Source organism: Dipodomys merriami, unplaced genomic scaffold, assembly GCF_024711535.1.
Source record: "Dipodomys merriami isolate MVZ:Mamm:240054 unplaced genomic scaffold, mDipMer1.0.p SCAF_59, whole genome shotgun sequence".
In the NCBI taxonomy this organism is placed as follows: Eukaryota; Metazoa; Chordata; class Mammalia; order Rodentia; family Heteromyidae; genus Dipodomys; species Dipodomys merriami.
The window spans coordinates 1,597,423-1,669,511 of record NW_027206168.1 but is presented as its reverse complement, the minus strand read 5'-3'; the positions used below and the strand labels follow the sequence as shown (position 1 = coordinate 1,669,511).

The 72,089-nt window shown below is 42.1% G+C and overlaps 1 protein-coding gene across 1 annotated transcript; it reads left to right on the top strand.

Moving 5' to 3' along the window:
• Window positions 1-38,437: 38,437 nt before the first annotated feature.
• On the top strand, window positions 38,438-69,827 carry Tekt3 (tektin 3). Its single transcript, XM_070001347.1, has 8 exons — window positions 38,438-38,584; window positions 43,972-44,579; window positions 48,167-48,250; window positions 55,142-55,212; window positions 57,629-57,772; window positions 59,318-59,540; window positions 60,768-60,922; window positions 69,404-69,827. Exons 2-8 carry the CDS (start codon window positions 44,001-44,003, stop codon window positions 69,618-69,620), a joined length of 1,473 nt encoding a protein of 490 aa, XP_069857448.1. The 5' UTR covers window positions 38,438-38,584; window positions 43,972-44,000; the 3' UTR covers window positions 69,621-69,827.
• The last annotated feature ends 2,262 nt before the right edge of the window (window positions 69,828-72,089 follow it).

Sequence of the window (72,089 nt, the reverse complement as noted above, 5' to 3'; positions counted from 1 at the left end):
TCGGCTTAGCCTGGTCTTTGTCCTGAGTACTTAAGCCTGTGGCACAATTTGTCTCGCTCACTAGAAGCCCCAGACTCTCCATTCACACTTGCACAATATTCTTTTCTCCTTCCTTCTTCTATGTGTGAAGTCTTGCTGCCCCTTGTGAGCCAGCCCAATGTGCTCCATTGCTATGAAGCCTCAGAAGAACTCAGATTCAGATGTCTCTCCTCTTTGTGAACATGCTGTCTGTCCCATAGCTGCACTACAATGGCTGCAAACCTTTTCTCTTATTGGCTTACATCTTGTGGAGAAGCTCAACTTGTAATCATGATTTTTTAATCTTCAGCACTTACAGTATCTACCATTGATTGGGTGCCTAAAAGATATATAATGTGTGTGTGTGTGTGTGTGTGTGTGTGTGTGTGTGTGTGATACTAGGGCTTGAATTTAGGGCCTGGTTACTGTCCCTTAGCTTTGTTTTTTCTCAAGGCAGACATTTTGCCACTTGAACCACATATCCACTTGTAGCTTCTTGTGTGTGTGTGTGTGTGTGTGTGTGTGTGTGTGTGTGTGTGTGTGTGTGTGTGTGTGTGTGTGTGTGTGTGTGTGTGTGTGGCTAATTGGAGATAAGAGTCTCACAGACTTTAATGCCTGGGCTGGCTTTGAATTGCAATTCTCATATCTCAGCCTCCTGAGTAGCTAGATTATGGATGTTAGCCACATTGGTACCTGGCTCCAATGGATATTTTTTATAAGCAAGTCCAGTAATAGAAAGAGAGGCCAGTAGTAACTCAAGAGGTGAAAATGTTGGGTATGCTGCTGATGTGAGAGTAGATGGAGGATTTATTAAGAGGATAGAAACCTGAGGTTGGGGCGGGGGAGGTTTGTGTAACTGCCTAGAAAGTAGGAGCTTATGAGCTCAAACCCCAGAAATCTGGGGCGAGGGGGAGAAAACATACTAAAACAATTAAAACAGTATGTGGATATTTCAAATAAACAGTGGCTTAGAAATGCAAAGAATACAGGGAAATTGAGGTTTATTTTTTCTCCATTCTTTTAATTTGTGGTTGGGTTCTGGGTGGTCAGAAATGTAAGACTGCACCCTGCCTAAATAAACCATTGACTCTGTCATTTTCAAGTAAGGAGGTCAAGGATGCTGATAATGGCTAAGAGTTGTCTGATTTCTGGTCCCAGCCAGTTCAATGTGATTCAGTGCCAGCCTAGGTGGGAAAGTCTGTGAGACTCTTATCTCCAATTAACCACCGGAAAACCAGAAGTACAGCTGTGGCTCAAAGTGGTAGAGCACTAGTCTTGAGCAACAAAACTCAGGGACAGTACACAGGCCCTGAGTTCAAGCCCTAGGACTGACAAAAAATATCAAAAATATTTAATAGTTACTTGCTGTGAGCTAGGAAAGAAGGTAGGGAGTATCTAGAAATTACTATATGGCTGCCACTCTTACTAACAGATAGGGAGATAATTCCTATAGGCTTATGCTACTCAGGAGGGGGAAGATAAGGTTCATAGCCAGCCTGGGTAGAAAAGCCCATGAGACTCCAATTAGCCACTGAAAAGGCAGAAGTAGAGGTGTGGCTCAAGGCTTGAATGGAAGAAGCTAAGGGACAGCATTTAGGCCTTGTGTTCAAGCCCCTCTTCGCCTTGTGGCTTCTTCATCAGGTAGTCCCAGGGCTGAGAAAACTTCTGTCAAGTCATCTCCATTCCAGATAACGGAAAGGAGAGCAGATAAACCCTGCTCGCTTACCTGTTTTAAGCATCCTTCTTCTAGAAAGTCCACACACTTCCCTGCTCTTGTCTCCAGGTAAAACTTCATTTCCTGGCCATACCTCATCCTAAGGTAGACTCAACTAGGTTGCTTGTTTGTTATTTTAAGTCATCCATGGACTCAGCTATATCTTGAAACTCTTGTTTCCAAGGAGGAGAAGGTGGATGTAGTGTAAAAGTAGTTTTTGCCACATGCATATTTCCCCCTCACCCAAGGGTGTGTGTGTGTGTGTGTGTGTGTGTGTGTGTGTGTGTGTGTGTGTGTGTGTGTGTGTGTGTGTGTGTGTCCCTGTTCATAATCGGGCTTGAACTCAGGTCCTCGAGTTCTTGCTTGGCTTTCTTGCTCTCAGCTGACACAGTACCACTTGAACCCTCCTCTTCAGTCCACATTATGCTGGGTAATTGGTAATGAGAGTTTCATGGACTTTTTTGCCCAGGCTAGCCTCAAACCAAGATCCCCCCAGGTCTCAGCCTCTTGAGTGGCTAGGATTGTAGATATCAGCCACCAGCACCCAATGAATTGTTTAATGTGTATTTGTGAGATCTACACGTTGATTCATATTTGTAGTAGCAGCTACATGACTTGCAAGTATGTTTTGCTAGCTAATTTTTTTTGTTGTTGGTCATGGTGCCTGAACTTGGCCTGGGTGCTGTCCCTCAGCTCTTCAGCTCAAGGCTAGCACTCTACCACTTGAGCCACAGCACCAACTTCCAGCGCTCTCTACTTATGTGGTGCTGAGGAATTGAACCCAGGGCCTCATGCATGCAAGGCAAGCACTCTACCACTGAGCCACCTTCCCAGCTTAAATTTTTTTTCATAGAGTAGGATATAAGATAGAGACAATAACCCCCAAATCGTTGGGTCTTGCCTTTCCTTCTAGCTATGGGGCCACAAGGATGAGAACAGAGCTCTAGATATTAGCAGAAATGATCAAGAACCATCTGAGCTTGTTCAGAAAAAGTGTCTTGCAGGTGAGTAGTCTGTGGCCTAAGTGAGGGCCAGGATTCTAGTCCTTCAGCTGCTGCTACCCAGCATTCAATCCAGGACAACGTGGCTTCTTCTCCAATTCTGCTTCGAAACATTTTGAAAGGGAAGCATTTTGGTGCAGCTGCTTTAAGTTTCTCTATCGTTTGTGACTGGGCAGTTCAGCCATTGCCTTGGCTTATATCCACTTTGAGCTTCCTCTTGTAAAGAACATGAGGAAATCCCCAGTGTTCTACCATCTAAACCATGCCTCCAGCTGTGATTTTTCCTCGTTAGTTTGAGACAGACTCTTGAGGCCTTTTCTGCCTGGACTGACTTAAAAATTTGATCCTCCAGATCTTAGTCTTCTGATTAGTTGACAATTATGAGCTGCCAGCACTAAGATATGCACTTTCTTTTTTTAATTCCAGTAATTCAATATCTAGAACCATTTTTTTACCCCTAAGAAAATAAACCATGTGTGGAAAAATATTTGTTGCCATAGCTTTTTGTGTGGTGTGTGTGCTGGTTCAGAATTTGAACTTAGTGCCTGGGAGCTGTCATTGAACATTTTCTCTGCTCAAGGCTAGAGCTCTACCACTTGAGCCAGGGCTCCACTTCCAGTTTTTTGGTGGTTAATTGGAGATGAGTCACATGATCTTTCCTGTCCGGGCTGGCTTCGAACTGTGATCTTCAGATTTCAGACTCCTAAATAGCTAGGATTACAGGCTGTGAGCTAGCAATGCCCAGACTTGGTGTTTTAATTGTAACACAATGATGGGAAATAAATTAGAACCAGTTAGTTACACTGTGCATATGGACACAGAGCATATAACAATGGGCACACAGGTCATGCATTGGACATACAACATACAGTGGATACAGAGTACATACAATGGACACACAATGTATACAATGTACACATAGTATACACCACTTACATCTGCCACTGTAGATGTATAGCAGAAGCCTTGTGTTTAGTTAAGGGAACAAGTCTGGCTCCTGGATGAAGCCCGGTGCTGCTGTTTGTGGGCTTTGGCAAATTTACCTAGGCTCCCCAAACATAAATTTCCCAATTTGTAAAGTGATTATAATCATGGCAACCTCACTTGGTTGGGGAAATTTGACAAATGCTGCTGGCAGGCCACCTAAGCAATGAAATCACAGAAGCAAAAGTCACAGAATAGACAGGCACCCGTAGCTCACACCTATAATCCTGCTACTCAGGAGGTGAGATCTGAGAATCTCGGTTTGAAGCCAGCCCCAGGTAGGAAAGACTCTTATCTCCAATTAACCACCCCAAACCCAGAAGTGGAAGTGGTAGAGCCTTAGCCTTGAGGGAAAAAGCTCAGGGACAGTGACTAGGCCCTGATTTCAAGCTCCAGCCCTGGCACATACACACAAAAGCCACAGGATCATATATTTGTGATAGCTAAACATACTTTATATAGACAGATGCAGAAAAGGTCTGCACAGAAAGTCATGTGTAAATAGCTTGGCAGTGCTTTGCCAACAGAGTGATAGAGGGATGCCTTTAGATTTTTGTTGTTTATTTATATCCTGTGTTTCCTATCATGCAGGCTGATCGTTTCTGCTATGAAAACATGTTCAGATTATGTGTATAGGGTATCATTTAGGGAGTTTTTGCTAAAAGGTGTTTGTGAGGTTTGGTCTAGTTTGGTGATTCTCCTCAAAGCCAGATGGGAAGGTTTTTATTTTGTCTGATAAAAGCCTGAAGAGGTGAGATTGGGAGGGATTGGGGAGAATGATGAAAGGGATGACATTGATCAAGACTCATTGCATTCCTGTACTACTTTGTTGAGTAGCAACTTCTTTGTACAACTGCTTAAAGATGAAAGTATCCCCTCCCCCCAAAAAGCTTGTCTGATTAGAATGAGCTTCATCCCTTGTGCTGGAGCCTGTGTTATTTTCCCAGCAAGAAAGAACTCTGGAGATCAGCTCAGTGGGTGGGGCTAGGATTATAGCCTTGGCCTGATTACCCATAAGGCACTCAGAAGGCCAAAAGTTCAAAAATGAACTTTTTTTTTAAAAATTGAGCACTTCTGACTGTGATCCAGTGTGCCAATCTCTTTCCATGTACTGTCCTGGTTGCAGCAATTCTGTCATATAAAACTATTCTTACCTTTATTGTGTGGATTAGAAGATGGAGAAAAAAAAAAAGAACACTCAGCATGTCATGACTGCCAAGAGGTACAAGCAGGATCTACTATATCAAATGTGTGACCTCCTAGCCAGAGGAATCTGGCAAAGGAGACAAAGACAAAGCAATCAGCTGTGTGCATCCCTCATGTGGAGGTGTCTGTATCATCAAATGGCAGCATTAATAGCTTCCCTTGTGAGGACTCAGGGATCGAAGGCCTGAAAGACACTAACACAGTCCCCATAGGGAGGAATCGCTGACATTTCAGCACTAGTTCCCGCAGATCTCCAGCTCAGAGCCCTGCCCAACAAGGCCCACCAATAAACTAGACTTGAGTTTGATATTCATAGCCAAGGATATTTCTCTTCCTGGATTATAGTTTCTAGAAGTTTAATAATGTAATTGCTACAATAAATAATGCAAGTCCTGAGGGCATCTGTCCTTTCAAACATCTGCCATAATCTTGTGCCATCTATGTATCTATCGACCTAATCCATCTGTCTTTCTTATATATAATCTACTTACTATTTATGTATGTGTTCATCCATCCATCCATTTATCTATCTATCTATCTATCTATCTATCTATCTATCTATCTATCTATCTATCTATCTATCTATCTATCTATCTGTCTGTCTGTCTGTCTGTCTGTCTGTCTGTCTGTCTGTCTGTCTGTCTGTCTGTCTGCCTATTTATCTACCTACCCATCTATCTGTCTAATTCATCTATCTATTGATTGATCTATCTTGATTGATCATCAATCATTTATCTTCTATCTCTGCAAGGTGCCATTACATTCTCTACTTCTATGAATTTGAATTTAGTAGCAAGTATACTGCTTTCTAGAGTAAGGTAAACACAATTGTTTATCAATAATTAATCCGCAGAATTTCTACTAATGGGGTTACTTATATTTTTCCTCTTATCTTCCCTTTTTCAGCTGCTTTCTTGCCATGCGTATCAGGTGACAAACTCAACCTTTGAATAAATTTACTTCTTCCTTAAGAAACTGGGATTTTGAGCTGTGGGTGAACTGTCACAGAATGTGGTTCTCCTGTTTCATGATCTGGACTGTAAGACAGGTGTGTTACAGTAGATTTATCTAGAGATAAAACCAGCCTGTGTGACAGCATGAATCATACCTTGGGCTCTGAATCAAAGGGGGTATTTCCACAAGTTATATAAGTATGAGCCTCATCCCATTTTCTGATGTAGTAGTCAGATCATGAAGTATCATAAAAAACAAACGATATGTCAAAGTCCAGTGGAAGTAAATTATTATCGAAACGAAAGTGTAATAGTCTCAGATACTTCCAGAAATGCATAAGAATATGCTGTTACTATCTTACTAAATAGTGCTATGTTTTTTAAATTTCTTTATCAGATGGAAAATTATGGAATTGCTTCTATTTTATTTTCAAATATTCTTCTTTCTCTACCTCCCTTAAGGAAGCGCAGGCTAGAAAGGCAGGTGAAGGAGACTAGTTAACATTGATGGAACATTTAACTACTAGCCACTCTTTTAAGCAACTTATCTATTTTAATGCGTATACCAACCCCCATACCTATCAATCCAATAGCTCAGATAATAAAGCTGATATATAAAGCAGAATTCCTCCCCACCCCTACTATGTAACTGAGCAGTCTAACACTAAAACTCAATTGCGGGGATGGGGGGTACAGTACCAGGGTTTGAACTTAGGGCCTCACGTTTTCTAGGATTGCTAGATGGTGCTCTACCACTTGAGCCAGATCTACAGTTCAACTTTTTGCTGGCTACTTGGAGAGAAGAGTCTCTAGGACTTTTCTACACAAACTGGCTTTAAACATAAATCACCTGGATCTCAGCCTCTTGAGTATCTAGGATTACAGGCATGACCTCTGGGCACCTGGCTTAATCTTAAAATTTTGGCTGTTTATCGCATACTACTGGACTTCCTTATTTTTAATCATATTTTTTTTTACAATTTTGGTCAATCCTCGATACTAATGGCTTCTATGTTTGTGAACTCATCCGCTCACTAAAATGTATTCGTAACTCCCAGCTTCTGTGGTACTTTGCAGAGTGGCAGACGTTTTGAGGCATCAGACACCTGAATGAGGTGATTGATTGTTCGCCTACTTATTTTGACTCTCAGTATTGTGAATGAGTGTCTTTGAAGTGTATTGAGTGCCACATTTCCATCCTTTGAGTGTTTTTTGTTGATTATTTTGTGGCTTAGAGTAAACCTCCAAATATAGGGCCAAAATACTATCTAGGGTTACAAGAAGACTATAGTGTTCTTTACAGGGAAAACACATGTGTGCCATGGACTTTGTTTAGGCAAGAGTGATAGTGGTGATTACAATTAATTGTCAATGTCCATGAACGAATAAATCCTATCCTCTCTCAGCATCCACAGACCTGTTCTGGTGATACCAAAATCCTTCGGTGTTCAGCTCCTTTATATAAAGTGGCATGGATCTGCATACAAATATAAGCCTCTCATATATTTTAAATCATCTCGAGATTATTTAAAAAAGCCAAATATGGTGCAAAGAATATGGAAATAGTCATTATACTATCTTGTCTAGAGGACAATGACAAGAAAAACAGTGTACTTGTTTATTAGAGTCACAATATTTTCATTTTCTCAGTTTTTATTTTATCTTACCTTATTATTTTATTGTCATATTTTCTGTGAAGGTCCTGGGGCTTAAAGTCAGGACCTTGAGTTCTTGTTTGGCTTTTTATCTCAAGGCAGGCACTTTAGCCATACCTCTACTTCTGGCTTTTTTTTTTTTTTTTTTTTTTTTTTTTGCATGGCAATTGAAAATAAGAGTCTCTCAGAGTTTGGTCCAGGCTGGTTTTGAATCTTGATCTTTGGATCTCAGCCTTTTGATTAGGTAGGATTACAGGTGTCAGCCCCAAATACCTATATTTTTTATTGGAAGTTGAGTGAATCTACAGATTACTATCTGCATATAAGGTACTGATTATATGGTATTTTATCCTTTTGGGGGGGGCATGGGGTATGGGGCATGGGTGCTAGTTCTTTTTTTTTTGCTTAATATGTATTTTTTATTGTAAAGATACTATACAGAAGGGTTACAATTACATGAGCAAGGTCATGAATACATTTCCTATCGAGCATTGTTACACCCTCCTTTATTTTTCCCCTACCATCCCTGTTTTTATTTTTAAATAGTTTTTTTATTGTGAAAATACTGTACAGAGGGGTTACAGTTACATGAGCAAGGTCATGAGTACATTTCTCATCAAGCATTGTTGCTGCCTCCTTTGTATTTCCCCTACCATCTCTTCCCTCCCACCTCCACAACTACATTCTTCCCCTCCTGTTTTTCAACATAGTGTCTTGTAGATCTCATTGTTACAATGAGTCAACCTGTATCCCTATTCAAACATTTTGTTTTTTCCCTTCCCCTCTCCATTAAGGCTAGCACTCTACTGTGTTGAGCCATAGCTCTACTTCTGGTTTTCTGGTAGTTCATTGGAGATAAGAATCTTCAGGATTTTCTAGCCCAGGCTGGCTTTGAACTGTGATCCTCAGATCTCAGCCTCTTGAATAGCTAGGATTACAGGCAAGAGCCACCAGCACCAGGCTTATTTATCTTTAAGTAGTTGTACAAAGGGGTTTCAATCCAATATGTCAGTTTATGAGTACAGTGTATCTTGATCAATGTCACCCCTTCCATCCTTCTCTCCCATTTCTGTGTTTTACATAGACTATAAAGAGAAACACACATCAGACAAGGTTATAGCCCCATGGGCTGATGAAAATGTCAAGAAAATAATGACTGAATTGTATTTATACTGACTGTGTCAGAATCTAAGTTTCAGAATTATCAAAATGTTCTTCATAAGGGCTAGGGATGTAGGTCAGGAGTGGAGGGCTTGCATAGAGTACAAAAGGTCCTGGGCTTGATGCCAAGCCCCACACATTCACTGCAGCTGGGCACTGGTAGAGCACACCTGTAATACTAGTTAATTCAGGAGGCTGAGATCTGAGAATCTCAAGCCTGGTTCCAGCCAGCTGAGACAGGAAACTCTGTGAGCTTCTTATCTCCAATTAATCACCAAAAAGCTGTGAGTGGAATGGTGGCTCAAGTGATTCAGGGCCAGCCTTTAACAAAAAAGCTAAAGGAGAGTGCTCAGGTCCTGAGTTCAAACCCCAGGACAGCACCACCACCAACAAAAAAAGTTCATCACAATGAAAACTGTGAAATAGAATGACAGAGTCATCAGAGATACCCCAAACCTTCTCTTTCAGAGTGATGCACAGATAAGCTCCAGTGGATGAGTGAATGACAGCGAGGGTGATGATGATGATGATGATGATGATGGTGATGAAGACGATGATGACCGTGGCATGGTGAATCATTTCAGGTGGGTTGGAGCAAAATAGAGTGAGAGTTTCTTGGATAGGTATGAGGTCCCCACCCTGCCTCCACCCTTCCACTAATAAAAAGTTCAAACTGCAGAAAATTTAAATTATATGCCAAAGTCCAATGGATATGAATCATTGGCGGTGGAACTGTGTAGTAGTAGTCAAGAAAGTGAAATCCACCCAGGTAGGAGTTGTACTCAGGGAGAAAAATATGTCTTCTGGTGGTTTATTATGTTGTTTCACAAAGGTCTGTTCCCAGTGTTTGAGATCTGACATCTGCCTGCTTTGTCAGTTCATTCAAAGGTGTGGATTTGCTCATTTTTATGGTGCTTGGCTTTAAGATAAATGATGCTGAATTTTCTGAGTCAAGTATCAGGTGGCTCACCCCTATAATCATAGCTACTCCGGAAGCTGAGATCTGAGGATCATGGTTCAAGGCCAGCCTGGGAAGGAAAGACCATGAAACGCTTATTTCCAATCAAACACCAAAAAACTAGAAGTGGAGATGCGGCTCAAGTGGTAGAGCACCAGTCTTGACTAAAAAAGCTAAGGGGCAGCACCCAAGGCCCTGAGTTCAAGCTCTAGTACTGGTGCATGTGAGTGTATGCGTGCACATACACACACACACACACACACACACACACACACACACACACAATGATGATTACTTTGCACAAAGAAACAAAGCTGCAGAATTCTGTATTTCTAGAGTTGTGAGTAAACGTGGACATGGACTTGGTTGGCCTCCTTACTTTATAGAGATGAGGAAATGAAAGCATCCAACTAGTGAATGAGACAACCTGAGAGCTCCAGGATCTGGAACTTCTGGTCAGGGTAAGGGTAACCATACTCTTTTCTAGAGCGCTCTGCAGAACAAATTCTATATTTTTAGAAGAAGAGAAAGCAAGACCAGAGTGTCCCTTGCCTATATTCTCTACTCAGATACTTGAACTCATGAATGACCAACTTGTTACAAAGTAATACTGCTTAGTAAACCTGCCCTCTTCTCAAAGTAAGTGATCCACTGAGGGAAGAGTCAAAATTATATGCACTAATCATTCATGTTGGAATGTTGTAAATCTCTTTATTTATTTTTTTTGTGCCAGTACTGGAGCCTGAACTCAGGGTCTGGAGCTATTCCTTAGCTTTTAATTTGCTCAAGACTAGCATTCTACCACTTGAATTCCACTTCCAGCTTTTTTGGGTGGTCAATTGGAGAGGAGAATCTCATGCATGAACCAGGAGGTGGTGGCTCATGCTGTTATCCTAGCTACTCAAGAATCCCATGGACTTCCTGCCTGGGCTGGCTTCAACTTGTGACCCTCAGATCTCAAATCATAGGATTACAGTTATAAGCCATTGGTGCCAGCCTCCTCCTCCTCCTCCTCCTCCTCCTCCTCCTCCTCCTCCTCCTCCTCCTCCTCCTCCTCCTCCTCCTCCTCCTCCTCTTTAAGCTCAAAGGGTTTAATTCAACAAGTCAGGTTATAAGTACAATACGTCTTGATCAATGTCATCCCTTCTATTGTTTTCTATCATCCAGAGGAAGAGTCTTTAGCACAGGGGGAGCTACTGATTCTGGGTGGACTTTTCCTCTGTGGTCCTGGATCTGACTAATGTAGATCTAGTTATGGTCCACCAAGTGCCAGGCATTGTGTGTTCTGAGAATGGCTGATCTTCAATCACCCAATGCTGCCGAGTTCCATCCAGGAGACATTGTTATCATGCCACGTGTAAAGGTGGGGAGAGAAAACCACACAGACATGTTCACCTTACAGCTGGTGCAAGACTTGAACCCAGGCCTATTGCACTGTGTGTGTGTGTGTGTGTGTGTGTGTGTGTGTGTGTGTGTGTGTGTGTGTGTGTGTGTGTGTGTTTCTTCTTAGCAGGCAGAGCTCCTGGTTAGATTTCAGGTCATGCAGGTAGACAGATCTGGGTGAGAATTGCAATGCAGCCCTCTGAACTTCAACTGTTACTCCAACTCTTTGGTCTCCACTCTGCCCAGTTCTAAAACTGAGAGAACCGTATCTACCTAGTGAACAAGTTTCATGTGTGTGTGTGTGTCTGTATGCCAATTTTAAGATTATTTAATCAAAGGGGCCAAATTGACATTTCTATGTGTATGGAGGCGAGGTACAGACTGAAAAATGCCTTTCTCTGACTGTATCTATATGCTCTTAGAAAAATCACTCACTCAACTCTTTAGAAACATTGCAGTGTTTAGCAGGCAGTACAGTAAATCCTCAGCCAGAAAATGAGCTTTATAAGTGGACCCTTTTCTTGGAAAACTATTTGTTTCCCTCCTCCTTCCATAGACCACGGTCCACGAATTCCTGGAATAGCTTCACTCTGCAAGCCCAGATCGGACATCTACAATCAAGTGAGTCTCTGGATACAGTCTGGGGGCACTCCCACTGGCTGGTATTTTTTTTTTATGGGAGTTCGGACAAAGGCCATTTTGTGGCTACTCCCTCTACCCCCTACCCAGAACTGGCTCTACCGGAATGCACTAATTGCTCCTGAACAAAAGGTCGCTTTATGTCCCTCTCTACCCGTGGCTGTGCGTTGATTCTTTATGGCCGGTACCCGAACTGCCAATGATTCCTCTCACAGCGAAGGAACATCTTGGCCTCTCCACACTCCTGGGGGAAGGACTTGAGAAGCTGTGGCATGCAAAAAGTGGCACTTCATTTACTCTGTGGTCAGTGCAGAAGAGCATCTCCATGTGGTTCCAAGGGACCCTTTTGTCTGTCGGGGGATGTGTGGCTGTGATCCCACGGCTCCCTGTCAAAGCACCATTCCAAAGCACGCAGGCCACAAGCTTGATTGTCGATCCGAGAAGCAATGCATCTTACCCAGGGTAGTCTTTTATGCACAGCCAACTCAGGACCTGACAAAGAAGCAGACTGAATACCCAGACTGCAATCTCACATAGTTAAGTCTATAACAGCGTTAAACAATGGACTACCATCCCACAGGCCATTCAGGATGCAGAGAGAAAACAATTCTTGGAGACAAGGAAAAACAGAACAGTAAATCCAGACCAGAGAAACTTCCTGGTGAACCTAAAAGCCAACCTTACACACAAGAGGGAGAATGCACAGAGGCTCTGAGACCCTCTTCCCAAACCGGTGACAGTGTAGTGAATGAGCTGGCAGACAGTTTTCTGTAAATAGCTGGGGTCCACCAGGTCAGTAACTCTTGGAGTCCTGTGGTCCACATGCCTGCTACTTTGGTGGAAAAGCCCCGCTGTAAAGAATCACTTCAGCTAGGTGCTGGTGGCTCATGCCTATAATCCTAGCTACTAGGGTGGCTTAGATTTAAGGATGGTGGTCTGAAGCCAGCCCAGGCCAAAAAGTCTGTGAGACGCTTATCTCCAGTTAACCACAAAAAAAAGGTCGGAAGTGGCACTGTAGCTCAAATGCTTGCATGCTAGCCTTGAGCACAAATGCTCAGGGACAGCGCCCAGGCCCAGAGTTCAAGCCCCAAGTCTGGGAGAAAAAAAAAAAAAAGAATCACTTCAAACTGTAACAAGAATGACAACCCAGTGGGAAAGTCAGTAAAAGATATGAACATTTTATAAAATGAAAATGGACATATTTAAAATATACCCAAACATACCAAATATAAGAGAGTGGTATATAAAACTACCTACTGCATTCCCTAAGCCCCCAAATTTGGTAACAAGTCATGTTAGCCAAAGGTGAGCAAATATGTATTTTGTCTTGTTTTGATATATTCTCAACAGATTAGGGAAGTAGTTTGGTAAGAAAGGACCAAAAATTCCTAGAGGAAATTCACACGAAAACAGGTATCTTTAGAGGGACATTTAAAGTATAGATCAAATTATGAATTCATATTCTTTTGCCCTAGAAGTTCCACTTCTAAGAATGTACTGTACAGATATGTATATGGATTTGTAAAGTAATTCCAAAGTTTGAAAAAAATCTAAGTATCTTCTAACAGGACAGTTAAATGAGTTATTTAATCGACAAAGGAATGGGATTGTGTTCTAAGTATGATTGATGAAAGATCTTCAGGTTTAGTACAAATTAATAGCACACTAACATCTGTATAAACCATGTAAATAAATAAATGCTTGTCAACATTTTGGATGCCACTGGAAGAACTTAAAAGAACTGATGTGGGTGCTGGTGGCTCACGCTATAATCCTAGCTACTCAGGAGGTTGAGCTCTGAGGATCATGGTTCAAAGCCAGCCCAGGCAGGAAAGTCCATGAGACTCTTGTCTCTAATAAACTACTCAAAAAAAGCCAGAACTGGCACCATGGCTCAAGTAGTAGAGTACTACCCTTGAGCACAGAGAGGCTCAGGACAAAGCCCAGGTCCTGAGTTCAAGTCCTAGGACTGGCAAAACAAAACCCCCCCAAACCCAAAACAAACAACAACAAAACCAAAAACAAAGAGTGGCTGCTAGTAACAGGGAAACACAGATTCTAGATTTTGTACTATGCTAAAAATTTAAAATAATTTCTCAAGTTCATTGTAGTCACATAGGCAATGTTAACACGGCTTGTTTTGGATGGTAGAGATGAGAGTGTGGAGGGATCTTAAGAGGAACTGACCAACTTTCATCCACAGATGCACATACTTCCTGATTTTCCTATAAGAAGATAGGCATGTTCTTGGAGTTTCATTTACAACAGAAAACCCCTCACAAGTTGCACATTCAGCTGAGTGCTGGTCCTGATGCCTGTAAAACTAGCTATTTGGAAGGCTGGGCCAGTCTGAGCAGGGATATCTGTGACACACCAACTGAACCAAAGAAGCAGAGCACAGTGGCACATCCCTACAGTCTCAGCTTAGATGGGAAGCCTCAAATTGGTAGATTGAGGTCTAAGAATATGCCTAGGCAATAATCAGACCCTATCTCAAAAATAGTCAGTGCAAAACAGGGCTGGAAGGGTAGTTTAATGGTATAACTGAGCTTGAGTAAAGTCCTGAATGTTTTTCTTCTTTTGGGTCCAGCCGTGGGGCCTGAACTCTGGGCCTGGGCACTGTCCCTCAGCTCTTCAGTTCAAGGCTAGCGCTCTACCACTTGAGTCACAGCGCCACTTCCGGCTTTTTTCTTTTTGCTTATGTGGTGCTGAGGAATCGAACCCAGGGCCTCAGGCATGCAAGGCAAGCGCTCTACCACTGAGCCACCTTTCCAGCCCTAAAGTCCTGAATTTAAATCTCAGTGCCATTAAAAAAAAATCAACCAAAAAATATAACTACCAAGTTATTAGGAACAGGGATCTTGCAAGTGTCCTTTGAACAGATTTTTACCACACGCATTGTCCTGCTTTGATTCAAAACTGGCCACTTTTTACTCTGGACTCATTTCAGTGTGGTCAGATCCATCACCCTCTCATTATTTATAGCTGGATGTAGTGCTTGCATGTCAATCTCTTTTAGCAGAGGATTTCTGCATAAAGCTTTGGCCCATGCTTGATAAATCTTCAAATTGAGAGCAGAGTCTAGATGAATCCCACAGGAGTGTCTACCTACTTTTGTAACTATCCAGAGAAGCTCCCATGGCCTCTACAAAAACCACACTGAACTGGGTTGGGAAGTACTTGACCTAGGGGTCAGAGTTCTAGACCAGGTTTTTCCAATGCTGTGGCTTTGAGCAACTCATCAAACCTTTCTGGGCTTCATTTTGGTTTCCTTGTTTGTAAAGGCATGAGATTAAACTTCCCCATATTTAGTTTCCTTTGATTTCTAATGTTCTTTACGAAATAAGAGGAAGAGAGCTGATTGATTTTTTTTTTCTAGGAGAAAAAAAAATGCAAGCATATATTCATTTTTTTTCACTTCCTGGGGAACAAAATGTGCATACCAGAATAAGACAGAAATAAAAATAAAGCCACATCACATTCTTTCTGGTTCTAAAAGTCTGCATAGTCTGCCTTCATTTGCATGCTTAAGCACTGAAGGGAAATACTGAAGGGTCTAAATGTGTGTGGTGATTGTAAACGAAGCTGAGTTGAGGAAAAAAAAAGATAAGGTCTTCTTTCTTGAGTCCATCAGAATTTACTGCTATGCTTATTTTGAGTTTTATGGCTTTAGCTCTCCTCTTTAGGATGCTGGTTCATTTTGGCCGGTTTTTGTGGATGGTGGGAGAGGGTGGTCCAACTTCATTCTCTTGCTGCGGACAGCTTGTTGTCATTGTAAACTTTAATATTTCCCCACTGAATCCCCTATGGGCCCTTGTTGAAAAATCAACAACTGCAAGCATATGGATTTATTTCTGGAATTATCACCCATTGATCTATATGTGTACCCTTATATACCTGCTATCTGTTTTTGTTGTTTGCTAGTCCTGGGGCTTGAACTCTGGGCCTGCGCACAGAATCTGAGCTCCTTTTGTTTAAGGCTGCTACTCTACCACTTTAGCCACAGATACATTTCTGGCTGATAAGAGTCTCACAGACTTTCCTTACTGAGCTGGCTTTGAACTGTGATCCTCAGGTCTCAGCCTTCTGAGTAGTTAAGAGACATGAGCCACCAGTGACCGACACTGGTACTGGTTTGACTATTATTTTGTAGTAAGCTTTGAAACTGAGAAATTTGAGTCCTTTGACTATTGAGGCCTCTTTGCAATGCCATACGAATTCATAGGACCAGCCCTTTTCATTGTTGCAAAATGATACGGGAACACTTGACAGGCATTATGCTGAATACCCGTGTAGATAACTTTGAGGAATATGGCCATCACCACCATAGCCTTTTGAACATGATTGTCTTTCCATTTGTTGAGTGCTTCTTGAATGTTTTTCAGCAATATTTTCTAGTTGTCACTGTATAGTATTTTTTACCTCCCCATTGCAATTATTACTGGGTATTTTATTCCTCTGTACGCTAGTGTAAATAAGAGTGTTTTACTTCATTTCTTTTTTCAGGCTGGTTGTTGCTGAGGTACAGAAGCACAGTTGATTTTTCTGTCAATTGCACCTGCGATTTTGATGACTTTATTTGCTGTATTAGGTTTTCTTTGGAATTTTCAAATTTCAGGATCAAAGCTTATAAAGGCAGTTTCAATTCCTCTTTTTCCTGTTTAGACTTTTAAAAAATTCATTTCTTGGGCTAAGAATGTGGCTTAGTGGTAGAGTGCTTGCCTACCATGCACAAAGCCCTGGATTCCATTCTTTAGTACCACATAAACAGAAAAAGCTGGAAGTGGAGCTGTGGCTCAAGTGGTAGTGTGCTAGCCTTGAGCAAAAGAAGCTCAGGGACAGTGCTCAGGCCCTGAGTTCAAGCCCCAGGATGGGCAAAGAGAAAATTCATTTTTTACCTAATTGCTTTCTCTCTTGAAATTATAATGTCAAATAGCAGTGGTGAAGGCGACCTCTCTGTTTCATTTCTAATTGTAAGGAGGACAGTTTGGAAATCTTTCACCATTGGCATGTTAGCCTTAGATTGTTTTCATAAAGCCTTTTACGCTGAGGAAGAGTCTCCCTTCCATTTACAGTTTTCTGGTTGCCTTTATCAATGAGAGGAGCATGTTTTATTGAGGAAGTGCTTTACATTGATTGTTTTTAAATACTGGAACTCCCTTGAATCCCTAGGATGGATTTGGAGTGAGGATACTGGGTCTAAGTAACATGGCCTTGTTCTCATTGCCTTTCTGACATCTCCATGGGTGAAATAGGTCGTACTTTGAATTGCAGATGTGTCATGCTGCTTAGCCCCAGGAGAGTTTTGCTACAGAGAATGCTAGGCGCTGATTATTCCCTTAGATGGTTTGCTTTGCTGTAACACTTTTGTTGGGCTTGGGTCCACCACCCCAAATGTGTTTTTCACCTTTAAAAGCTTTGTGCAAGCTACTTTCTGGGCTGCAGGTCTTTGGGACAGGAGTCTATCTGCAGGCACCAGCTTTCTAATAAAGACTCCCCAATTCCACCTCTCAAAACGTAGCTTCTCTGTATCTTGCCATTGAACTCTTGTACAACAAATCCTTCTGGATCCTTAAAGGAGTAAAGGATTAAACCTATGGGAGTTGGATTGCTAGTATTTTGTTGGGTGTTTTGGTATGTACATTTATAAAGTATATTGGTTTATATTTTCTTGTGGTGTGCACAATACATTTTATATAGTCTGTGCATTTAGGCATATGAGCACTCATATAAACGTATGACTTCGTAAAAAAATCTAGTCTGCTCCAGATCACTTGATGCAGAGTTTGTCTACATATGGTCATCATCTATGGGAGTCTCTCAAACACCCCAATTCCCAGATGCTCGAGTACTTGTATAAAGTGGTGTAGGCTATGGATGTAACTATATACATCCTCCCATGTTCATAAATGATTTCCATATGAATTATAGTAGTAATAAATGCAGTATAAATTATGTAAATAGTTGTGATACTGAGTTGCTTAGGGAATAATGATAAGGAAAAAGTTTATAACTGTTCAGTGCCAATGAAATTATTTTCTCCAAATAGTTTCAGTCATGATTGGCTGAATCCATGATGTAGAAGCCTTGGATATGAAAGGAGGTATATATGATATATCTATATATCATATATATAGTATTATGTGTTATATAATATATTATATACAACATATAATTATAGTATTATATATTAAGTATTATAATATTATGTGCTAACTATATTATATTATTATGTATTATATATTACATTATGTATTATTATGCACTCTATATCATAGAATGTATTATGTATTAGATAATATATAATATGTTATATAAAACATAACAATATATAATACTATATATTATTTATAAAACATTATATATTATATATTATTATATTATAATGTATTATATTGTATAACAAAGCATATTATTATATAATATAGTATAAATATTTTAATATATTATATTAATATATTATACATTAACATGTTACATATATAATATGATACATTAATATATTCATAATACACACTATTATATATTATACATAATATATAACAGAATACAATGTATCTAATATATTATACATACAATATATATAATAGGTTATTATCTATTATATACATACCTATAAATATAAATATTATAAAATATTCTACCAAAGATGGCAGACTAGAACACAGCTGTACTTTTCCCTCTAGCCTGGACCATGGCACCAGTGCCATCTCATTTCCCTCAGTTAATAGTCTCAAACATGTTTTCAGTTGGTACAATTTTCATCAAGTGTTCACTGCTCATTCAATTATACCCAGAGAAGGTTTGTCATGTCTTCAAGTGCTGAAATTAGTGTGAACCCAGCTCACCTAGGGCCATTATTAAATTTCTGAGTGCAGAGATCTGACATGAAGGCAAAATCGCTGGCTGACTCTTTCCTTCTTGCCCTTCCTTCCTTCCTTCCTTCCTTCCTTCCTTCCTTCCTTCCTTCCTTCCTTCCTTCCTTCCTTCCTTCCTTCCTTCCTTTTCTTCCTTCCTTTCCTTTCCTTTGTAAGTATTGGGGATTAAACTCAGGGGCTTCCTTGGTGCTAGACAGGTGCTTTACCACTTGAGTCATACTCCTTCCCAGCCCCTTTTGCTTTTAACTTGTTTTCTAGATAGGCTCTTATACTTTTATCCTGGTCGGACTCAGGCTGTGATCCCCTCTTTGCACTTCCCAAACAGTTGGGATTACAGGCATGAACTGCAATGCCAGGCCTGGGCTCAGGGTGTCTTATAAGTTTCCAAGGTGTTCCAGTGCTGCTGGCCCATGGGTTGTGCTTTGAGGGGCTAGGATGTGGCCTGGACATTGGCCCATTTTTTGAAGACAGATCAGGATAATTGTTGAAATCAGGGTCTGAGAAGGTTTTCAAAGAGTTATCTACTACGATTAGGGGAGGCCTGTAACTTTATTTGTACTAACATTGTTGTTTATGATTTTTTTAGTGCCTTGATTATGACTTACCTGAAAACAAAGCTTTCTATTTATGAGAGCAGTCACGTGAAGACAAAACTCCAGCGGTCACACAGGGAGTATATGTGCCTGTGTTTTGTCGAATACTGTGCTTGGGATACTGCCTATGATGGAAGACATGATACTGTACAATTTCTCCTTGCTTCAGTCCTGCTGACAGCAGAGCACGCTTAGCAGCTCAGCTGAGCAAAGCTGCTGCCAGCTTGCAGCTTCTGCTTCCGGTGACCTCTTGCTTCCTATTTCTTCTGTCAGCCTTCAGTTGGATTCACCGAGATTGGGCAACCAGTCATCTTAGCTATGACATCTGCTTTCAAGGAGCCTTCCCTGACTTGGTGGCATAGCCCTGTCCATTGTAAGGTACATAGTTCCATCCTGGGCCCATTTAGGGTGACATCTGGTGACCTTGGGAAAAAGGGCGTGAGCTATGATCACTCTGCCCTTAGGCTTCTACTTCCTTCTTCCGATGCCTCTCCACTGTTCTCTGACCAACCCTAGTGAGTGCATGGGCCTGCTCCCTGTCTCAACCATCTTCTCTTCTGTTCCGGAGGTGGCTTATTTTCTCCAAGAGCTGTTCTTCTTTTGTCTAGGGTCTGGGTAACCCTTTGAACCTTTCCCTTACTTTGAGGCCATGCTTGGAAAGAGAAATCCCACAATGTCCCTGTTATTTCTAGCTTTTGTAGACAGATATTGATCACAAAGTCTAACATCTGAGTGCATCTTCTTAGCAAAGAGTGATCCTGAGATATCCTTGTACTGCAGGATGGTAGGCAGAACAGTTCAGAGGGAGAAAACTGTGAAGTGGAGGGGAAATCAAAGGAGAAGGAGAAGGACAGGAGGAGAGGCCACAGTTTCCTGAGCACCCATCCACACATTTATGGTATTCAGAGTCTCTGGCTCCTGCAAACTATAAAAGAATCTTGGGAAAATATCGTATTCGTTTTCACTTAAAAAGTATCTTTAACTAGCTGCACACAGGAGTTGTTATTTCACAAAGCAGTTTATGAACACAATGTATCTTGATTATTCTCACCCACCCTTCCCCTACTGGAGTTGATGTTGAACCTTGATTTTCCCACCACTGCCTTTTTTGTTTGTTTGTTTGTTTTGTAGGTTGTGGAGTTTGAACTTTGTCCTGGGCCCTGTCCCTGAGCTCTTTTACTCCAGGTTAGTGCTTTACCACTTTGAGCCACAGTGCCACTTCTGGTTTTCTGGTGGTTTATTGTAGGTAAGAGTCTCACAGCTTATTTGGCATGGGCTGGCTTTGAACTGTGATCTTCAGATCTCAGCCTCCAGAGTAGCTAGGGTAACAGGTGTGAGTCACCAGTGCCCAGCTATCATTGCCTTCTGAGCAGTTGTAATTACAGGCACATGCTTAATTTTAGGATGGGGTTCACTAACTTTTGCTTGTGTTGATCTCAAATTGTGATCTTTCCATCTCCAGCTCCTGAGTAGCTGGAGATTATAGGCATACCAATGTTCCTCGCCCTATATAAAGACTTTTAAATAAAAGCTTTTAAATAAATTTCTAAATGTAACACTTTAAATTTTTTCCTGTTTGTTAGAAGTAAATAGATTTTATAATAAATTTAAACTCCCCAGATAACTGTTTTTTGTTATGTACTTTCTCTCATCTATGCTTTAGAGTTAACATTTCAATACCTATATACCATGTCATGGCATTTCTGTCATCTCCAATTAACCTATAAAAAGCCGGAGGTGGAGGTATGGCTCAAGTGGTAGAGTGCCAGCTTCAAACAAAGTCAAGTGAGAGCTCATGGCTCTCTGAGTTCAAGCCCTAGTACTGGCATAGTCAAGCAATCAATCAAATTAAACAACCAGACAAATAATGAGTAAATGTACTCAGTTGAGGTGATAAAGTGATTATTTAAGATAGGATAAAAAGCAGCTGAACGCTATGCGTGGTTTCCTTCAGCAGTGAGCTCCTTGGAACCACATACCCACGGATCCCAAGTGTCTGCTCTACCGACTTCCCGAAGTGGAGGGATCCACCGGATCTCAGGGTAGTTCTGTTTCTAGTTATGAAGGAACTCCTGTTTCCATGTTGGCCACCCTAACACACATTCCCACTCACAGCAGGAATGTATCCTTGACAGCAGGAAAACTTGAATTAAACTTCCTAGGTGTGTCTGTGAGGGATCGAGTCATCTATTTGCTATTATTGTCCCTAAACTGTGTGGGTGGATGTATGCAGGAGCTTTTGGAAACAAGAGAAGCGATGAGAGCCACCACAGGCTCCAACTGAAATTATACCACCATGAGCCAGTGTGCCTTAAGCTGAGAGGAGAGAGAGGAAGACACTTAAAAGAAAAAAGAAAGCTCGGGGCTGGGAAGGTGGCTCAGTGGTAGAGCACTTGCCTTGCATGCTCGAGGCCCTGGGTTCGATTCCTCAGCACCACATAAAAAAAAAAGCCGGAAGTGGCACTGTGGCTCAAGTGGTAGAGTGCTAGCCTTGAGCTGAAGAGCTGAGGGACAGCGCCCAGGCCCAGAGTTCAGGCCCCACGACCGGACCCAAAAAAAAAAAAGAAAAGAAAAGAAAAAAAAAGAAAAAAGAAAGCTAAAGACCAGCTATTGAAAGGATGGCTGTCATCTTTCAGAAGCCCTGATGGTTTCCTGTGAGAATGGATGGCATTATCCCACACTGGGGCTCCCTGGTAGTCCCAGGTAATGACATTTTTGTTTTTGTTTTTGTTTTTTTTTAAGTCAATTTTCTGATTTTAATGCTAGTACAAAATATATTCATCCGTGCGGAAGTTATTTCACACTCATGTTTTTGGAAAAACAGTCAAATACTCAAAACTAGGAGACTCCCTGGAGATACAAGTTTAGAATAACACTATGTATTTACATCTATACTGTAAGTTGATTTATACTATTGATTTAACCCTTTAATTCAGACTATCTGCAAAGGACAATGTGTGTAGGTATGGAGTCATGACCCTTTTCTGGGGGATAACAGAAAGGCATGGAAAACTACTTATTTAAAATAAGCCTTTTGAAGTTTCTCTAGCAACTCTTTTAGTGTAATGAAGGTTTGTCTCCCTAGGGTTCTGCTACAAGATAGAACTGTGTTTTTCTCCTACTATGTGCCATGGGATGGGGAGGCCAGAAGGAAATGGCTACCAATGTGGCTGTGGAGGTTCACAGACATCCCCCATAGGAGTGCCAAGGTGACGGAAAGGGAGACAGCCTTTACCAGTTCACAGCCACCTGCGAGTTGGAATTATCATCCTAGTCTAGGGATAAGGAAATTGAGTCACGGAGAGGTTCAAATGACTTGTTCAATGTCTTGTACAAGTAGGGAGCAGATCCAAGACTAGCAAGTCAGGTCTGTGTTGTCACTGAGCTTGTAAGATTTCCAATAGGCCACAGGGGCCATTGTAGAGGGAAAATCATCTGCAGTCTCTCTCCTCCTGGCCAAGTGCAGGGCCTGTTCCCAGCTGTGGTGGGAGCTCCGCAGGGCGACTTGGGGAAGCGACTCTGGGCTTCAGAAATGTTGAGTGGAGGTGTGTCCAGAGCATCTTCTCTAGCTTTCCCAGTCCTGACACATAGAGCAAAGGAAACGTTTATTTGACAGGCTGAGTTCTGCTGAAGAAGCTGTCAAGAAGCTATAGGGAAATAACCCAATAATGACCTTGCAGCTGAACAACTGAGGGGACCACAAATCACTTACAACTCATTCAAATCTGGTGCCGTGTACCCTGATACATGTAACATACCACAACTATGTTGTGAGTTAGGCCTCCTCTGGACTGGAGCACCATAGAGGATAAGCCATAGACTGTTCCTTTTGGATGTGTTGACCTTCCACCAGTTTCTACCCCAATCACTATGGGGTGACGTTGAAAGGCCGCGTAGGAGCAAGGATGCTTTGTTTGTGGGCAGTTCTGAGAAATACCTCTTGTTGCTGGGAGTGGAGGGAAGGCCGAAGATTGCCTGTAGGAAGATTCACTGCCTCTGTTTCAACTGCATAATAATCTAAAGTTTGTGCTGAGTAAGATAAAAAGAATAGTACAGTGTGGAGTTTCTAGCTCTCCTTTTGAACTCCAACAAAGAACTTTCAAGAACGTTAAGAATATATAAGTATATCTGTACATATCTGCATATATATGCACAGAAAACATATAGGTATCTTGTATTACTCAACTTTTCCTTATTGAAACCAAAAATACTTGAGATAACCAAACTAAAAGGAGGAATTTCTTTGACTGGAGGCATTTGGGGAATTATTTTCTTTTACACTATTATGCATTGCTAATTTTGTAGGATGAAAAATATAATGAATATTGTAATAAAAATTAAAAAAAAATTAAACTAAGCCTGGAGTGGTTGTCTCATGCCTATAATTCCAGCTATTTGGAAGGCTGAAATCAGGAGGATTGAGATTCAAAGTTAGCCCGGGCAGAAAAGTTTGTGAGACCCCCATCTCAACCTGTAATTGAGCACAGTAGTAGGTGCCTGTCATCCCCAAACTACATAGGAGGCTAAAATTGGAACTATCACTGGGCCTGGGAAACTGGCAAAACAAAAAAGTCTGTGAGATTCCTTTTCCATACAAGGGAAGCTGAGGTGATGGCTCACATCTGTGGCTCTAGAGACAACAGTAGGTGGTTTGTGGCTCATTCACATGCCTGAGTGGTAAGCGAGATATTACCCTAAACTGGGCACAGTGGCTCACGCCTGTAATCCTAACACTTAGGAGGCTGAAATCTGAGGACTGTGGTTCTAAGCTAGCCTGGGTAGGAAAGACCATGAGACTGTTACCTCTAATTAATCACAAAAAATCACAGCTGGAAGGGAGTGGCACAGTGGTTCAAGTGGTAGAGCACTAGCCTTGAGCAAAAGGAGCTCAGGAACAGTGCCTGGACCAAGAGTTCAAGCCCAGGATCAGCACACACACTCTCTCTCTCTCTCTCTCTCTCTCTCTCTCTCTCTCTCTCTCTCTCTCTCTCTCTCTCTCTCTCTCTCTCTCTCTCTCTCTCTCTCTCTCTTCCAAAGGAAAACCTTCCAGGCAGGACTGGACAGAACCTTAGCAGCCAGTGACTAATCAGCAGGGGGGAGATGGAGCTGCCTTGGTGGGATAATTTCAAAGGCAGTCTGCCCACCCCTGCTCAGTATGGCTGGAACTGTTGCTGGCAGAACTGTACCATACGTGAAGCTCTCATGAGAACACACAGCTGATTGCTTGCTGAGTGTAGGATATTAGAGAGAGTTGTCCCAAGTTACATGGATGACTTTGGGCAAAACAATTACATTTGTTGGCCTCTTTTTTCCCTCAAATAATAAAAGAAGCCTGGGATAATCTCAAACCATAATCCTCCTGATCTCAGCCTCCCAAGTAGCTTTCTGGGGACCTGTTACAATCCTTCTAGTTTTATTTCCTGGGATTCCACTAAACTCATTTATCTGAAACTTACTCCTAAAGATCGACTTTGTTCTATGGGGCCAATGTGGAAAACACAGACATTTTGAGTTTTCTCCAGGAGATTTCAAACTGAAATGAGACCCATAAATGGTTTTAGAACCTCACCCACATGCAAAACGTTGGCAACAGTTTTCAATGTCAATCTTGTACATGCAGAAAATATCTGTAAGGAAATTGGGGTATAAGTTGGCTTCACCTTTAAAACTCAAGACCAGTGCTGAGCCTGGTGTTGGCAGGGACCAAGAATCACATCTACTCAGGAGGTGGGGACAAGAAGATCTTGGTCCAAGGCCTTCCCTGGTAAAGCCCAAGATCCTCAGCCTTACCAAAACAAAATACTGTTAAGCGAGGCCCACCTGAATAGAATATAACAGCGGGCAGTGCTGCTCACATCCAAGTAAAATTTTCCTTTGCAACAAAATTCCTGTACAGTTCCAGCCCTTGTTGGCTTGCCAATCACGTTCGCTCAGCGGAAGACACTCAAGCCTGCATTTACCCCAGTCTGAGGCAATTCTGATGTGTCATGTCCGTGCCTGGGTATGCTCCAGCAGATCAGAAAGGTCTGCATCTTGTCACTCTGAGGAGCTAATTGGCCTTGGAGGAGCACTTAGGCTTTTCCAAGCCTTTTAGAGAAAAGTCCAGAGGCTGTGTATGGGGTATAATGAAGACTCCAAGAAAACCTGAATTGCATCTGTTTAGCTTTGTGTCAATAACAGTGTTGACCTTCCATTTTCAGCATGGAAGGGTGTAGTTTTGGTGCCATTCTCCATACCCTATCTGGCATGATTTTCCAACACTGGTTCAACCTGTGTTTCTGGACAAAGATGTCAGTCCTGAATTATTCATGTGTGCTTGTGTCCTAGTGAGCTGGCTGGGTCAGAAACTGCTTTTAATCTGGGAGAAGGCCGTGTTCTTGTGCAAAGGGTATCAAAAAGCCCAAATGGAAGCTCTAAACCTCTAAAAACAGGAGTTTCTATCATTTCTGCCATACTCTGCCACTGATGTCTTGGCTCTTGTCCAGTTTGGCAGATCTTTTCTGCTGCTCTGAGGGGATAAGGAGGACCAAAAGGAGTTCAGGTACTTTGTTTTTACTTGAAACAAAAATCCACGAGTTTGCTTCCTTCCAGATCTGTCCTGTCTCAATCACACTTCCTTCCATCTCCATTACCTACCTTGTCTGTACACTTGCTTGGCCCCACTTTGCTTCTACTTCATCCATAATCATCCCACTCTTGGATCATTTTCAGGGATCTTGCTCTGAAAGATTTGGCCATGAGTGGATGGCCAGAAAGTCAGGACCAGTCAAGAGGTAATCGCAGCTAGTTTGCAGGATGTTTGAAAGCCAGAGCATCCAATGAGCAAGATGAAGGTCTTGAAGGCTGAGAATTGTAGGAAGGAGATGCATGCAGTTAGTCAATCCTGGGCCAACAGGAAGATACTTGGATACTGGAAATTCATTTGGGATGCAGTAGATGCCACTGAGAGTGTTATTTTTGTGTGTGTTTGTGTGTGTTGATCCTGAGGCTTGAACTCAGGGACTGGGGCACTATCTCTGAGCTTTTTTTTCCTCTCAAGCCTAGCATTCTACCATTTAAACCACAGCTCCAGTCTGGCTTTGTGGTGATTAATTGGAGATCAGATTATCATGGAGTTTCCTACCTGGACTGGCTTTGAATGGTGATCCTCAGATCTCAGCCTCCTGAGTACCTAGGAATACCGGCATGAGCCACCAGCACCTGGCTGGTTATTGTGTAACTCTTTGTCAGATTGAGTCTGTGAGACCCAACTAGAGCCCATCAACCTTAAACAGGGTGATTCAGTAATTCTTTATGACAAGCTGCTTTTGGAGTGAATCCCCGCTGTGGGGTCCAGTCTGTTGTGGCTAAGTCCTACACTGGGATGAGAACATATCATACATGAAACATGGTTGGCGTTCCTAAAAGCAGATCCTGGGAATTTGTGTGAAAGCTACTCATCGGGAATGTTTTACAGGAAAGAATGAGTAGAGTATGGGAAAAAATGGAACCCTAAACGTGATGGGAAGCAGGAGGGTAACTTGCATCCAGACCTATAGGGGGAGCTCTAGAGATGGAGTAAATCATGCCTCTGAGTGGTGCCAACCCAGAGCAAGCCAACTGGGTCAGTCTTTAGTTAAAGCTTAGCCTGCAGCACAAATTCCCAGGCACCGTCAGAGTTTTTGTGTTTTGAGCAAAGTGAACTCTGATGATCTGTGGCCATCCTGCTTCAAGGAGACCCGGGAGTCGGTAAATGGGCAAAGGACAGCCCTGAGGAAGTCATGCTTAAGAGATGGACCTAGGAAGGTGAGGAGACTGGGGCTGGAATGTGTGCAACATAAGGTAGAGCCATAATAAGCTAGATTTTCTTCACCAGAGGTGGTGGTGGTAATTGACCCCTGAGCTGAATTGACCCTCTACATAGTCTGACTGTGACCATCACAGATCCAATTGGGCTTGCCAGGCCTAAGGTCATCCACTGTGTCATCTGCCCAGGGTAATAACCTCAGAAGTGTCTGACTAAAGCAACCGTACATCAGACAAATCCATTGCAAATCACACCCAAATGAACCGTACTCCAACGGCTTCCAGTTTATAAACAAGAGATAAAGTCTTTTCAACAATGCCAACAAAAATAACATTTCCTATTAGATCATCGAGAAACATCACTTCAAATGTTTTATTATAATCTACTCCCTTCTAAGAACTCTGTCAGTTTAAAGATGTGCAAGATGTTTTTTCTTCTTCTTTTTTTTTTTTTGTGGTACCTAGATTTGAACTCAGGGCTGTCTACCTGTGAGGCAAGCATTCTAACACTTGAGCCACAACCCCATTCTGTTAGGCATTTTAACCCATCCCTCTTTACTTTGTTATTTCTTTAGATAGAGTCTGTGCTTTTGTCCTGGCTGGCCTCAAATGGGGTTCCTTCCTATGTATGCATCCAGTATTGGCAGAATTAAGATAAGGTCTGTTAACTTTTGCCTGGGTGGGATTCTGTTCATGATCTTCCTACTGCCACTTCCTATGTAGTTGGGATTACAGGTGTGTACTAACATAGCCAGTCCTAGATCTGTGAATTTTTTTTTTACATAACAGTTAAACTAACATTTTAGAATTCTCTGGCCTTCTCTGCTTTTCCTCATCTGAATTCTTGACTGTGCTTCTTTCTAATGGCGATGTCCACTCTGGTGATTGTGTCATATGATTTTCTTTTGTTCTTTTTTTTTTTGGCTACAGTCCTGGAACTTGAACTCAGGACCTGGGCACTGTCAGCTTTTGTGTTCAAGGCTAGTGATCTACCTCTTTGAGCCACAGCACCACTTCTGGATTTTGATGGTTAATTTTAGGTAAGAGTCTTGTGAACTTTACTGCCTGCCCTGGCTTTGGACCCCAATCTTCAGATCTCAGCCTCCTGAGTAGCTAGGACTACAGGCATGAACCCTGGGTGCATTTTGTCCTTTGTACCACCAGGCCGTGTTTCCAAAAGGACAGGCATAAGGATCTAGCATTCAGAAGTTAGGCTGTTGGGGAAATATGTACATATGAATTTTATTAAAGGTTGTTTACCATGTAACTGTAATTCAAATAAAAAATACCAATACTGTTACTTTCATGAAACCAATTGATTTTTACAGAATGCTTTTATTGATTTTTTGCTTGGATCACTAACCAACCTATAGTTGAAACGAATCATCAAGCAGTTGATAATTTCATTTATGTTAACCAGTAGGACAAAATGGAAGATGAATCATTAAATACTGGAATGCAGTAGATGTATGTTGAGTTGGATGTTGTTAGCATGGATTATTTTGGAATGGAGAGTGTTGGGGTGAATGTCGAGATGGATATTGAGCTGGATGTCAACATAGCCTGAGCTACATCTTTGGGTGAGTCAGATAATTATTTTCAGGTGTGGGACAAATATAGTTTTGATACTTGGGTATTTGTCATACTGTAATGGCTGTAGCATAAGATGGAGTTTTAATTTGATGTTATTATAGCATATCAATCATTCTTAACTCAGAAACTTAACACAAACATTACAATCAGCACGAGAATAACTGAAGTCTTGATTTATAGCTTTGAATGATGTTTTGAGTATTTATTAATATATTTAGTACTTATCAACACAATAGGTATTAGCACTAATATAATCAATATATTTGCATTGACATTAGTATTTATTAATATAATCTGTCAACTTAGCACTTACTAATACAATTGATTAAACAATAATTTGATATAACTTGCTTTTGGAGGGGCATTATTGGGGTTGGGACTGAGGGTTTTTACATTTGCTAGGATGCCAGGTATCTCTGAGCCACCCGTCCAGCTCTGTTTTTCATTGAGTATTTTTAGGAGAGTCTTGTTTCCCTCTCCCAGTGTGCACCTGAGCAGAGGTCCACCTACTTTTAGGCTCCCCATCATGGCTGGGATTCCAGTCACATGCCATAGTATCTAGCTTCCCTTTTGCAGAGGTCCACCTACTTTTAGGCTCCCCATCATGGCTGGGATTCCAGTCACATGCCATAGTATCTAGCTTCCCTTTTGTGGAGATGAGGTTTCCTGGATTTTCTGTATGTCTTGACTGGTACCTTAATGCTCCTAATCTCAACCTCTCACATAGCTAGGAATGTAGGCATGAGCCACCAGTGCCTGGCTTTGTAACTTAGTTTTCAATCAGGTCTGCACTTAACAACTTGCAAAATTTGTGATTATTTAACAACATCCTCTCAGAAGCCAGTATGGGCCACTCCCAACACAACCTTCCCAGTCACCTTTCAGAACTCAAAGCTTTGCATACCACCAAAGGCTAAAAATGTATCTAGCAATTTGAAGAGCAAGGATGAATTAGAGATATTGATGGATTCTTTTTGACATACTTTCTGTCTTCTCAAAATTCTAACATCCTCCCAGTGGTAGCTGGGCTCAGAAGTTGATTCCCAACTAATAATGATTTTATTGGCCTGCCTTCTTTCCCTCCCTCCCTCCCTCCCTCCCTCCCTTCCTTCCTTCCTTCCTTCCTTCCTTCCTTTCTTTCTTTCTTTCTTCCTTCCTCCCTTCCTTCCTTCTTCCCTCCATCCCTTCCTTCCCTCTTCCTTCCCTCCCTCCCTCCCTTCCTCCCTCCCTCCCTCCCTCCCTCCCTTCCTTCCTTCCTTCCTTCCTTCCTTCCTTCCTTCCTTCCTTCCTTCCTTCCTTCCTTCCTTCCTCCCTCCCTCCCTCCCTTCCTCCCTCCCTCCTTTCCTTCCTTCTTTCCTTCCTTCCTTCTTTTTTAGGTCTGAGACCAGTACTCTAACTTGATACCTGACTCTTGTGCTCATTGGCTAGCATTCTACCAACTAAGCCATGCTTCCAACCCACCGATTGGTTTATCTTGACAAATATATAATGTATCTTTGATTAAAATCATCCTTCTCAGATGAATTAGTGTTTCTTTGCTTACTGAAGTCATGTTCCTTTAGAGTTTTTATAGGTTCTTAGAGTATATTGCACATGACCTTAGATCTTAGTCTTGATATAATTTCCTGTTTCTTTTCCATCTATAATGCAATATTTAATCTATTAACTTAACACTATAACCAATGCTTAGCAACATGAAAACAAATGGGCTCTCTGCCCTCAGTGTGGTGTCTTTATCGCTTCCCAGAGTCTCAGAGTCTCAGTACAGAGCTTCATGTGAGTCATTTCTCTTGGTACTGGTGACAAATTTATGATCCAGAACTATCAATAAATGCCATGACCTACTAAATAAAACTTTCTGGGGGAAGAGGGTTATGGGTGTTTGAATTCAGGGAGTCGCACTTGTTAGTCAGCTGCTGCATTACTTTCCACAATCCTTTTTTTGTTAAGCTTTAGTTATTTTTCAGGCACAGTCAAGATTTTGTCCAGGGACCTGAAGTCCATGATCCTCCATTTTCCAGCCTCCCTGGCAGCTGGGATGACAGGATGGGCAGGTGCATACCACCACTGCCTAGCTTAGTTTTTGAGATGGGGGGTCTCAATAAATTGTTGCTTGGACTGACCTTGAACCATGATCCTCTCCATCTCTTCCCTCCTAGTAGCTGGGATTACAGACATAAGCCACCATGCTTGGTCATAAAGTGGAATTTTAGAATTAAGCTTTCAGATAATTTGAGGTCACATGAAGAAGTCCTTTAGGCATGGAGACCGTTAATTGCTATGCCTGTGAAGCTGCCCAGGTGGTTTTTGATGGCTCCATCATCTATCATACACCTCACTTGCTAACTCCAATTGGGATTTCTTTTTCCCCTGAGTTCTATGACTCCTTGTAAGAAAGGAAAGCAAGTCCCACTGCTAGCCCTTACAGAAGTAGATGCCATTCCGGATGAGTTCTCCCAGAACTGTTACCTGTGAGCATCCAAACTTCAGTCTGTTTTCTGGAGAGAACATCAGTAGAGCTTCTGATTAATTCTCTTCCCCCCAGGCCAAGGAGGCACCTTCATCCTCACTTCGCAGAGTGAAATAGGGGATTTTACTGTATTGATCATAACACCAGTAAGTGCAAAGATGGAAGCTGGCCTTTTTCCCTCCAAGTACAGTGCCCATTTGTTCAGTACACATATTCTAGATCTACACTGTAGTCCACACTTGATGGCTGAGTGAAGAAGAAGATGTAAAGAGAATACAACCATTTGAGATGGAGAAGAGAATACAGGTTTTAGGGTCAGATCATTCCTCAAATTGGATTCTACCTCTATATCTCCTGGTTAATATGAACTTGGTCCAGTTACTTAACCTCTAAGTTTAAGTAAAGGGAATAAAACAACCAATCCTTTGGGATAATGTAAGAGAAGTGGATGGGATGATGTATATGAAACTAGAGGAGTGCAGATATCTTTAAAATGATTCCTGTATAACTGGGAGTAATAGTACACACATGACATATAGTCTACTTAGAAAGCTAAGGTTGGGTGGATCATGGTTCAAGACCAGCCTGGTCACAAAGATTTATGAAGCCCCTTCTCAACCAATAAAATTTTGGTCACAGCAGTATGTGCCTGTCATCCTAGCTATATAGGAAGTAAAAATAGATGGATATCAATTCAGAGTGCCCCGGGATAATAACTGAGATCCGGTTAAAAAGAATAACCAAACAGAAGTGATTGAAAACACCTGTATAGCATGTGCAAGGCCATGAGCTCAAACCCTAGTACTCTCAGTAAAAAGAGGTTCCAGTTGGGGTGTTGGTGGCTTCTGCCTGTGATCCTAGCTACATGGGAGGCTGAAATCTGAGGATCACAGTGTGAAGCCAGCCCACAAAGGAAAGTCTATGAGACTCTTAATCTCCGATTAATTGCCAAAAAGCTGGAAAGTGGAGCTGTGACTCAAATGGTAGAGTGCCAGCCAGCTTTGAGCAAAGAAACTAAGGAATGTTCCTAGACCCTGAATTCAAGCCCCAGTATTGTGCACCCCCCCTCAAAAAAAAGGTTCCAATGACTAAAGTTGGACAACCACTGTTTATAACATTACAGAACTCAGTCTAATGGCAGAGGCAACAGTGAGTACATATGCTCTCCTGGAGACAAGAAGAGAGCACGTGAAACTGACCACTTTCACCTAGGTCAGGCACCCACAAACAAAATTATGACCCTGGATGTTCATGTCATTTAACCTTTGACCCACAGCTCCTCCCTCTGCTAAGGTTGATTGAGTCTTCATCCCTGGACTCTCTGGAACTGTTCCCAACAAGGCATGATGTGTAATTTCATGCTATGAAAATGTTTTTCCCAACTCAGAAAGCTGACTGCCTCACACACCCTCATAAATAGCCTAGAAACATAATCAAAACACAGTCGTGACAGTGCTGTGAATGATTGTTCTCAATGAATGCAGTACACACCCAGTTCAGTCTCCTGATCCTGAAGCTCCTTCTTGGAGCCTTCTGCTGTTAATTATTAGTGTTACATTCTGTATGTTGAGCTCATTTAGAATCCCCTATCCAGTTTCCTGATTGGCATTTCTTGTTTGCAAGAACTGATTCCCAGTGCACAACTCAAGGCAAATAAATACCTGGATAGTAATGGTCCATGTTAGAATAAGATACTTAAAGTTGTTTTCTAAGTAATTTCCAAGAACAATGGTAAGGCCTACATTGCAAGAACTTGCATTATCCTGGAATGTAGGTGGCAAGTAGCCTGATTACCTATTGCATACTGTGGATATTTCGGTATAAATAGCTGCATAAATAGCTATAGGGTATGATTATGGAATTAAGAGGATTTAGAAGGAATAAACAGATCAGACCAAATTGGCTTACAAAAGCCAGGCCATTTCCTTTTCCTAAACATGTATATTCCTTTCCAACATGCTCATATTCTCCTAGTTCTCATTCTGCTCTCTTGCTTTTTTAATCCTTCCTTTATTGTTCCTTGAAATTTCCCTTAACTTACCCCCTCCATCAATCAGTCAGTCAAATAGACAGACAGATAGACACACACACACACACATACATACACACACATACATACACACACACCTCATTCATGATTAAGTTAGGATACAGGGTGTCTGTCATCAGATTATGACACAGTCAAAAATCTCTTTATTGAATATACAGATAATTATTTCTACATTGCTTTGGAGAAAATCTAGTAATCAGGTATACATAGACATCATTTGTGTGTGTGTGTTTCAGTCCTGGGACTTGAACTCAGGGTCTGTTGCTCTCCCGGAGTGTCTTTTGCAGTTCACTTGCACTGTTCACTTCTTTTTGGGTAGTTTATTGGAGGTGAAAGTCTCACAGACTTTCCTGCCCAGCTGGCTTTGAACTGTGATCCTCAGATCTCAGTCTCCTGATTAGCTAGGGTTATATAGGCATAAACCACCAGCACCTGGACATAATTTTGTGTTTTTAATGATTAAAACATATATTTAGGATGCACCAAAATTCAAAACTTCAGAAATTCTTCATTAAGCTGGGACCATTTTCCCAAAGTGTGTTCATTTTCCATAAGGTTGACATTATTAGTATTCTTAGATATACTAAATGTTACGAGGTTTTAAAATTCTGCAGTAAGAACCCTATGGGAAAATACAAATGCATATTAAAATCTCTGAGAATTCCCATATTCACTCCCCTTAGTGCTCAGAAGCCATCAATTTATTGGATTCTAGAACTACTACGCTTATGATTGATTGAACACCCAGGGAGCACCTTTTGGGAACATTTACCCTGTGCTAATGAGCAGAGGAAAAAGATTCTCCCAGCCTCCAGGAGGGGTGTCCCTGTCACAACAGGAATAGTTGCTGCATGCAAGTCCCTATCCAGAATTCCCTGCATTTCTTTGCCAGCCAGGACAGGCAGAAGTTCGTTTACCATCTGGTTCTAATCTTGTATACCATTTAAGGATCTCACAAAGTGGCTTCCATGTAAGTCCATACTGTCACATTGCCATCACGCTTTGTGCTACCAACCAACATGATCTTGAAGGACTCCAGTCCCAGAACCTTGAGGAGTTCTGTTTTAAGCTTTCTTGGACTGGCCATTGTACTGCCCTGTTGTGTTAAATGTTCATTGATGTAACAAATTACCTAAAGCAATCAACTTATACAGGGGTCCAGAGTTGGTTGGTCCATTGCTTTGGGGCTTGTGGTGAAGTTATCATCATGGACATGAAGTTATTATCATGGACAGAGGTTATAGCAGAGAGTAGCTGCTCATCTCATGATGGTTAGGAAACAAAGAGAGACAGGAAGAGGCCAAGATCCAACCTGTCAATACCCTATTCCCAATGACCCAATTTGGCTGCACTTATTAAAGCTTCCATGACCTCCACATGGACCATGGGGGAGACAGTCAAGAGCCAAACAATAGCACCAGCTCTGTGGGACCCTCTGTCTCCTGTTGTAGAAGGTGTGGCTCTGTAGAATGCTTTGGATCTTTGACCCAGTGTCAGCCCTAACAGCAGTGATTCACAGGTGGTCAGCATTTATGGTTTGTGCTGATGCAGGCATTCCTTCCCCTTGGGGTTGTCAAGGAATTCCTGGTGTAAAGGGCAGTGCCTGGCATGGCATTAGCAGTCAAAGCCACTGTTTCATGGTTGGTACTGTGTTGGCAACTTTCCATTTATTTCTTTGTTTGTGATTTACAGGAAAAGAAAACAGATAGGAAAGCCAGAAAAACTCAGATTCAAAGCATGGATCTTTCTCTTGTACCAGGGATGTTGGTCAAGCCCTCTATCACTGCATCTAGTAAACGAGAACAATAACCTATTCCATTGTGCTGTAGGAGCAAGAGGTAACATGCTGTATGGAAAACCTAGCACAATGTCTAATAGGGATGGGAAGGGTGACATTGATTAAGAGGCTTTGCACTCATACCCTGACTTGTGAAATTGAAACCTCTTTGAGCTACTTAATAATAAAATTTTTAAAAATGGGGATGGGTGAAGGGCACAGAATGCAGGGTGGAGGATGGTAAAAAATAAAGTGCAGCAGGGAAATTGATGTGCGTGAACTATACAACTTGTGGGTGGAGCTGGGAGGGAGGGAGTGGGAGAGAATGATCGAACAGACACTGTAGGAAAGGAAATATGCTCATCACCTGACCCACGTAAATGTAACGCCTTGGTATATTACCTACATAATAACAATAAAGTAAATTTTAAAAACTGAATAACAGCACATTGTTGGCATTCCAACAATGTTTTTTGGGCTGCACAAGTATCCTCAATGTGAAAGACTGAGCAGATATATGGGCAAAGCTGAGCAGGAAGAACACTTTGGGCAGGGAAAACAGGACAAGCCACCCACTGCTCCAGAAGCATGCATGTGTGTGTGTGTGGGGGGGGTGTTGCTGGGGAGACTGCAGTGGGGAGATGGGTTGTTAGCTGTGTGCTCACCTTGCCTGTTGTGGGACCAGGGAGTGGGAGGCTGGAAGTTACCCTGGAACCAGATAATAGATCGCTTTGGTATTGATCCAAGGAGTCAGCTGAGTCTCCTCTATTTATTAAACTTAAAAAAAAGCAAGGACCCAAGACTGAAGCTAAGCCTTGGGGACCCTGTTGTTTCGCCAGTGGAGAGGTGGATACAACCCTTGACCTTTAAGGCAGCACTTGGCCCCGTTTATGAAGAACAGCATGCAGGCATCAACTGAACGAGAGTGTCTCACACAACTTCAACTTGGGAGGAGGAAGCAGGTTGTGTGCCTGCACCAGCCAGGAGGATGGCAAGGGTGGGTGGGGTTGGAGGTGAGCATGGGTGGAGCCATCACTGGTTCCCTAGCAGGAAGTAGTGTTAAGAAGGGGCTGACAGCAACTTGGAAAAGAGCAATGGCTGCAAGAAAGAAAGCCTAGGGCCACAGTAAAGAGAATCTGATAATTGTAGGGTAGAGGAAGGAAGTTGTAAAGATGTCCTCACCTAGTATGACTCATTAGCATAGTTTAAAAATAGGTTCAATCCGCTTTGTTGATGCTCTACTTCCATACCTCTGACAGCATCTTCCTGCATTGCCAAAGAATCCCGCTTCATTCCACAAACACTGATTGAGCACTTCTTTGGTGGCATGCCAGGAGCTGCATAAAAGGACTGCAGAGGACAGAAATAGACCCATCCCTAAAGTTCTGGGGCTGCTGAAGAAACGTGAGGTTGAATAGCTGGAAATAGAAAATCTGATTTATTCCCTTTATAAATGCAAACATACACTGTATAAATAAAATAAATATATTGTTAATAAAGAATGTATTATAAATAATTTCAGGGGCTGGGAAGGTGGCTCAGTGGTAGAGTGCCTGCCTTGCATGCATGAGGCCCTGGGTTCGATTCCTCAGCACCACATAAGCAAACAGAAAAAAGCCAGAAGTGGCACTTGTGGCTCAAGTGGTAGAGCGCTAGCCTTGAGCTGAAGAGCTGAGGGACAGTGCCCAAGCTCAGAGTTCAGGCCCCATGACTGGACCCAATAAGTAAAAATAAAAAAAATAGTAATTTAATTTCATTATAAAACAGAAGGATGATAATCATGATAATCAAGCAAAGATCTTTTGATAATCCTAGAAAGATCTTTTTAGAAGGTATCTATATTAAAACAAATAATTGAAATTGGGCTGCACAGGCTCACATTTGTAATCCTAGCTACTCAGGAGTTGAGAGTTGAAGAGCATGGTTTAAAGTCAGCCAGGACAGAAAAAGTCCAAGGCTCTTATCTCCAATTAACCAGCAAGAAGCCAGAAGTGGAGCTATAACTCAAGTACAGGCTCAGCTGTATGCAACAAAACAAAACAAAACAAAACAAAACAAAAAACCTATGGGACAGCACCCAAGCACTTAGTTTAAGTCCCAGTATCAGTACACACACACACACACACACACACACACACACACACACACACACACACACACACACACACACATCATTTAATTCTTTTGTGGAAGACTTTAATCTGAAATTTAAATTAGGAGGGTTATAACATTCATAAATCATGCAAAGAAATCATGCTAGAATATCATCTACTTTCAAGTCAGACAGACACACTTAATATCTAATTTGCAACCACATCGAGAATTTTGCATGCAAAGCCCAGACCCTATCATTTTAAAGAAACTTCTAGGGTGTTAAGAATGCTTGCCAAACTGTGGATGGAGAGGAACCACAGGGTAGGACCTACTGTGTTCACGGCAGCCTTGGAGGTATCTGCAAGGCTCGTCCTAAGTCTAGAGGATGAATGCAAAATGCACATACCGTCCTTGAGAATTGCTTCTTAAGTCGGTAGTCGAGTTCTTGGTAAGGAATACAAGAAGGCAAAAGGACAGCACAGGTCGTGTCCTGCTGCAAAAATGTCATATCTGGCTTCCAGGCCAGTGGAGCTTCAGGTGTTTGTGCAGTTTCCTCCATGGAGGAATATGATCTAGGCTTATGCTCCAATGTGACAAGGACCAGGCTGCACAACGCAAACCTTAAAGTGGCAAAAATAAACTCTATTTTAGATGTCTGTGAGTTCGGTTGGTTCAGCTCTGATCAACCCTGGACATGGACAGTCCCGGGGTCTGAATGGGCCAAGCTGAAGACCATTCATCCCCACCCTCCCCATTCCCCGCCAGTCCCCCATCCTTCATTTTTGGTGGAGTGTAACACAAGAAACACCTTGAAAGATGAACCAAGGACTTTATTTCCTTGAGTATTAATAGTGACCGAAGTGACTGAATTCTCCAGCCCCTCACCTGGATGGACTGATGCTGGAGAAGAAAGGTCTGGAAGCTCTCGGTGGATCTGAGCTCTGGGGCCACGGGTCTGTCACCGTGTGGATTGTGTTTTAAGTCAATCCACATCTCCGAGCTTTGGTTTTTCTCCCATGTAAAACACATACTCAGTTTACCTCGTGGGAAGCAGGATCACATGGAGGAACAGTGATGTATGTGCAAACGGTGGTCCAGTGCCTGAATGCAATATCGTGTTCTCCGGGGAAAAAGATGCTAGAGAGCAAAATTAAAAAGTAAATAAGTAAAAAGGAGAGCTCCGATTGTTCCCCCCTTAGAACGAGAAAGCAGGGACAAGCAATAGAGAATCCCTAAGGAGGGACCCCTACTCCAGACAAGCCAGCCAGACAGGTCGGGGGGTGGTGCTTGTCAAACAGGTAAAAAGGCAGCAAGTCACTTTGCCCTGGTCCCCCATTTAGATTGTCCCCTGCCCCTCACTTCCTGGGCCCAGTGGGTCTCTGGGGTTCTCGGTTACCAAGGACCAGAACGTCCCTAGCAACCGCTCAGCTCCGCCTCCCCACGAATCCACCAATCAGCTCCCGGCCTGGTCGGCTATTGAGTGGTCGGCGGGCGCTGACATCACAGATGGGGTTGACATCACAGATAGGGGTTGACATCACAGATGGAGTTTAACATAACCGATGAAGTCGACACCGCGGGGTCCGGGTCCGACCCGGTGGTAGATGAGGGGCCTGCGACCCTTCCTCCTCATCACCCCCTCCCTCTCCCTTCGACAGCCATCCACAGACAGGTGAGTGGACTCTACAGGTCTGCCCCGCCTCCAGGGAGACCCCCGCGGGGGGCCCCCTTCACGTGTCAGGGCTCCAACATCTGACCTCAGAATTCAGAATTCGGAATTCAGGGCAGACCTGAAGTCCTGCAGCGTTCTTCCCTGCCTGCCCTGTCTCTCGCCTCCTCTCCCCCAATAAAAGCCTAGGCCCTTCCCTTATGCCCTTTCTGCTGCTTTCCAGGGATTATTTGGGATTGCATATACCAGGAAAAGCCCTCCCCCCCCCCAAGTCTGCTAACTTGCACCTCTTCAACTGTTGCCAGTGCATTGCTCCTCCACAGTGCTGCTCTATGAAGTTCCCTGACTTCTCTATCTCTAAACAATGTATCCAATTTCTTTCTTCAATTCAATCTTAACTAGAAGCTAAACATGCTCTGCTAGAATTTGAACTCAGGGTCTTGCATTTGCTTGCTTGCTTGCTTGTCTAGTTGGCATTCTACCACTTGAGCCATGCCTCCAGCCCTGGTTTTTTTGCTCTTTGTTTGGTGTCTAGTAAATATGTTTTTTTGCTTGGGCTGGCCTCGAATTGGGATCCTGTGGATTGCAGGTGTCAGCCATGGTGCCCAGTAAGTCATAGCTTTTAAAAACAGAGAACTGTAACAAGTTTGGCAGAATCTGCCAGTGAACTTGTCTGTGACTGAAGTTTTTTTTGAGGAAGGATTTTAGGCGGTAGGTTCAATCTGTTTAATTACTAATAAGACTAGGTAGGTTATCTATCTCTTCTCTCTCTAGTCAGTTTTCAAAGATTTTTATCCATTTCGTCTACGCTGTCAAATTTCTTGGCCGAAAGCTGTTGCAAGTTTGTTTTATTATTCCATTATTGCTGGTTTCTAGCAATAGTAATTTTCTTCTCCTTTTCTATTTTGACAAATTTACCAAGCTTATTTTATTGATAAGGATCATTGTTTTTCCCCCCTTATTTGGCCAGGTATTATTTCATAAAATGTTGTCTTTGTTATTCCTTCCTTCCACTCTGGGATTTCTTTCTTTTATATTGTTTGGGTGAAAACACTGGTCACTGATTTTTGCCTATTCTTATTTTCTAATATAAACACACAAAGCCATAGCCTTTCCTACAGTTGATATTTTATCTCTCATCACGATACTTCTTGTTCTGATATCTAGTTGGTTTAATATTAACCCAATCACTTCAGTGTTCTTTTGATTAGTGTTTACATGGTGTATGTTTTCACATTGTTTTAGTTATATGACACAAATTTTGCTATGCTGTTTTTATTCTCATGTAGTTAGAGGTATTTTCTAATATCCTAATGTGATTTCTTTATTCTTTTATGAGTTATTTAGAACTGTGTTGTTTAGATTCCCTCTATTTGGGGATTTTCCAAATATCTTTCATCATGGATTTGTAATTTAATTGTGATATGTTCAGGAAATGTTTGTACTTTGTATGATTTTACTATCTCATGATTATTGAGCCTTGTTTTGTGTCCCTTTATAAGGTCTACATTGTGCCTTTGGAAGTAGAATGCAGTGTATCCCTGGGGTGGAGTGTTTTCATAGATGTACATTAGATCCTGGTGGCTTTATGTTCAAATATTCCACAAAAAATATATATTTATATCATACAATAAATATATGTTTATTTTATATAATACACTTGTATTTTTATAAATAAATATATATAAGTATACACCAATATACTTTTTCTCTGATTTACTATAGATGTGTGACTGTATGGGTTGTAACACAATTGTGGCTTTGCCTCAAATTTGCTTTTGTCAGTCTTTGTGATATCTGTTTATATTAATGATTATGCAAAATAATTACTTCAGCTTTCTTTTGATTAGTGTTTACATGGTATCTGTTTTCATTTGTATTTATAACACACTTTTACATTTAATGAGATTTGTTTCTAGCTAGCACATAATTTAATATTCCTGTTTAAGATTCATCCTGACAGCCTATGCCTTTTACTCATATTTAGACCATGTATTATAAATGTGACTTGCAAAATAGTTGGACTTGTATTAATCTTCTAGCTGTTTGTGTGTGGGTGTGTGTTTGTATATGTATGTGTATACTAAGACTGGGGCTTGTATTCAAAGTCTTGCCATTTCACTCAAGGCTGATGCTCTGCTACTTGAACCATGACTCCAGCTCTGGCTTTTGTTTGTGTTGGTCATGATGCTTGAAATCAGGGCCTAGGAACTGTTCCTGAGCTCTTTTGCTCAAGGCTAGTGCTCTCCCTATTTGAGCCACAGTGCCACTTCTGGTTTTCTGGTGGTTAATTGGAGATAAGAGTCACACAGACTTTCCTGTCTGGGCTGGCTTTAAACCATGATCTTCTTGAGTAGCTGGGATTACAGACGTGAGCCACCAGCACCCAGCAAGCTCTGGCTTTTTATTGGTTAATATGAGATAAGAATCTCATGAACTTTTCTGCCTGGGCTGGCTTTGAAAGTTGATTCTCAGATCTCAGCCTCTTCAGTCACTAGGATAATCGATGTAAGCTTTTCGCATCTGGCTATTGTCTTTTTCTTCATCTTATTTTCATACCTCTTCTCTTTTGCTTCTAATTATATCTCCTTTTTAGTTTATGATTTTTCTCCAGTCTCAGTTTTTTAACTAGAACTCTTTTTTTTCTTTTTTAATTTCTTAGAAGTTATTCCAGGTTATTTGAAAACTTGTTGGTGTTTGGGCCAGGAGACTTTCACAAAATATTAAGGTGCTTTTCAAAAAGCTTTCATGTATATGAATTATCTAAATTGCTAATCACTACAGTAGAGGTTAAAATTTGGAAACAAAACATGTAAATTCTTCAAAAATAATCACCATAGCTCATTATGTACTAATAGCATATTACTTAAAAAAAAGATTTTCTAAAACCAAAATAATTTACTGAGAAGAGTGTTATGGTTTGGATCTTGGGGAAAGTGCTTTGCTGTCTAGCTGAGTAGCTCAGCACCCATGTCTGCATTTTCTCCATAGGGTAAGCGGTGCTAACATATGTCATGCTAGCTCTGGACAATTAACTCTGTTGAACATTTTTGAGACAATGAATGTTTAGGAAAAAAAGAAGAAGAGGGCTGGGAAGTGGCTCTGTGGTAGAGTGCTTGCCTTGCATGCATGAGGCCCTGGGTTCGATTCCTCAGCACCACATAAACAAAAAGAAAAAAGCCGGAAGTGGCGCTGTGGCTCAAGTGGTAGAGCACTAGCCTTGAGCTGAAGAGCTGAGGGACAGCACCCAGGCCCAGAGTTCAGGCCCCATGACTGGATCCAAAAAATAAAAATAAAAAAATAAATAAAATTTAAAAAAGAAGACAAATGGAATCTGAGTATTGATCAAATAATTCAAACTCTTTCACTCCTAGGAAGGTCTTAGATATGCTTATTAGCCGATGACTAGTATTCTCAAGAGTGTATTATGTCGTTTTCACTTCTCACAGGATAATTTAAATATTGCTCCATTCCACATAAGTGATCATTATAAAGGTGGCTGTCCATCTAAATCATCCATCAGTTGTGCTGTATTACTGCCACAACTTAACAACTTCTATTTGATAAATTCTATGATAATTTTTTAAAGTTTTGCCTCAAGCCATTATTTTGGTAAGAGTTGAGTTAGAAGAGTTTTGTTTTTTTTTAAATATGAGCACATGTATTTATCATTTTTGACATTCTTTGTTTCTTTGTGCTTAGGCCAAGTTTCCATCTTGTTCACTCCCTTTAACAGCTCTTTCCTTGCACATCTGCTGCTGCTGCTGTTGAATTCCTTTGACTTTGATTTCAAAACATTTTTATTTCCTTTTCCTTTTTGGTTGGCTGTGGGGCTTGTACTCAGGGCCTGGGCACTGTCCCTGAGCAATTTTTGCTTAAGGCTAGTACTCTACCCATTTGAGCCACAGCTCTACTTACTTCTGTTTTTCTGGTGCTTCATTGGAGATGAGAGTCTCACAGACTTTTCTGTCCAGGCTGGTTTTGAATCGTGATCCTCAGATCTCAGCTTTCTGCGTAGCTAGGATTACAGGTGTCAGCCACCAGTGCCAGGCTCATTTTCCTTTTTTGAAGGATTTGTGGTTTGTTTTTTATTTTACTGGACATAGAATTATAGGTTTATACTTTCTTCCAGTCATGAGAATAGTTGTTTAGGGTTGGGATGGTAGCTCAAGAATAGAGGCTGATATCTGAGGATAGAGATTCAAAGCCAGATTGGTCAGACAAATCTAAGCGACTCTTTTTATTTTTGTCAGCTGTGGGTCTTGAACTCGGCCTGGGCACTGTCCCTCAGCTCTTCAGCTCAAGGCAAGTGCCCTATCATTTGTGCCACAGCGCCACTTCTAGTTTTCTGGTGGTTTATTGGAGATAAGAGTCTCATGGACCTTCCTACCTGGGCTAGCTTTGAACCATGATCCTCAGATCTCAGCCTCCTTGTGTAGCTAGGATTACAGCGTGAGCCACCAGCACCCAGCTCTAAGTGACTCTTATTTCTAATTCACCAGCAAAAGACTAGAAATGGAGGTGTAGCTCAAGTGGTAAAGCTCCAACTTTGAGTGAAAAAAAAATCAAGCCAAGAGTGCTGGTACCAGCCCCCGTCCCCCCACCCGGACACACAATTTCAAGTCAAATACATTGGTGCATATTTGTAATCCCAACTACTTGAGAGGCAGACACAAAAAGATGATAAGTGTATCAAAACCAAAAATACAAACACAAGTTCAAGAGATAGAGCATTTGCCTATTATGCTTAAGGCCCTGGACTCAATCTTTAGTGCCACAAAAAAAAATTAACAATTAAACAACCAGGTTGAAGAAGGTGGTGTCAATTCATTCTAGAGACATAGCAATGAACAAGAAACCATTCTAACATATTATCAGGCAAAGTGTATACCACAAGTTAGAATGCATATTGCTGTAGCTAGGCATTCTAATACTAGATTGAAGAGCAGTGGAGAGTGGACATCCTTGTCTCATTCCTGAGTTTAGTGGAAATGGCTTTAGTTTTTCACCATTGAGTACAATGCTGGCTGTAGGTTTGTCATATACAGCCTTTATTGTATTGAGGAATGTTCTATGGATTTCTAATTTTTCCAGAACCTTCGTCATAAAGGGGTATTGGATCTTGTCAAATGCATTTTCTGCATCTATTGAGATAATCATGTGGTTCTTATCCACTAACTTGTTCTTGTTGAATGATGAATTATATTAATTGATTTGCATATATTGAACCAGCTTTGCATCCCTGAAATGAATCTGTGTATTATGAGTTCTATCGCATTGCATGAATGTGAGTTCATGTGGTCTTTGACCACATTTAGATGGTTCCCAAGTTTCATATATGTGACTGTCTATTTTGCTTTTCCCTTTTCTTATTAAAAAAAATAAAACAGGAGACACATACAGATCCTATTTGGGCATCATGAATCATTTCAATACTTCCTTGATGATTAATTATACCCAAGCAAAACCAGGGCCCGTCAACTTCCTCCCGGCCATCACGTCCCTGGAATCAAGCTACAAGGACCGCTTTCCCCACCGCAACCTGACCCATACATTGAGCCTGCCATGGAGGCCAAACACGTACTACAGAGTGTCCTCCGACTTCCCTAACTTGGGCTCCTACTGCACTCGAGCGCAGAGGGTGGGCGAGAGCACCATGGTGCCCTTTGTTTCCAACAGAACAACGCTCTTCACCAAGTACACTCATGAGGACTGGTACAAGTCCAACTACGACAGTTTCCAGGAGTCCAACACATCACGACACAATTCAGAGAAACTCAGAGTGGATACATCCCGCCTCATTCAAGAGAAATATCAGCAAATCAGAAAAACCCAGGTGGACACGACTCAAAACCTGGGAGAACGCGTCAATGACATAGCGTTTTGGAAGTCTGAAATCATTAATGAGTTGGATGAGATGATCGCAGAGACAAATGCCCTGACGGATATGAGGAGACGATTGGAGAGGACACTGACAGAGACAGAAGCCCCTCTACAGGTAAGTAGGAGGGCTGACCACAAAGGCCATGTCCTACCCGGGTGATAGCTTGGTGAATGAATTTTGGAACTGCTTTATATATCAAATCCTGCTATATTGCACCACCAGCAGCAACCGCTTGTCCATACACCTTTAAGTGGGTTTACTAGTAGCAAAAACATTGCTATTTTTATCCACTGTCTAGAACCACCATTGTAAGAAGGAATTCTGGCTGCATCTGAGGGGCGTGTTGAACTCAGAGCTTGGAGCTTGTTAGGCTGGCACGCTATCACTTGATCCATGCCACCATGCCATCAGCCTGGCTTTTTGCTGGTTGTTTGGAAGATGGGAGTCTCACAGACTTTTATGCCTGGGGTTGGCCTTGAATCGCAGACCTCTGGATCTCAGCCTAGGATTTACTTGCTGGCAACTCAATGGGACACACAGGGTTTTCAGGTGGAATGCCATCTTCTCATCTCTTAAATGGGTGGCTTTGTTCACTAGGTTAGGAAGTAAAATTTAAGAACAACAATTTTTCAACAAAAATTACTCTCTTCGTTATATACACAGCCTCTGGCTGTGTATATTATGATGTTGTTATCAAATGAGACCATTTTGGGAGATGGAGGGATTTTTATTGGGTAGAAAAATGGAACAGAGGGCAGGTTGGTTGCCATGGTAACTGAATTGACTTGGGTTCCTGTCACCTGACCAATGGGCCCTCCAAATCCATTCTGCCTTCCACTATTGAAAGAACACATTCCATATTTGAGGATGTGCAAAGAAGATAACTCTGTGTGTGTGTGTGTGTGTGTGTGTGTGTGTGTGTGTGTGTGTGTGTGTGTGTGTGTGTGTGTTGGTACTGGAGGTTTCCATTCAAGCCCTATGTTCTTGCTCATTTTTTTTTCTTGCTCATGGCTGGTGCTATACCACTTGAGCCATGCCTGCAGCCTGGCTTTTTGCTGGTTAACTGGAGAGGATGTCTTTTGGACTTTCTGACCAGGTTGGCTTTGAACTTTGATCTTCCAGATCTCAGTCTCCTGAGTATCTAAGATGACAAGTATGATCTATCAGGGCTTAGTTTATGTGACTTATTCCTTCATGAAAAGCATTGATGATAGACTTGTATCATCGCATCTGCCTTATAAGAGTTCAGAAAAGGCCGGGTGCCTAGCTACTCAGGAGGCTGAGATCTGAGGATTGCAGTTCAAAGCCTGCCTAGGGAAAATAAAAGTCTCTGCAAGACTCTTCGGTCCAATTGACCATTCAAAAATTGGAGCTGTGGCTCAAAGTGGTAGAGCCATTAGCCTTCAGCAAAAAGAGCTCAGGGACAGGGAGCAGGCCCTGAGAAATGTTTAGAAGACCTAAGTGTTGGAAATCTGGAAGAATGAGGAGTGTTGAGCATCTTTGAGTGCTATCATTTTTTATTTCCTCGCCACTAACTGCAAATACCCACAAATACACACAGCTCCAAGATCCTCCACAAGGCTGCTCATGCACATGTGCTGTCTTTTTAAAGTGATTAGCCCCAAATTGCTGACAAATCTGAAACCCTTCTATGCCTCCCCCACCCCCATCCCAGCCTTCAAGGACTGAAAGTCTCCTCAAAATCACAGGCACCACTCTCTAACTTCAATTCCACATGAGATTTTTCTGACTTCTCTTCACTGGCCTTTCTGTGGTGACATCTGTCAGTGAGAGGGTGCTAACGTGACTTGTCTCTGTTGTTGGTGGGTGTCCAGATGTTTTGTGTGTTGGCACACTTCACTGTCATCATTGCTAGGGCCTGGTTAAAATTAGAGTTAGTCACCTAAACAGTACATCTCAAAATGGCAAAATACAGATAATCGAGTGTAAGGAAGATGGTTAAAGCTTAACAATACAACATAAATTTAATCAGTAAGTAGCCATCTTTGGCCAAATTTGGGATTATTAAAGCAATGGTTCTTTTTTTTTTCCCACACAGCTTCTTTTTGTCTTTTTTTTTTTTTTTGGGTCTGGTTGTGGGGTCTGAACTCTGGGCCTGGGTGCTGTCCCTCAGCTCTTCAGCTCAAGGCTAGCGCTCTACTACTAGATCCACAGTGCCACTTCCGGCTTTTTTCTTTTTGCTTATGTGGTGCTGAGGAATCTAACCCAGGGCCTCAGGCATGCAAGGCAAGCACTCTACCACTGAGCCACCTTCCCAGCCCCTCCTGGAGACTCTTATCTCCAATGAACCAGCAAAAAGCCAGAAGTAGAGTTGTGTCTTGCGGGAAAGAGTCCTGAGTGAAAAAAGCCAAGTGAGAGTGTAAGGCCCTGAGTTCAAGCCCTAGAAGAATCTTCATAAAAGATTAGAGATTTCCTCAAAGATATGGTTCAATGATATTCCATCAAAATTAGTTACATGCTCTTATAAAAAAAAAAGCTTCTAGAAAATTTAACATTATGTGGTAATTCCATGTCATGAAATAGTTTTTAGAAAGCCTTTGAGTAGCAACATAATGTCTGTGCATGCATAATTTATCGTTAGCAATTTATGATGCTTTTCACTGGAGTCATTTACGTACTCTGTCTCAAAAAATGTTTTATAGTCTGGCTCTGCTATTTAATATAAATCTTCAAAAAGTATAATACAAAATTATAAGGATAATAAAAAATTAAAATGCATGAATGAAACACTGGTAGGATTATGATTGAATCATATTCTCTATATTTTTATCCTTAGTGGATCGAAGCATATTATTATTTTATAATCAGGTAACTTAGAAATGGTTTTTTAGGGCTGGGAAGGTGGTTCAGTGGTAGAGCGCTTGCCTTGCGTGCCTTAGGCCCTGGGTTCGATTCCTCAGCACCACATAAGCAAAAAGAAAAAAGCCAGAAGTGGTGCTGTGGCTCAAGTGGTAGAGCACTAGCCTTGAGCTGAAGAGCTGAGGGACAGCGCCTAGGCCCAGAGGTTAGGCCTCAAAAATGATTTTTTTAAACAATGGTCACATGGGTTTTTGGCTCCACAATATTTTGATACCAAAAATAATCATGTCTTCTTCAGGAGTATTTGGAAATATTCTGAAGTCTATGTTTCATGCTATCAAATTATTTCTCTTAAATCATTGCCAAATAATTTTCCAATTGGTGGGAGTAATAGTCAGATACTTGTTTTCTTTTCATCTTTAAATCAATACCCCAAATCAACATTTTGTCCCAAATTATTTTGAAATGTTCTTTCTCTTTTTAACCAGCAGAAAGAATTATTTAGTTCTTACAGTCTTTTCATGCTTGATTTCCACAGGATGGCTTTAAGAGATGACATTGGGAGTATTTGTTGCTTTTTTTGTATTAGAGCTCACCTTATTGCTCCGGTACTCACCTTAGTGTGGCTTTTTCACTCAGCTGGTACTCTACCATTTGAGTCATGCCTCCAGTCCTGCATTTCACTGGCTAATTGGAAATGGAATCTTGCAGACATCTCTGTCCAGGCTGACCTAAAACCATGATACTCCAGATCTCAGCCTCCTGAGTAGAGAGGATTATAGGCATAAGTGCTTTTTGGCTACTTTTGAAACAAGAACTGCTAGTCATTGATCGAGATCATTGATATTAATATATTCTGTTATTTTGGATGTGTTACTTAGGTTACCCGAGAATGTCTATTTCATCGGGAGAAGAGAATGGGAGTTGATCTAGTTCATGATGATGTCGAAAGAGAATTGTTGATGGTAAGTATGGAGAAAACAAGTTGGTAACAGCAGCAGCACTGTTGTAAACATGCTTAAGGTACAGAAATATAAATGAAGTATCATAAAGTCACTTATAAATAAAGGCTTAGGCCATCTAGCATTTTCAGTATAAGTTATACAGATATTGAGAAATAGCAAAATACAGAAAACAGAGGAACAATGGAGCTTTTAGCTCCATTAGGCAGAAATTGGTGTCGACTTTTGAGTATTTCAGTCATTACATTTCCTCTGTCAACAGCCATCCCACACAATAATACACAGAGACCCCAGATGCTGGTGGCTCACACCTGTAATCCTAGCTACTCAGGAAACTGAGATCCAAGGATCATGGTTCAAAGGCAGCCTAGGCAGGAAAGTCTGTGAGACGCTTATCACCAATTAACCACCAGAAAAGCTGGAAGTGGAGCTATGGCTCAAATTGATAGAGTGCTAGCATTGAGCGAAGAGCTCAGGGACAGTGCCCTGGCCCCGAGTTGAAGCCCCATGACTGACAAAACAACAAAACCAAACAAAACGCAGAGACATGTCTTCAAGATTAGAATCATACTGTATTCATGGATTTGAGCAGTGCTGTCTTTAAACTTTTATTTGGTCAATTTTACCTTGTCACTAGATATTCCCTTAAGATGATTTTTACAATGATGACACCATCTTCTACATTGTAAATGTGCTGTTATTAAATTCTGATAAGATAGTTATATTTATTTCCTTATTTTTTTATTTATATGGGGGTTTGAACTCAGGCCTTCAGCTTGCTAAATAGGAACTCTGCCACAGAAGGCATTCCCCTTCCAGTTTTTGCTTTAGGATTTTTTTTTTTTTACATTTATGCCTGGTCAATCTGGACTACGCTCCTCCTATTTATACTTTCTGAAATAGCTAGATTGACAGACACTTGCCATCATACATGGCTTGTTTGTTGAAATAGAGTTTTGCCAATTATTTTGCCTGGGCTTTTCTTCATCTGTGATCCTCCTGATCTCTGCCTCCCTGAATAGCTATAATTACAGGATTCTGGATCCCCTGGTAATCTTAATGAACTGGCAGTGCCTCAAAGATCTAAGTCATGAAAAAAAATATGGGGCTGGGAATGTGGCTTAGTGATAGAGTGCTTGCCTAGCATGCATGAAGCCCTGGGTCTGATTCCTCCATACCACATACAGTGCCAGAAGTGGCACTGTAGCTCAAGTGGTAGAGTGCTAGTCTTGAGCAAAAAAGCTCAGGAACAGAACCCAGGCCCTGAGTTCAAGCCCTAGGACTGGCAAAAAAAAAAAAAGAAATATGATTGAAATAAATGGACACACCATGTTTACATTTTGGAAGAATTAATTGTGCTAAGATGGTACTACTAAGTTGATCGAGAGACTTGACACAACTTTTCATGAAATCTCAGCTGACTTCCTAGTAGAAATGGGTTACTGCATCCTAAAATTCACATTGTAATCTAAGGGATGCAGAAGAACCAAAATAATAATATTGAAAAAGAATGAAGTTGGAGGGCTCACACTTCCCAACTAAAACACTCAGCGTGAACCTAAGTACATAAGACAGGGCCATGCAGCTCCTGCAAAAAGTTGTGCAGACAAATGGATGGACCAGATGGGAGGATTGAGGGGGAAAAAAACCCTCACTGTATCCAAACACTGTAATCAAACACCATGTCTTTGACATGCTAGCCAAGACTTATTCAATGGCAAATGGATGATTTCTTCAACAGATGTGTTTAGACCTTTGCATAGCCTGGGCAGAAAAGTCTGTGAGACTCTTATCTCCAATTTACCAGCAAAAAAGCTGGAAGTGGAGTTTTGGCTCAAGTTGTAGAATGCCAGCCTTGAACGGAAACAGCCAAGTCAGAGTGTGAGGCCCTGAGTTCAAACCTCAGTACCAGCACACACAAAGCAAATGGATCAGAGATTGTAATTTAAGAGATCAAATGGAAAACCTCTTAAAGGAAAAATGTACACAAAAAAGATCTATTACATTGGAGTTGGTGAGAGTTTCTTAGCTATGACACAAAAGGCACAAATAACCAAAGTAAATGTGGATGACCTGGACATGATCACAATCAAAAATTTCAACATCATCAGCAAAGTGAAAGCAAAATCTTCTTTAGTAATTTTTAATTTCCTATGCTGATCCTTTAGACTTGAACTCAGGGCCTGAGCACTGTCTATGAGCTTTTATGCTCAAGCCTAGTGTACAACCACTTGAGCCACAGCACCACTTCTGGCCTTTGGGTGATTAATTGGAGTAAAAAATCTGACAGGATTTCCAGCCCTGGCTGGCTTCAAACTGTGATCCTTAGATCTCAGCCTCCTGAGTAGCAAGGATTACAGGTATGAATCCCTGGCACCCAGCTCCCTACTTTAGTGTCTTTTTAAAAAGACAAATAACCCACTTTTAAAAAATGAACAAATGATCTAAATCAACAGTTCTTCAAGGACGATATGCAATAGACCCATGTATATATAATACTCACCTCAACTGATCATTAGTAAATGGATATCCCAATGAAGTACAATGAAATAGGACGCTATGGCTGGTGGAATGGAAAAACAGAACATAACAAGTGGGGATTTGGAAGAGTCCTGGCCTCACACACTTCGGTGGGAATGGAAAAGGGGCAGCTGCTCTGGAAAATTATTAAATCCACAGTTATCATCTGATCCAGTAATTCTACTTCCAGGTGTCTAGCGACACAGAGAAGAAAACATCTGCTAACACAAACACTATAGGAATGTTTATAGCAATGTCCTCCAGAGCAGGCAATAATTGCAAATGGCACCTTTGTCTATCAGCTGATGAGGAGTAAATAGAGCAGCACAAGAAGTCAAGACGGAAGCCATGGCAAGCACTAGTGGCTCACGCCTGTAATCTGAGAATCGCGGTTTGAAGCCAGTCTGGGCAGGAAAGTCTATGAAACCCTTACCTCCAATTAACCACCAGAAAACTGGAAGTGGAGCTGTGGCTCAAAGTGGTAGAGCACTAGCCTTGAGGAAAAGCTCACAGCACCCAGGCCCAGAGTTCAAGCCCCATGACAGACAAAAAAATAAAAAGAGGGAAGGCATGAGCTGGCCTTCAGGCTACGCTTGAAAACCTGTAAGCGGAAGAAGCTGGCCTTGTTGGAGACTGATTGGTCACACCTGTAATCCTAGCCATTTAAGAGAACGAGCTCTAAGGCTTGTGGGTTGAAGCCAGTCCTAGCAGGAAAGTTAGTGAGACTCTTATCTTCAATTAACAATGAAAAGAAAGCTGCGCTGGGAATTGTGGCTCAAGTGATAGAGTGCTAGCCTTGAGTGACAAAGCCAAGTAAGAGCATTAAGCTGTTGAGTTCAAGCTCTTGGGCTGGGAAGGTGGCTCAGTGGTAGAGTGCTTGCATTGCATGCATGAGGCCCTGGGTTTGATTCCTCAGCACCACATAAGCAGAAAAAAGCCGGAAGTGGCGCTGTGGCTCAAGTGGTAGAGTGCTAGCCTTGAGCTGAAGAGCTGAGGGACAGCGCCCAGGCCCAGAGTTCAGGCCTCAGGACCACCCTCCCCCCCCAAAAAAATTACAAAAGCTCTAGCACTGGTGCATGTATGTGCTACTACTACTACTACTACTACGCACACACACACACACTGTCTCCCGGGACCACAAGTGACAAAAGCTAGTTTCCTAGAACCACAAGTAGCATGGTTTAATTTCTGTGAAGTTGTCACAATAGGGAATTCTCTAGAAACACAAAGTACAACAGTGGTTGCTGAGGAGGAGGAGGCTTGCAGCAGGAGTGAACAGGAACTGCTTTTTGTGGGAAGGTCACAAAAGTGTTCTATGTTTTGTTCTGGTGATGGGTTACTAAACACTATTGAACTGTGTACTTTAAACAGAAGTATATGTCATGCAAACTCTATCTCAAAGAAGCTATTGTTTCAAAGCAAGAAACATTGCTTTAGAAGTTCATATTTTCCAGCTCAGTAGCAGAGATTGCTTTATCTCTCACAAAGTTGAACCAGAGTGGGCATTGGAGCTCACATCTGTCACCCCAGTTACTCAGGAGGCAGAGATATGGAGGACTGAGATTCAAGGCTAGTCCAGGCAGAAGGACTCAACCAGCAAGCCTGGTATAATGGTCATACCATCTACATAGGAAGTGTAAACAGAAGGATCAGACATAATTTTGAAACCTTATCCTAAAATAACTAAAGTGAAACAGTTGAGGCTATAGCTATATCTACTTAGAAAGTGCAAGGCCCAGAGTTCAAGCTCCCATACTGCCAAAAATAAAAATACCACAAAAATTGAACCTATAATTAATTAAGGAGGATGCCTTGGTCACTGCTGAAAATATTAAGTACTGGATGTACCCTGTCACTCATGAATATTTATATTTAAAATACAGTAATAATACATTCATATATATGAATATATGTGTATATATATATATATATATATATATATGTATGTATAAATCCAGGACCTCCAACACCCTTGTCTTCTGCAAACTTTGCTTTTCTGTCAGGTAAGGGCAGCTTGGCCCTGTAATTCCTTCTACTGTAGGATTTCAAAGCCATGTCAATGTAGTTATGCAGACCCCTTTGAAAGCTCTTGGTTTTAGGCTTTTCCTGTTCTCATAAACTCTTCTGCCTCCAACCATCTGTCACTTGCCATAAATTTACATTTAAAAATTATCACTCAAGAATTTAAATAATAATCTCACTAGCTGGGCACTGGTGGCTCATACCTGTAATCCTAGCTACTCAGGAGGATAAGATCTGAGGATCCAGGTTTGAAGCTAGCCGGCAAGGGGGGGGCGGGGAAGGAGTCTGTGAGACTTGTCTCCATCTGACTACCAGAAAAGACGGAAGTAGAACTGTGACTCAAGTGTTAAGAGAGCTAGCCTTGAGGAAAAGTACTCAGGGACAGTACCCAAGCCCTAAGTTCAAACCCTTAGACCAGCAAACATGAGCACGCGCACGCATGCGCACACACACACACCCGCGCGCGCGCACACACACACACACACACACACACACACACACACACTCCTCATTAAGTGCATTTTCCCAATAAAACATCCCCAGGAATTTTCACTATGTATCTTGTATATTAAAAACACATGGCCCATTATATAAGAGACCCTGAAATTTTTTATATGGTACTTTCTACACATTTCTCCATGCATCCTGTGCCAATATGTCACAAAGACACTAAGACACACACAAAAATGCACACACATTCATACACATGCATGTACCAGTGTGTACTACCCCCTAAGTATTTGAGACAGAGAAAACTGAACAATGCAAAAAACAACAAAAACAAAAACAAAAACAAAAAACTAATACTGATGTCCAATCCGCAGTGAGACTCTGTGAGAAATCTCAGTAGCCACAGTTTGGGGGATTTGACTCACTTTTATCATTAATTGAGAGTATTTAAAAATAGAGCCGGGCCATTATGATAGGCACACTCAATATTTTTATGTTAAGTTACTCAATAAAAGGCAACAACTACCTAGGCATGTTATAAGAAAGACTTCATAACAAAGATAAGAAAGGTGGAGATCAGGGCTGGGAAGGTGGCTCAGTGGTAGAGCGCTTGCCTTGCATGCGTGAGGCCCTGGATTCAATTCCTCAGTACCACATCAGCAAAAAGAAAAAAGCTGGAAGTGGTGCTGTGGCTCAAGTGGTAGAACACTAGCCTTGACTGAAGAGCTGAGGGACAGTGCCCAGGCCCAGAGTTCAGGCCCCACGACTGGAACCCCCCCCCAAAAAAAACCCAACAACAAAAAAAAGAAAGGTGGAGATCAAAAAGTTAGATTTGATAGCTTTTGACATTATAGAAATCATAATTGTTTCTATCAAAACAAACAAAACAACAAACATACCATAAAATCCTAGTGCTGTAATCCTAACTACTCAGGAGGCTTAGCTCTAGAGGACTGAGGTTTCAAACCAGCCTGGACATGAAAATCTGCTAGACTCTTAGCTCCAATTTACCAGTTAAAAAGTCAGGCTGGAGGCATATTTGAAGTGGTTAAATGACAGCTATGAGCAAGTAAGCCAAGCAAGCATGAAGCCCTGATTTCCAATCCTGGTATAAACAAGCAAAAAAAACTTATAAAAATAAACAAAAAACAAAGACAAATACCATGCATAAAATACCAAGGCAAGGGTCAAAGTGGTTAAATTTATTTTTAGCTATCTAATGGGATAGGACTGACTTGTAAATATATTAAGAAGTCATAAATTTATTAAGAAACAAATAACAGAAAAAAATAGTGTAAAGAGACAGTTCACATAAATTCAGAGAGTCAGTTAAAACACACACACACACACACACACACACACACACACACACACACACACACACGGGCTGGATTCATCCCTGCCAGTCTTCAAAGGCAGGCTGTGTTTTGTTCTGGGAGGTTCTATCATGTTGGGAAAGGTTTACAACATCAGTAGAGGCTGCCTGATGAGTACGACAAAGAAAGGCTCTGAAGGATGATTTGACTGTATTTGACAAAGCCTAGATAAAGGCCTACTTCAGAGATGTTTAATCAATAATAAATAAACAATAATGTTCACAGGAGTGTTGTTTAAGGTCATAGGTTAAAGAAAAATAAGTCCCTAAAACTGTAACCATGTCTCAACCTGTTAAGATAATTTACCGATAGTCCTATAAGAAACGAATCTCAGCATAATATTATAATATCATGTGTTATTATATTATGAGGCTGACAGAGAAACTGTAAAATTATTTTCTTGCTTAACTTTGGTTTTCCCAGAAACCAAATTTTCCTTCATCGAAGAATTGCTCCATTGCTGACTTTGGATGGTTTCCTCAGTAATGAAAATATTAATGTTTTCTTCTTTGTCTTAATTGAGTAGGAACTTGATACTATTCTGTGCTGCCAAGAGAGAATGAAGTTGCACTTGGATAAAGCTATTGCTCAACTTGCGTAAGAGCTTTACCTCTCTCTATAACTGAAAATCTACCACGGAACTGCCTGCTCGTGTGTGCCATGCACATATCTCTTAGCTTCCCATCAGGACACACATACTTTTTCCAGTCCAAGATTAAGAGGAGTCATTGGAAGATTTGCTTCAAATTTCTAATTGGGGGAAAAAATTCTGAGCTGGGCGCTGGTGGCTCACCCCTATAATCCTATCTACTCAGGAGGCTGAGATCTGAGGCTTGCAGTTCAAAGCCAGCATGGTCAGGAGACTGCCCTGAGACTCTTCTTTCCAATTAACAACCACAAATTCAGAAGTGTAGATGTGGTTTCAGTGGTAGAGTGCCAGTCTTGAATGAAGCTAAGGGATAGCACTAGGCCCTGAGTTCAAGCCCCAACACACACACACACACACACACACACACACACACACTTTTCTGAGATGCTATAGAACAAACTGCTATTCTCACTTGAGCTCTGTTTAACTCAAAGGACTTTGATTGTTTGCTAAGAGGTCAACTTGCACATGATTAGCCATTATAGCAGCAGTTAGGAGTCATGTTTAGCCTCCATCCTCAGTAAAGAACCACCTTGCTCTGACTATAACATCTGAGCATTCCCTGCACCATATTCGTTTCATTCTCTACTTCCTAACTCCAATGCAAATTCCTCAAAGGCATTGGGTTCTTGCCTGGCAGCAGTAGGTACTCTTAAGTACCTCCTGTGGTATTTTGTGGCATGTAATGTATGTCTGTGTGGCAGGGGGAAAGAATAACAATAAATTGAAGGTGTTAAATGAGTCTAGGTTTCTATCAGACTAGAAAAAGATGTTGGCTGAGCCTGTGGCCCGAAGTAGCCAAGGAAGGCTTTCATGCTTGTGCATACCACTTCAGAATTCACCAAGGCACATTGTTTGCCCCCATTCCACCCTAGTTCTGACAGGCCAAATGATTCATCAAAGGCACAAGCCATGTGGGAGGGGTTCCTGGTTCAGCATGGGCTCTTCCAACTTGGTGACATCTTTACTGAATGCTCCTGGACTCTTAGGTCTGTTGTAGGTCCTGGAACCACAGAAGAGATTAAGATAATTATAGCTGCCTGCTTTCCCAAGACTCTATACTGATGACTCTCAACATCTTGTTTCCAGATCTCAACTATCTACTTAGTATCTTCATGGGAACGTGGGATGCACAGTCAAGCTCAGTGGGTCTTCCCCAGCCCCTGTCTCTGCCACCACAGGTGATGGCATTCCATTATTCCAAGGACTCAAATGAAGCTCTCTCTTCTTTGATGAGGTCCAATCTCATAGGAGGTTCTCTTGGCTTTGCTCCCTCCTCCATCTCTTTACCTGTCACTGTGGCGGCCTCCCAGTGGGTCTCCTGGGCCTTTTGCCATCTGTTCCAAGTCTAGCACCAGAACCATCCTTTCAAATTCTAAGTCAGTGACTGCCAATGATGCTTAGAGAAATCAGACTCCCTCCGCCCCCTTCAATGTCCAACAGTGCTCTGCGTGACTGGACTCTCGTTTTCCTACGTCTTTTCTCACTGTTACCTAGGGAGGTTTCTCCATTTCAGATCACAACTCCTGCTCTGGGACCTCTGGCTCCTGCTTTTTAAATTTTATTTTAGTGTTCTTTGAACCACAAGAACTTCCTGTTCATGCTGTGTACTGTCTGCTTCTGCCCAGGAGAACATAAATTCCTCATAGAGAGAGACCTTTCTGTCTTGTCTGTTGAGGTCTTTGGGGCCTGCAGTGCTGGGCCTGGCAGAATGCAGGCCCTCAACATATCTGCTGGGTAAATTATGCCATGAGCAAATCTGTGGCTCATCTGTTCCCCCCTTGTCCCATGCGTGTCCCTCCTCCTGGACCCACGACTTTGGGAGTGAATTGTGGGTCCCCTCCCTGCCTGGCAGGTATCTCAGAACCCATTTAGGGTCTCTTCCTTCCCAGTAAGGGAGCTGTGGGGCACAGCGCTGGGATGGCCACCAGTTACTCTTAATTACTGCCTTGGAGGTTCATTCTGATCCTTGGTTTACTGCAAGGTCATTGTGGTGAGAGGGAATACCTCTTGGGGACCTATTCCCAAAGAATAGAGTAGAAGAGAGTGAGGATTAACAAGAGGAAAGGGATGGAGGCGAGGAAGGCAGAAACACAGCCAGGTTATCATAAAGCAGCCCTCTGTCTGGATAGCTGGGGTGGGTTAGGGTGTTTAAGTACACCATCTGCCTAGAGAAGGAAGGGGAAGTATGTTCAGAGCAGGGTTATGGTCTCATGAAGTCCAAGCATAGCCATCCCCATTGAGTAGCAAGTTGAACACTGGGAAGGAAGAGATGAGAAGAGTAAGAGGGTTTTCCCCTTAGAAGATCACTCACCCCCCACCCACTGCCCCCGTGTGAAATCTCTTTATCCCATTCTGCTGCAGCTCTAACAGAGGGGCCCAGCATGAGCTGGAGAAGGACCTGAATGACAAACAGATGGCCCTCAGGATTGATGACAAATGCCACCACCTGCGCAACACATCGGAAGGCATCAGCTTCTTCCGAGGGGTGGAGAATGTCGATGCGACGTAAGCTGGGCACCAATGAGGCAGCATCTCAGTGGTCCGAGTTCAGTTTCTGTGGCTGTGACATGGGGTGATGTATAAAGAACACAGGGTTTTTTTGGCCTGTAGTTCTGGAGGCTGAGAAGTCCAAAGTGGTTAACTCCTGGAGAGGGGTCTTCTAGAAAAGAGTAGGGGGTAAAGCCTACCAAAAGGGTGAAGTCTGCTGAAGAGAAAAGTGAGGAAGGCTTGCTTTTATAACAAGTGCTTTGGGGAAAGCTAACTCACTACTGTGAAAATGAAGTCACACTCTGCAGAGGGCTGAGGCTGTGGCTCAGCAGGGTGGTTACCTAGAATGCCTGTAAAACCACCGTGACTCATCCCCATTATCTTCTGAAATTAAGGCATTCATCTATTTTAAAGGTTTTCTCCTTTCTGGACCTGGAGTTTGAACTCAAGGCCTTGTGCTTTTGTATGGCTCACAGTTGGCACGCTACCACACACGTGCTGGCTCCAGCCTGGCTTTTGGCTGGCAGGTTGCAGCTAGAATTTCCTGGACTTTGCTTCCCTAGCTAGTTTCAAGTTTTAATCCTGCAGATCTCAGTCTCCTGGGTAGCCTAGGATTACAGATGTGAACTGCTGGCTTCCAAGAGGACACATTATATATAGACATGGCTTCATGGTTTACAATGATGATTTTGCACACAGATGTCCTACTCAATTTTTCATCCTCCCATGCCTACCTTTAAGGTATACTTTTCCTTAGGAAAATTTTCTACAAGCCCTCAGTTTGGGTTCCCTCTTCGCCCTCCAGCTAGGTTGGACCACTTTAATATCTCTACCGGTGGGATGGAAGAAATTCCTTAAGCCTGTCTCTCCTATCATGGACCATTTCTTTCTCTTTACTCTTTGCTCTTTGTTTTGTTTTGTCATTCATGGGGCTTGAACTCTGGGCTTGGGCCCTACCTCTGAGTTCTTCAGCTCAAGGCTAGTGCTCTACCACTTTGAGCCACAGCGCCACTTCGAGTTTTTTTCTGGTGGTTAATTGGAGAGAAGAGTCTCATGGACTTTCCTGCCCCTGCTGGCTTTGAACTGTGATCCTCAGAGCTCAGCCTCCCGAGTGGCTAGGATTACAGGCATGAGCCACCAGCACCCGGCTTACTCTTGGCTCTTCTGATGAGGGTTCATAGTGTGTTGCTGCTTTCTGTCTTTGATGGCTCCTGAGGTTGGATATTTTTTCTTAACTCTGTTTGGGCTGCTCTGATACTTTTGTAATGATCCTTTGTACTCATATGCTTTGGTAATTCCTCCCCTCCCCCTCAGGAAAGTGGCTGAACAATTATAGCATACGCTTTGAATCGGTTCACAACATCATAAACAGCCATTGAGGGACCTTTCATTTGAAAGGCTTTGCTATGATGTTTGCGTTTTATGCAGTGAGACTAGGATCAGAGAGGTACTTGGGGCAGGGGGAGGTGGGGAGCTCCTTCCCAGGATGGAAGATGGCCCACTGCCCTACCATCCTCTAGGCTGAATCCTCTCCACGGCCTGGTTCTCCTTCCCTGCTTTCAGGATCTCCGTGCCTGAGTCATGGGCCAAATTTACCGACGACAACATTCTCCGCTCCCAGAATGAACGGGCGACCTCTGCCAAGACGAGAGATGAGATAGAAACCTTGCTGACAGTGACCACCAATGAGATGTGGAATCAGTTCAGTAAAGTGAACTGGTACCTCACCAAGCGCATCGCCGAGATCGGAGAAGCTAAGAGCAAGATTCAGGTTCACTTAGCAAAGGTAAAAGCAGTCACTGCTGCTCTGGGCTGACAGAAATAAAGGGGCTGGGGTCCCTCTGGGACCGCAGAAACTCTCACCACCCCCAGAATGGCGCCAGGAGGCACAGGGCCTCCTGGACAGGCAGAGTAAGAAAAATTAAGACTGCTTCAAACTATGCTATGTCTTTCAGCCAGGCAGCCAGGTGTCAAAATTAAATTGGCGTCCGTTGATGTATAGGGCACAATGAATGCACTGTGTAGGGGAAGGTGTTTCAGTATCTAATGGAAACAAAAATATTATGATTTAAATTTAATGAATCACGGTATAGAACTAGGAAATGAGTCTATTATGAGACCATCTGGTAGAGATATTTTCTGTTCAATCGTTTCAGACCCATCTTCTGGAATGCAGAACCAAAGGCAGGACACTGTTACCTACTTCCCAGTGACCTTGATAATGTCATTTTTTTTTGTCAGTCTTGGGGCCTGACCTCTGGGCCTGGGCACTGTCCCTCAGCTCTCCAGCTCAAGGCTAGCACTCTACCACTTGAGCCACAGTGCCACTTCTGGCTTTTTCTGCTTATGTGGTGCTGAGGAATCGAAACCAGGGCCTCATGCATGCAAGGCAAAGCACTCTACCACTGAGCCACCTTCCCAGCTTGATCATGTCAATTTTTAAATGCTCTGAGGCCAATGGTTTTACAATGGCAATAAAATGGGCTTGTGCAGAAGTTGCATATTTTGTGATAAACCAGGAGCTCTTCTTTACAATCAATCTTAGTGCTCCTATTTGTGTAGATCATACTTCATGTCATTACTTTTCTTTGCCTTTCCTTGTCTTGCCTTGCTTTGCTTTTCTCTGCTTTGCCTTTCCCTGTCTTTCCCTTTCCTTCCCTTTCCCCTTTCCTTCTCTTCTTTCTTTCTTTTGTGTGTGCCAGTACTGGGGCATGAATCTAGGACCTCATTCTCTCATTCTGCTTCTTCAGTCATGGTTGGGGCAGTGTGGGTGAGAAGCCCTGATTTGTAGCAGTTGCCAATGCCTGTGGTGTAAACACTTCCACTTGGGCTGATTTCAAGCTATTCATATACCAGCTTTGCCTGAGGCTTGGGAAGAGAAGCCCATGAGGAGCTCTCTAGAGCCAGCTGGCAGCCCTATATAAAGTTCTCAGGGAATCTGATCTTCAGCTCCCAAAGGGCAGGGGAGGGGGACAAGAACCAAACCCCAGGAAGTTGTTTCTCCTCCCCACAGATCCTGCAGGAGATCTTCCAGACGGAAATGGCCATCGAGTCCATTAAGAAGGCCATCAAGGAGAAGTCGGCTTTCCTGAAGGTGGCTCACACCAGGCTAGATGAGCGTACCAGGAGGCCCAACATAGAGCTGTGCCGAGACATGGCTCAGTTACGGTAAGGCACTCAGCTGGGGCTGGCATCAGACTGGCTGCTCCTACACCTCATGTAGGAACCTTCGTTTAAACATTTTTATTGTTATTATAAAGATGATGTACAGAGAGATTACAGTTGTAGAAGTCAGGTAATGAGTGCATTTCTTTTTGGACAATGTCACTCTTGTTCTCTCCAAGTTTTTTCCCTCCTGTCCACACCAACAAGTTGTATAGTTCATTTTTAACTTAATGTCTAGTGAGTATCCCTGCTGCATTTGTTCACCCTCTGTCCCTCCATTTGCCCCCTCCCTTACACTCCCAAAGACAGATATACAAGCAAACAAGACAAAAAGAAAAGAACATGAAGATAGCAACAATGAAAAAGCCTCGGTTTCCATTTCCTGGAGTTCATTCCAATACATATTATTTTGTCTGATGAGAGGCATGAAAGCATTGCACCTTTACTTTTTATTATTAGCATCAATTAGTTGTACAATTAGTTGCTTCATTTGATTATGTTCATATAATGTACCTTGATCAAACTCCCCCCTCCAGATCTCGCTCCTTCCCCAAAGCAATCTCAGAAAGCTTCATTGTTGTATTTTCACATGCACACAGAGAATATTCATTCTCTTTCACCCTCTCCACTCTCCCTTCCCTTCCTCATGAGCATTTCCCCCCCACCCCAGATATGACCTGCTTTGTATTCCTGTCCTCCTTTAGAAGTGCTGATGGAGGAGAGTGGGTTGCTGTGGAGTGGGTTAAAGTTTCAGGTTGAGATGATGGAGCCACTGTGGAGACAGGAGATAGTGATGGCCGCCTGACAGTGAGCAAGTGTTTAACCCCCTGTACTAACTGCACACTTAACAATAGTTAATGTCACATGATGTGAAGTGTATTTCACCAGGGATCAGTAAACATTGAGCTCATTCAGAGATGTTCAAGGTGGCTTGTGGGTTTCCATGCACTTCCTGGCAGACACTGGAGTTGAGGGCTTCTGAAACACCTCCCTCATAAGCAGCAGAGTTAGTTGGGGTTCTGTGTATCTCCATGTGGGACTTACCAGAAAAAGAACTTGCGGTATCAATGCCACCGGCCTCCCTGCCCACACTTGCAGCCTGTGGTCTCTTGTAGCCTGCCATATTCACTACCCCTGTAGGTCTCCTTTACATTTGTTTCAATACATTTTATTCTTAGAAAGTAAAGTAGCTGCTCAGTTCTTCCACACTTAGTGGGAAGATTCTGATTCCACAGTTTTTAATTATGAAATACTGTACACCTTTTGTTATTATTATTATCTATAAGGTTCCTATGAGGAGGGACTCCTCTGGGTCAGGATTTTTCCCTTCCATCCCAGCCACACCCTGGCTTTCTTTCCTTGGTACCTGCCATTCTGCTGCTGCTGCTGTATTCCATCATATTGACTCTTAAGTGATGAGATGATGCTCCTTGATGGGAATGAATCAAATCAAGAGCAGGCAGAGAAAACAAGGTGCTTATGGAGGGGCCAGGAGCCTAGCCTTTTCTTGGTCCTTAGCACCATGAGTGTTTTAGCTTGAAGGTGAAACTATTTTGAGATCTATCAAGGGAGCTAGTGATGTCTTGAGATGGTGGATTTTCTTGTTGTAAGGTCAACAATTGATGATGATGATGATGATGATGATGATGATGATGATGATGATGATGATGATGATGAGGATGATGATGATGATAATTATGATGATAATGATGCTTATGATGATGATGATAATGATGATTAGGTTGATGATAAAGGCAATGATAGTTATAATAGAATGGTTCCCGTTTCTCTATCTTGCTCCATGTAGGGCACTGTCCTTTGCCCTTTATTACTGTATCTCCTTCAACACTTCCATTTTACAAATAAGGGAAATGGAGGCAGAAGCAAATTGAGCGGCTTTCCTGGGTCACACCTGGTGACAAGAGAGAGCCAGAGTCTGAATCCTTTTGGGTCTCACTGCACATGAAAGCATGTTCAGAAAGAGAAGTTGGGGAGGGGCTGTGAGAGGCCAAAGGTCAAGTTGCCTAACTGAAACCATTTACCTCCTGTCGGAACCCTAGTATATCTATTTCCTCTGTTCCTTTAAGGACTTTAGGACAGAGCTCACTTTTGTGTGTCAAGATTTCTTATTAAACTCTCCTTGCCAAAATGATTTAGGATTGTTATCTGGGAAGAGAATTCTTTGCTTTTTTCAATCTGTCATTCTGAAAGCATTGTGTTGGCTGTTTAGATGAAGAAAGAACCAAGTTCATAAAATCAGGGGGATGGGGAAAATTGCTTTTTTCAAGACTTCTATTTTCATTTAAAAGGCTCTCAACGGACTCTTTCTGAACGTGATTCCAAATCTCCCCAGCATATTTGGTGGGAAGCCAAGCCAGGCTCTGCTTCACTTAAATCTTGATACTTAAAAAAATCTTTAAAAAACCTACAGTAGCTTTATTTGTACTTAAATGCAAATTAAATGTAATTAAGGAAAAAAAAGCAAAAAACAAAAATGAGGCCAGACACCCGTGGTTTATGTTTGTAATCCTAGCTACTCTGGAGGCTGCATTCTTGTTTCATGGTTTATGGTTCTAAGTCAGCCTGTGCAGAAAAGTCCATGAGACTCTTATCTCCAGTTAACCACCAAAAAAGCCAGAAGTGGAGCTGTAGAAGAGTGACAGCCATGAGTTAAAAAAAAACAAACACAAAAAAAACCTATGGGACAGCATCTAGAGTCAGAGTTCAAGTCCCAGTACTGGCACAAACAAAACAAAACAAAAATAAAAGCAACAAACCAACAAACAAAAGAAAACCCAGCAAATCAGTTGTCTATAGTCAGCTCAGAAAAGACAACTGAAGTAGAATGAGGCCTTAAGGCTTTTATTGTTCCTTTTTTAAACATCATTCTTAGAATGTATATACTTTTAAACCCTCATAGGTACATTTTTTCCACTAGACTAGTATTTGGCTTTGAGGAGTAGAAACGCATATATCACTTTGCTCTTTTCCTGCTTTTGGTTTCCAGGTTCCTTTGGAAGCCAGAGAGGGTGGGAGAGGATCGGCAGGCCAGGGGCCCAGACACTAAACAGCTCACCATCATAAATCCCAGGCCGGCTGTCTAACACAGCCTCCTCCTCAAAGCTATGGTTCTGCTATAGTGACATTTCATACCCTGAGATCTTTTCAGGGTTGTCTTTTAAATCTGATTTGCTTTAAACAACAACAACAACAACAAAATATGTTTTCAGATGAGTTCTTAGATTTCGTGTTTATTCTCCTCAAGCCAAGGGAACTTGGGCACAAAAATTTTCATTCCTTCCCTTCCCCATTACAAGGGAGAAAGCAGTAGCTTTTCAGATGGAAAAAGATGCGTGGCCTGGAGATGTTTCCATGGCTTGTATTTTTCATTTTTAAACATTTTAACAGCTGACGTGGGGCCTATTTGTTTATAGCATTTCTTGGCACAGAGAACTAAATCCAAGGCCTTGTGCGGGCTCAGCGGGATCGCTACCACTGAGCTACAATCCCAGTCTTGCTACATAGCCTAGAAAAACGTTGAACTGGTGTTTTTCTTGCCTCCACCTTCTGCATGCTGGATCATGCCCAGTCAGTGTGGGGCCCTTATGAATGCTCTCTCTCCCTCTCAGGCTGGATTCAGGGGGGCTTGAAAGTGATTCCTACATGTTTCTTCCTGCCTACCCTTTCTTGTGTGTGTGTGTGTGTGTGTGTGTGTGTGTGTGTGTGCGCACGCTCGCGCACGTGCGCACACGTGTGCATGTGTGCTGGTACTAGAACTCAGGGCCTGGGTACTGTCCTTTAGCTTTTTCTGTTCAAGGCTGGTGCTCTACTACATAACTTAAGCCACAGCTCTGCTTCTTCTTCTTTCCCCTCCCCTACCCCTCCCCTTCCTCCTCTTCCTCTTCCCTTTCCTTTTCCCTCCTCCTCCTCCCATCCCCCACCTCCCCAGTTAATTGGAGATAGAAGTCTTATGGACTTTCCTGCCCAGGCTGGCTTTGAATTGAGATCCTCCAATCTCAGCCTCTTGAGTAGCTAGGATTACAAGTGTGAGCCACAAGCATCCAAGAGTGATCTTGGCTGAGAAGACAAGATGGCCTTGAGGTCAGAGGACATGATCAGGGCTAGGCCGCCAGAGGAGTGAGGGGAGGGGTTGGAGGGGCTGGAGGGGTGGAAGGCAAGGCCAGACTTTATGAATGAGGGAATGAGGGAACAAGAGAGGGGAGCTGAGGGGCAGGGTGATAAGACTTTTTCTGGTCCAAGCATCCACGAGGATGACACACATGGGTGATGTGGCTGCTAGGGCTGGATCCACTTCATGTCTCATCTCTTCCCACCTTGGAGACGAGGGCAGCCACAAACTGATTCTGAGAAGATGGCCCCAAGGCCCATGCAGCGGTGCCCAACCAGTAGCTGGGACGTCAGGCATGTATCGCCTCTCCCAGTTATTGCTTGGGGTGAAGTCTTGAGAATTTTTACTGCCAAGTTGGCCTCAAACCATCATCCTCTGATTTCTGCCTCTAAAGGAGGTAGGATTACAGGCTCCTACAACTAAACCCTTTATCACAAGGAGCTGAGAATGTGGGGCAGGAAATGGGACCCTGTGCCTTAGGGTGGCCAGGAAGGCTCTGTTTTCTTGTCAGGTTCCTGGAGAACTCAACATGGCTTAAAAACACAGTTCATCAGTCCTCCACGCTCAGTTTCCTTTTCTGCAAAAAACAAGGAAGCTGCCGGGCGCTGGTGGTTCATGCCTGTAATTCTAGCTACTCAGGAGGCTGAGATCTGAGGATTGCGGTTCAAAGCCAGCCCGGGCAGGAGAGACCGTGAGACTCCTATCTCCAATTAACTACCAGAAAACCAGAAGTGGCGCTGTAGCTCAAGTGGTAGAGCGATCGCCTTGAGCTGAAGAGCTGAGGGACAGCGCCCAGGCCCAGAGTTCAAGCCCCATGACTGACAAAAACAAAAAAAAAACAAAAAAAACAAGGAAGCTGAGCTTCAGAACCTCTGATATTTCTCCCTCTCCTCATATCTTGGAGTTTGTTTATATATCATGTATTATATATTATTTTATATAAAGAGGTATCTCCTAAGAGAGATATTTCTTTTTTTCCTATATACCTTGGAGTTTGTGTGTATGTGGGTATATATATCATATATATTATTTTATATAAATATAAAGAGACATGCAGATATTATACCTTCATTTTCCTCTCCTAAGAGCATCTTCTTTTTGAAGCTACAAAGTTCAATGAAACTCTATACTTGTGACTCTATACAGTGACTTTAACAGGGTCTGGTTGTTCCCCACCACCACCACTGCGAAATCTTTTTCTATCTTTAAGGATGTCTATTTCTCTCCCTATTTGCTTAACATCACTGTTTCTCTTTTTATTTCTGTCTATGGTAACAAATTCCATGCAATCTGCTAATAATTCAATTCCCCGAATGAAGACAGTTTTAACTTCCCATCACTAGTTAACATTTTATAGTATAGCCATCCTTATTTTATAATATTTCCCCTCCTCCCCAAGGGTGGCTTCCAGGATTCTCCTGAGATTCCGAGAAGCACGGAGGTGCAGGTCCCTAATATAAAAAAGCAAGGTAGTATGTGTATAGAATCTAAGTATATCCTACTGTATACGTCCATTCATCTCTAGATAAATGAAAGTATACAACTTTCAACATGTCTACAATGTCAATGGTTGTTTTATGGTAACTTTTGAGAATAATGACAAGAAAACAATTTGTTATGCGTTCAGAATGGACGCAGTGTTTTCCCCTGAATATTTGAAATCTGTGGTTGGCTGACTCCAATGGAAACCAAACCTACAGAGGCAAAGGTCAGTGCTTAGAGTCTGACCATGAGGTCAGAGGGTGCAGTAATGAAAGCTAGCTGGCCACTGAGCCCATAGACACTACAAGGTGCCTCAGTTTCCTCATTAGTGAAATGGAATTTCTACCTGCTTAGTGTTGTTATGAAGATAAAGTTTGTCTGATGATGTAAAGCAGAGAGCAAATAAACTTTTGTTATCATTGTTGCCCTTTTTAAAAACAACATCGTAAAGGTGATGTACAGAGGGCTTATAGTTACATGAGACAGATAATGAGTATATTTCCTTTTGAACAGTGTCACCCCCTCCCTCACTCTCTCTGATTTTTTTTTTTTTTTGGTTGGTCGTGGGGCCTGAACTCTGGACCTGGGCACTGTCCCTCAGCTCTTCAGCTCAAGGCTAGTGCTCTACCACTTGAGCCACAGTGCCACTTCCAGCTTTTTTCTTTTTGCTTATGTGGTGCTGAGGAATCGAACCCAGGGCCTCAGGCATGCAAGGCAAATACTCTACCACTGAGCCACCTTCCCAGCCCCTCTCTCCCAGGTTTTTCCCTCCCAACTTCCCTACCCCCAAAGTTGCATAGTTCATTTTCAACATCATGTCTAGTGAGTTTCACTACTGAGTTGGTTTACTCTTTGTCCCACCGTTTCTGTGCTTCCCCTTCCCCTCCTCAAATCAGATGAACTTATGTACAGGACAAAGAGTACAGGAATCAAAAACAGTGACAGAAGGGAATAAACCAAAGAAAACAGGAAAGCAAAAAAAGAACTGAAAACAGTATAATAAAAAACCTTACTTCAATTTCTTGGTGTTCATTTCCATAAGCACCATTTTATTTGATCTTATGCATATAACTATTGAGCCCTTATGGTTCTCTCCTCAGAATATCTTCCTTTGCTCTCGTTATTATTATTAGTTTTTAATAATTGGTTTCTGGTCTTCCCTTGAGTGCCTTGAGGGGTGGGGAGGCCATCCTTGGGACATTACTGATAAAAGAGCCCTCACTTAATTACTCTTTGGGAAGACAAAGACTTTCTAGATGTAAAACACTTATGGAAGAAATCCCAAAGGAAAAGGAATATTTGGCTTAACTAAAAATTGAAATCGTCTGTTTCACAAAACAGAAAAAAAAAAATTAAGAAGCCCACATTGCTTTTCACAAGCATACTAGTAAGAAAGAAACTGAGCATGTCTAGTGTTTACAATGCATTACACAATGACTAAGAAAACTACCCATGGAAGAAGGAGTAACAGATACAAGACAGAAGACTTATATAGGAACTTATACAGGAACACAAATATTTAGCCAAGGTTTACTAATACCACCAAAAAGAAAAACATTATGAAAATTAAAGCCATGTTGAGTAACATAATATAAAGGTTTGATAGATTTTGTCATGAAATATCTTTTTTGGCTATCTTAATGAAAAGTATATGATTTAAAAAATTGTCTTGCCATAATTAAATTTGTTGCAATGGTTAGAGGTTGATGTACTGATTTCCTATATTATCAGTTTATATTGTATTAAAAATTTATTAAGTACAAATATGAAGCTGGGCACCGGTGGCTCACGCACTGTAATCCTAGCTACTCAGGAGGCTGAGATCTGAGGATCACGGTGCAAAGCCAGCCTGGGCAGAAAAGTCCAATGAGGCTCTTATCACCATTTAACCACAAAAGGCCCAAAGTGGAGCTGTGGCTCAAGTGATAGAGCACCAGCTCCAGTGCAAAAGCTGAGAGACAACACTCTGACCAAGTTCAAGCCCCAGGAGCAGCAAAACGGGAAAAGTACAAATATGTTTACTTTGGAATTCTGAAGTTTCTCACCCAGGCTGGGAGTGGTGACATTTTAATTACCACCTTCCTAACTTGCCCCTCTGGTGGGATTTGTTAATAGGTCTGGCAGAATTCTAGTCACTGAAAATTGCTGGATGACTTTCTCAAAATTGAAATAATTTCCAAAGTGAAAATAAATTTTGTGTGCCAGTACTGGGCCCTGAACATAGAGTCTCACAATCTCACTTGGCTTTGTTTTTTTGGGTCCGGTCGTGGGGCCTGAACTCTGGGCCTGGGTGCTGTCCCTCAGCTCTTCAGCTCAAGGCTAACGCTCTACCACTTGAGCCACAGTGCTACTTCCGGCTTTTTTCTTATGTGGTGCTGAGGAATCGAACCCAGGGCCTCAAGCATGCAAGGCAAGTGCTCTACCACTGAGCCACCTTCCCAGTCCTTGGCTTTGTTTACTCATACCTCACTCTACTATTTGAGCTATGCTTCCATGTCCAGCTTTTTGCTGATTAATTGAAGATAAGCGTTTGCTCAGGCTGGCTTCAAATTCTGATCTTCAGGCATGAGCCATTTTAGTACCTGGCTAAAGTTAAATTTGTTGTTGGTGGTGGTTGTGGGTCTTGAACTCAGTACCTGGGCACTGTCCCTGAGCTCTTTTGCTCAAGGTGGCTAGTGTTCTATCACTAGCAGACACAGCTTCACGTCTGGTTAATTAGAAATAAGTCTCTCATGGACTTTCCCACCTAGGCTGGCTTTAAACCATGATCCTCAGATCTCAGCCTCCTGAAGTAGCTAGGATTTACAGGTGTCAGCCACCAGTGCCTGGCTCAAGCAACATAACCTAACCTGCTTGTTTCCCTTGTTGTGCAGCCTTGTTAATGAGGTCTACGAGGTGCACGACACCATCCAAACCTTGCAGCAGCGCCTGCGGGAGGCCGAAGACAGCCTACAGTTACTGGTCCACACCAAAGCCACCCTGGAGCACGACCTGGCCGTCAAAGCCAACACACTGTACATCGACCAGGAAAAATGCATGAGCATGCGCAGGAGTTTCCCCAGCACTCTTCGGCTGGTCGGCTTCTGCTAGGGACCCCCATCAACAGAGATTTTGATACTTCTAGAAACAGGACTGTGTCCAAGCATTTAACGGAGCGCTAATATTTTCACACATTAAAGGATTGTATTAGGATAGAAAAGATAACCATCGCTGGTTATCTTTGGTTTGTGTCTAAGTGTTAATTTTCTGCTCTCTACTAAGCTTATGAGAGAATGTGAAGAAATATAACCAGTCCAATAGAAAGGGTCAGCAGGCTGATTTGTGTTTCTTCTCCTCCCCCCCCCACTCCTCCTCCTCCTCTCTCCTCTTCTTCCCTCCTCTTTCCTCCTCCTCCTTCCTTTTTTGTCAGTTGTGGGGCTTTAATTCAAGGCTTGAGCCCTGTATCTGAGCTCTTTTGCTCAAGGCTAGCCCTCTACCACTTTGAGCCACAGCTCCCTTCTGGTTTTCTGTTGGTTCATTGGAGATAAGAGTCTCATGGACTTTTCTGCCCAGGCTGGCTTTGAACTGCAATTCTCTGATCTCAGCCTCCTGAGTAGCTAGGATTACAGACTATTAGCTCCTGGTGCCCCTGGTACCTGGCTTTATTATTCTATTATTATTCTAACATGAAGAGGCTGGAAAGGGTGCCCCAGGACCCTTGAATATTTCCCCACAGGACCAGGTGCTAAAGGCCTGAGGTTCAGAGTGGTGTTATTGAAAGGTAGTGGGACATTTATTTATTATTTACTTATTTTAAATTGTCTTAAGTTGAACAAAGGGGTTTCAGTTCATGAGTATGCCAATTTATGAGTATGATGCATCTTGATCATCCTCTCTCACCTCACCCAATGCAGAGGGAGCCCAGTGGGAGGTCTTTGCACTTGAACCCTCCAGCTCCTCCTCCTCTCTCTCTTCTGCTCTCTTGCTATGAGGTGAGAAGTGTGTGGATTCCCCACCACTGTTCCCTGACCACCTCTGTCATAGACCCAAAGCAAGAGGCTGCTGTTCCCAGGCTAGAACCTCCAAACCACAAGCCCAAATAAACCTTTTCTCTTTGTAAGTGAATTATTTCAGGAATTTTGTTATGCTGATGGGAAACTGAGTCGCACACAACAATAGGGTGTCTCTAGAGCTCTGCTCTTGCTCTACAGCAAGACACAGAAAGGTTTCGGAGCAGAAGTGGTTGGAGACCCTTAAGACAAAGCAAAGGGTAGCTTTGGAATAGAGCTCCAAATTCTGCTTACTACTGTTAGTAGACCAATTTGGTTGTGACTCACGTGTAATATATATGCACACCCACATATAATATGTGATATATAACATATAAATTAATATTGTATCAGTATATAACATATATGATATAGTAATCATTTAGAGACATAATTTATATTTACTTTAATTTATTATTTATTTTATTTATCATTTATTTAATTTATATTATAATATATTTATATTAAATATAATATAATTAATATATATTAATGATATAAAGCATTATTAATATAGCAATATATTATATTATATGGTGTATATAAATCATATATTTATAATTAATATATTACACACATCTTCATATATATATATATATATATGAATATATATATATATATGAAGATGTTTGCTACTGGAAGAGAGGGGAGTGGGTTCCACCTCAGGTTTAGGGGCCTGGGAGCTGGTGGTTGTCAGAGCAGGGAAAGGCCTTTATGGAAGCCTGAGCAATGCGAATCTGAATTGGAGAGGTGGCTATGGGAGCAGAGGAGTTGCACAGAGCAAATCAACAGGACTTGAGAACTCTTCGCAAATAGGGGAACAAAGGTCCCAGAGTAATGAAGGAGTACCACCTGTGCCAGGAAGGCTTGAAAATGACAGTCCTTAAATTCCTGGAGGGCTGGTAGTATCTCAGAGGTTAATCTTTGTTGTTTTATAATCATACTCTGGTTAAGTGTGTCATATTGAGAAACCTTTCCTGCCAAGGTCCTATGTGAATGGTTTCAGGCGAGGAAACCTTAGCAAGGGGGTTGGATCAGGATTGATAGGTATTCCTGGGAGAGGCTTTCTTATTGTAAGTGAGCGCTCTCTGGCTCCCTTGCTCTTCTTCCCAGGTCAGACCTTCCTCCTCCCTGCCATAATCCCACAAGAGACCCTCATTGGGTGCTGAGCCCACATCAGCTATAAGCTCTTGGGTTTCCAGCCTCTGGAACCATGAACTAAACAAACCTCTATTCTTTACAAATTACCTAATCTGTGGTATTTGGTGATATTCAGCTATAGCAGTCGAAACACCAAGGCAACTCTTTTGGGGTTTCTTTTTCATATTACAGATGAGAAGCAGTGCATATTTTAGAAATTAGAGAAAAATCCACAATACATAAATATACAAATTTCTTGGGGGAGAAAAGTTTCTGAAAATCAGAACACCCAGAAATGACTACTGATGTTTGTCAATCTTGTTGTTTATTCTTTCTGTCCTTTTGAATGTCTACATAATATTTATTTCCTGATTAGGTAACTAATATATAA

Bases quoted from the DNA above. Each gene is read 5' to 3' on its own strand.
- Tekt3 (XM_070001347.1), top strand. From the start codon at position 44,001: ATGAATCATTTCAATACTTCCTTGATGATTAATTATACCCAAGCAAAA. The intron at 57,773-59,317 runs GTAAGCTGGGCA...CCCTGCTTTCAG, and splicing joins GTGGAGAATGTCGATGCGAC to GATCTCCGTGCCTGAGTCAT. The intron at 60,923-69,403 runs GTAAGGCACTCA...CTTGTTGTGCAG, and splicing joins CGAGACATGGCTCAGTTACG to CCTTGTTAATGAGGTCTACG.